Source organism: Miscanthus floridulus, chromosome 14 (assembly GCF_019320115.1).
Source record: "Miscanthus floridulus cultivar M001 chromosome 14, ASM1932011v1, whole genome shotgun sequence".
Lineage (NCBI taxonomy): Eukaryota > Viridiplantae > Streptophyta > Magnoliopsida > Poales > Poaceae > Miscanthus > Miscanthus floridulus.
In genome coordinates this window covers 79,883,712-79,955,612 of record NC_089593.1, presented here as the reverse complement: position 1 = coordinate 79,955,612, position 71,901 = coordinate 79,883,712, and the positions used below count along the sequence as shown (strand labels likewise).

The window sequence follows — 71,901 nt, the reverse complement described above, 5'->3', positions numbered from 1 at the left end:
ATTTTGGAGGATGCGGTCAGCTTGGCAATGGCCAGAGGAAGCTACACATGTATCGGCTTGATAGGTTGCAATGGATTGCGGTGGCTAGCCCTGCACGGCATGGATTATGGGACAGCGTCGACAAGCGGTGGAAGCGAAGGCGATGGCATGATATCTTGCAGCGCCTTGCGGCGGTTATCCTGCATGACAATGGCCAGCTCAGTGTGGGACATCGTTGGTGTAACAGATGGCGCGTCGACGTGATGGCTTTGCCGTCCACACTGATGGTGGTGCTTTGTGGTGACTAGAGGAGCGGGGGTGCGGTGCTTGTGGATTGGTTGTAGCTGACTAGCTATCTAGTGCTCTTGTTGCTTTGCTTGAGCAGAACATTGTTGCGACAGTGTTGTGCGGAGTGTGTTGCGGTCTCGGTCCTACCGATCGCTATGGATAGTTTGCGATAGTTGCTTACAGGTGTTAGTTTACCTATGGTGTCTTTATTATTGTTGTCTATTGTCGTTGTTTTGTTGTAATGCCTAATCTATGTTTTTCTTCTTTTTAATATAATCAACGGCTCATGCCTGGTTCTTTCTAAAAAAAAATACTTCACAGTCCCTCATGGCTTGATAGCGATTGATGATGTGAAAATCCTTGACTTCCAAAAAAAGAACTCACGCTCAATAAATGTGGCCTGTCAATCATTCAAGTATTGGTCTCACGTCCTATTTCTCAACTTATATTCTTTACAAAATTCATTATTGAAAATACTCTCTACACTAGTCGTTGCTATGGGAAGTACTATCACCAACTTATGAAGCCTACACATAGTATCAAGTTTGGTGTGCTTCTTTGTTTCAACAAGCAAAACGAAAGCTTAGCAACTCTCATTAGGACAAATTGAGAAAGCTTAACTAAATTGGTTTCTGTCATAAGCAGCAAATAAATCAGCAGGATCAAATGATGCCATATATGCTACGAAACAAATCTATGTTTACATCTTCGAACCTATCGTGTTAAACTCTCGAAGTTGTCTTTCAATGAGAACATGTCATCAACATGATAATAGCAGCTAGCCAACTAGGCGCTGCATGCTAGGGTATCTGCCTCCCAAAGTCACACTCACATGCCTGCTACGGCCTTGTAGAAGAAAGACTACAGGGAGGGGAAAACGCGAGGAGGGGTGGGCAAGTGCGTGTAGCAACCTGTTGTACGCGAGGAGAGGGCAACGACTACTAGTTGCTTAGATTTTCTCTGTATCTGAAACTGAAAGCCTGAACTCTGAAGCCTCGACTAAAGCCAAAGTTTCAGGCTTTCAGCGCACCTACACCGTGCCAAAGAGCAAAGAATGTCAACACATGACAGGAAAAAAAATCCTTCTTCAGAGCTCATCCTGGCAGGCCAGCAGTAACAGTGTAACAGCCTGCTTGCTATAACTTTCGCCCTGTTACCTTGCTTAAGTCGTATTTTTTCAACCAACAAATAGTATTTTTCTCTCACAGTAAATCAGCTAATCATACTTTCAGTCATTGCTTATCAGCCAAACGAACGGGGTATTTCTTGCGATAGAACCGATTCGGCGCGCTCACAAGATAAGCATCTGCATCCGCATCGGCATCGGTGCATGCATCACACTGCACCGTGCGTTGTCGGTCTATACTCTGTAGCCGTGCACCCTATACTATTTTTCTCACCCTTAACTTGTTGAACCAAGCCACTAAGCCAGTGCATACGGTTTTGGTCGGCAGCAGGGACCAAAACAAATGGATCGGAGGAACTAAATTAAATACGGTTTTGTGCAGGCCGTACACACATCGTGCAAAGCCCATTTCCCGAATCGAGCCCATAAGACCAATCATGGAAAGCCCACTACATATTTCTGAGGGCTTAGTTGTATGTGGATGTGGATTCGGATGCAGTCGGCCCATTGCTCTAAACTAAGCGCATTGTGGACTCCTCTCCCGAGAGAAAACACACACTGTCATTTTGTTCTAACTCAAATAATTTCAAGTCACCAAGTTTATAAGAAACGTATCGATATTTACTACTGAAAGGATCAAGATGCCCAAAAGAAAGGTGAATTGAGCTAATTCTAAATTTTTTTGCAATACTTAAATCCTATTGTTAGCCCAATTAACCCCTTGTGCCTAGAAAGTATTTCTAATGTTCTATCGCACAAAAAGTCTTGCAACCTAAGGCCCTCTTTGGCGCAGCTCCTCCGGCTCCTCCGCGCGTAACACTGTAGCTGCACCGTAGCAACACTGTAGTAGGAGCCGTTTCAGAAATCGAGGCAGAAAATGAACTAGGAAGAGCCGGAGCCGGTGAAGCCACGATTTCGGGCTCCTCCGGCTCCATGCTACAGTAGCGGGCGGGAGCCGGCAGGAGCCGTGCCAAACGAGCCCTAAATTTCAATCCTACTCTAGCATGACAATTCTATGAATATAAAGACAAGTATTGAATTGTTCAAAGTAAATGCTCAAGGTAAATGCTCAAAGTAAAGAGAAGGAGGAACGCGGCGATGTTTTGTCAAGGTATCGGAGAGTCGCCACTCCCCACTAGTTCTCGTTGGAGCACCCGCGCAAGGGTGTAGCTCCCCCTTGATCCGCGCAAGGATCAAGTGCTCTCTACGGGTTGATTCTTCGACACTCCGTCGCGGTGAATCACCCACAACGGCTCACAACTTGAGTTGGGTCATCTACAAGCTCCGCCGGATGATCACTAAGCTCCCAATCACCACCAAGCCGTCTAGGTGATGGCGATCACCAAGAGTAACAAGCACGAACTCTCACTTGATCACAACAAGCCTAATGAGAAGAGTGGATGCATACTTTGCTACTCTTGATCTCACTAATGAGGGCTCTCTTTGGGATTCTCAAATCTCAATCACCTCACTAGGATCTTGCTCTTCTTGGCACTCTCAAAGGTGTTTCTCAGCTGCTGAAATGAGTAAAAGTACCTCCACACACGAATAGAGCAAGTATTTATAACATGGGCTGAAAAACGAACCTTTATGTGTCTCTGCGAGGTGACCGGACGCGCCGGTCAGTTCACCCTGAACTCCAGTGTTTAAAGTGTGACTGGACGCTGGCCAGCGTCCGGTCGTGATTTTCCCTCTCTGGAACCTTACTGGAGTCGACCGAACGCTGGTCCTCAACGTCCGGTCACTTCACCTCTCAGCATTCGGTCACTTCTAGACGACTTCACTTTGATCAAATGAACTGACCAGACTCTGCGCCAGCGTCCGGTCACACCAAAGCCAGCGTCCGGTCAGTATTTGACCCTCCATTCACTTTCAACTTTCGATCATACGTGAATGAAGTTTGCTCCAATGGATTTAAGGGCTTTGTAGGAGGTACCTAGTGCTAGGTTTAGCAAGTGTGCACCACACCTAACCCACTAGACTCACCTAGGTCAAGCTACCCATCTATACCCCCCTTAATAGTACGGCCAAAGGAAAAAAAACAAAGTCCTAAACTATTTTAAGTGTCTCTTCAACTCCAATCGACACTTAGAACTAGTCCATCCTTAACCTTGTCATCCATCCTTTGAAAACCAAAACAATTTCCATCATAGGGGCATGACCACCATGATAGCCCAATCAATCTCCATTACCATGACCTAACTTAATTGCCTCTGCAAAACACATGTTAGTCATAGTAATCATGTATTGTCATTAATCACCAAAACCCAACTACGGGCCTAGATGCTTTCAATCTCCTCCTTTTTGGTGATTGATGACAATACTACCTCGAGTATGTGAAAGAGTTGATGTTTTTAACATGCTTGGTTCATATAAGCTTTTGACAATAAGAACAAAAGAGTTAGGCAAGCTCATATGACCCAAGTCAACATGATGTACTCAAAAGATATGAAAATAAGCATGAGTACCAGTAATAAAGCTCATTTGCATCGGAGTAAAACATGGAAGCAAAGCAAATGAGCATAACACAAGTGATATGACGTATAAATAATTCAAAGTAGAGAGCACACATGTCATATATCACGATTACGTAGATATCACTATCACATAAATATAGTTTGATGCATAAAAGTAAACACACAAATGCATAATAGTGTATCACACATAAAAACCAAATATAATAGATAGTCAAATAGGTAAACTAAGCTCCCCCTAAGTCTAGCATACTCGATCACTCTCCCCCTTTGGCGTCTAAGGGTCGGTTGGCGGGGCTACAACGGACGAGTCGGGCGCTGAGGTACGAGGAGCAAGCTGGAACCGAGTGCCATCATCATCTGAACCAGAGCTCTGAGCTATCTGACCCTCTGTAGCTGGAAGCGATGCTGAAGTAGTCTGGGTCGGATCGACAATTGGAGCTGCTATAGACTGTGCAGGTATGACTAGACCAGCTGGCTCTGATGATGCCACTGAGGAAGGGAGCGTCTCTGTAGTCCCGGTAATAAGTGCAACTATAGAAGGACCTAGGACATGCAAATATGGCAGAGTAGGCTACCCTGTCAACTCACTGAAAGTCTCTCCAAGACTCATGTAGACTGAAGTGTCTGGCACTAGCAGCGAGGAAGTCTGAGCCGGTGTGAAGCCCGTCTATAGAGGTGTGAACTACGGGGCTAACATAGGTGAAGCAAACCATTGGGACACCTACTATGTAGGTGAAGCAAACTGTGCTGGTGGTTGTCCCTGACTCTGAAGCCCACTAGGCTGTAAAGCTAGAGTCATAGAAGTGGTGGCGGGCTGACCAAGCTGGGGTGAAGGTTGTGGAGGTGGAACCTTATTAACTGTCACTACATGCTGCATAAATCCAAGGAGCTGCTGCTGCATGAGGAGCTGTTGTTGATGAATGGCCTGCTGCTGCTGTTGTATGGCCTATTGTTGCCGCTGAAACTCATCCTGCCGAGTCTGAAACTATGCAAACATAGCGGCGGTCTCCTGAGCCTGGCGAGCCTGATCCTACCTCATCTGCTCGAGTATGGTAAGTAGAGCGGGGTCTATCTGCGGTGCAGGTGGAGCTGAACTAGAGCTACTGGCCTCATGGTCATGTCGACATGGAGGCATATGAGGAATATCCCGGTAGTCCTCATCTGAGCTGTCACTGGGGTCGCTCTCGACCATCCCCTCCTGCTGAACATCAAGCTGCTCCTCCTCTATGGCTGCTATGCCCCTGATAGTGTCATCCTACTGAGCTGCAGTCTCTGGCACCTTTGGTCGTCAGCTTAGCTGGCTGGGTGTCCTCACTGCACTATGTTGAATCATCTGAGTCATGTTGTATGTAGGGAACTCTGTAGTGGCACCACTGTACTCTGCCAGCATCTCTGGTGGCATCACAGTAACTACCCTATGAATCAAGAATGTAATCCAGTGAGCATACGACAGCTGCCTGTGACCCCTGAACCCCTCTACAATAGTATCCTCCATCTCTAATAGAAGGTGATCCCAAATATCAAACACTGTCTACTGCATCAGACAGTTCAGTAACCACAACTATATGCGAGTCAAGCCCTCGTGATACTCCATCCTCAAAAGCAGTGTCCTCCTCATAATGGCATCAAGCACTCTAGCAGTGGGAGTGAGATCACTGGGTGTCCTGCTAGACCCCTCGTCGAATGGCTCTGTGAAGCAGTGGCGGACTAGATCTGTAGGGGGCACCATACCGCCATGAGGGCATCTAGGGGGCGCTGTCTATCCATAGTAAACCTCATGTACCCGGACGGGCTACTCCTTAAGCTTGAGTATCTCTCTGACCCTAGTGCTCGTTAGCCTGTAATCTCTGCCACTGAATGCAAAGTATATGAATCAGTGCTGAAGGTCAATCCAGAGAGAAGCATAGAATTCGTGCTCTCCAGCTGCTGCAAAAATGGTCTCAATGTTACACACCCTCTGAGATCTGAATATAGCCCCACTGTTAAGATATGCATTATAGAAATCTTTCTGTAGAGGTGTGTAGAAGCCCTCTGAAGCACGCTCATCCCGCCTCGGCGGAAACCACTGCTCAAAATCCACAAATCTGAGCTACTGAACCTGCTTGGCTGTGGCGGCCCTCAAATCCAAGTGGGTCACTAGGGATGGACCATGTGGTCTAGGTGGTGGACGTGAATCCCTCCGCTGAGTCTCTGGCCTCAGAGTGACTGGCACACGGGTACGTACAGAGCGGCGAAGCTGTGGCTGAGGTGCCTGCTCTATCTCCACGACCTGCTCTCCCTCCTGAGTCTACGCTGCTGGCTGTGGCTCCTACTGTGACCCCCCTTGAGGCTGACTCTCATCCAAGACAACTCGCCATCCTACAACCATGACAGTCCCAGCTAGACCACCATGACGGCGCTCAACCTGCTCAAGTGTGGCTCTAGTAGAAGGAGAGAGCTAATCTGCGATCCGGACTCCACTCCTAGCACCTCCTGCCTCTGCTGCTGCTGCAACTGTGGCTGCTCTAGCTGTGTCTACATCTGGATACTTCCGATTCTTTGTTGTAAGTTTCTTTGTTGCCTTGCCTTTTGGATCTGCAGGCAAGCGAGGTGGGTGTCTCAGATCCTCATCACCGGGACCTCCTCCAACATTCTTGACACGAACCATCTGATGGATCTGAAAAGAACAACTGTCACTGACGAAGATCAACTGCCAACTGTCACTTTCGAGGCTTGGCCTCGATCCGTACTCGCGAGCTTGGCCCCGAGTTGACTGACAATGGCAAATAGGACCTCAACGACACCGACTCATTGCACGATAGAATAGAGGGCATACAAATAATCTTAATTATTCATCTAGAGATACGAAACCCTAAGAAAGCAAGCAATTGGATACGAAATCGGAAACGAGGGCTTGCTACCTGACGAACCGGCGAAACGACGAGAAGAGAAGTGAATCGGGGAACCACCGGAAATCCAAAGGTTAGGGTTGGCAGTGGCGTGGCGGCTAGGGTTCTCGGCGCTAAAATAGAGCAGGGACACGGCAATGCTAGGGCACAGCAGTGCTAGTGAAGGAAGGCGGCACTTAAGCTGCGCGGAAGCAGGGCGGTGCAGGTAGGGCGCGGTGGCACGAAGAGGCGCACGGGCACAGTAGTGCTCGGGAGCAGCGCGGCGCGGGCAGGAAGCACGGCGGTGCAGGTAGCGGCAGTGCGCGACGTGGAGGCGCAAGCGGTGACACAGCCAGCGGCAGCGCGTGGCGCAGAGGTGAGACGCGGGCAGCGGCAGCACGTGGCGCGGAGCAGCGCGGGCGGCGGCGCGGGCAACGACGGTGCTCAGGCGCGGCGCGGCACGGAGCAACACGGGCAGCGGTGCGGGCAACGCAGCGGTGGTGCGGGTGCACGGCGAGCATGGGCATGGCACAGGCTCAGAAAGGCGGCGATGTTGGCGCGGATGCGGTCGAGTTAGGTCACACGGCGCGTTGTATGGTTATAAAGGGTCCCTCGATCGTGATAGAAAAGGAAACGAGATAAGAGATTGAATCCCGCACGTTTTCTACTGACCGAACGCTCCGGTGGCAGCGACCGGACGTTGTCACCCAGCGTTTGGTCGATTCCAGAGAGGTCCAAATCCTCTAGAATCGTGATCGGACGCGTCCGGTGAACACCGACCGGACGCAGCCAGAGTCCGGTGCAAGCTGCCTTCATCGTCTTCGATCGACCGGACGCTGGATCGCCATCTGACCGGACACTAGAAGAACATTGTTTTAGCGTCCGGTCACTCCTTAGCAGTAGTTCACCTCCTGTGAACTGACCGGACGCTGGACATCAGAGTCCGATGCAGCGTCCGGTCACCCTTTTTCCAGCAAATCTTCAAAGTCCTTCATGTTGCTTGTTCCCAATCAAGTCCCAACTCCAATAAGATCCAAATAAACACCAATTGGGATTGATGTGAGTGACCTCTCTCAAACCCTCAAGTTTTTTCAAAATATTTTGCCTTAGGCTATAATTCTTTTTAAGGAAATAGGCAATAAGAGGGCAATTGAAGATAAACGACAAAACAACATTCATGCATATGCAATGCAATACTTGAAGATAAATCTAGCTGCTTGTCAAGTTTGATCCAAGGTTAAGCTTCTTCACACGCTTTACGGCGGTTATCTTAACCATGTTAGACAAGCCCTATATGCATTACCAAAGATTAAACATGTTGTATATTATAATACAATGCAAGGGACAACACAAGCTCATTTTTTTAGTGAAGTTACTAAAATCAAGAACATTGAGCTCATTCCGCAATCGAAAAAAAGTCGCCTCATCTAATGGTTTAGTGAAGATATCCGCCAATTGATCCTCGGTCCTTACACTTTCTAATGATATATCATTTTTAGCAACATGATCTCTAAGAAAGTGATGGCGGATATCTATGTGCTTGGTGCGAGAGTGTTGAACCGGATTATTTGCAAGTTTTACCGCACTTTTATTGTCGCACAAAAGAGGTACTTTTTCTAGAACTACATCATAGTCTAGCAAAGTTTGCATGTAAAGTATTTGTGCACAACAAGCACCCACGGCAATGTATTCCGCTTCGGCGGTGGACAAGGCCACACTATTTTGTTTCTTGGAGGACCAAGACACAAGTGATCTACCAAGCAAATGGCACCCTCCGGATGTGCTTTTTCTATCAACTTTGCAACCGGCATAATCCAAATCAGAATAGCCAACTAATTCAAATATAGCTCCTTTGGGATACCAAAGGTCAATGCTTGGTGTGTGCTTAAGATACCTAAGGATTCTTTTTACGGCAATCAAATGAGTTTCCTTAGGATTAGCTTGAAATCTAGCACACATACACACACTAAACATGATGTCGGGCCTAGATACGGTTAAATATAACAAGCTACCAATCATAGAGCGGTAGATAGTTTGATCAACCATGTTACCTCCCTCATCTAGGTCGAGATGTCCATTAGTTGGCATTTGTGTCTTGATTGGCTTACATTCATCCATCTTGAATCTCTTGAGAAGATCATTTGTATATTTCTCTTGAGAGAAGAAAATCCCTTCTCTCATTTGCTTGACTTGAAAACCAAGAAAGAATGTAAGCTCTCTAATCATTGACATCTCGAACTCCTTTGACATCAATTCACCAAACTCTTTGCAAGAATCTTCATTTGACGATCCAAAGATGATATCATCAACATACACTTGACAAATGAAGATGTGCCCATCAAGCTTCTTGGTGCATAGTGTGGCGTCGACCTTCCCGATGGTGAAGCCCTTCTCAATGAGGAAGTCCTGAAGGCGCTCATACCAAGCTCTTGGGGCTTGCTTAAGCCCATATAATGCCTTTCACAATCTATAAACATGATTAGGATATCTAGGGTCTTCAAACCCGGGAGGTTGATCAACATAGACTAGTTCATTAATAAAGCAATTTAAAAATACACTTTTCACATCCATTTGATATAGTTTTATTTCATGATGTGATGCATATGCAAGGAGGATACGAATGGCTTTTAGTTTTGCAACTGGTGCAAAGGTCTCTCCAAAATCCAATCCTTCAACTTGAGAGAACCCCTTTGCAACTAGTCTTGCCTTGTTTCTCACAACTACGCCTTGATCATCTTGCTTGTTGCGGAACACCCACTTTGTTCCAATGACTCTTGCACCTTTTGGCCGCTCTTCAAGAGTCCAAACTTCATTGCTGGTGAAGTTGTTCAACTCTTCATGCATGGCATTTATCCAATCCGAATCTTGAAGAGCTTCTTCTACCTTAGTAGGCTCAAAACAAGAGGCAAAAGAGTGATGTGCAATAAATGAAGCAAGTTTTTGTGAGCGAGTCATTACACCCTTTGATGGACTCTCTATGATGAGATCTTGTGGATGATCTTGTAGTAGAGGTGTGTTTCTTCTATTGACCACTTGAGGAGGAGGTTGCGGAGCATAAACATCTTGTGCTTGTACCACCATTTGATCATGGGAGACATGAGTGTCTTTATTTTCTACTCTCCTATCTTTATCACCTTCTTGTGACACATTTGATGAAGAAGGTGGATCAATTACTTATACATCATCTTTAGGCTTGATGTCTCCAACCGAAATGTTCTTCATAGCCTCCCTCAATGGTTCATCACCTACATCATCAAGATTCTCATGTGCTCCTTGGAAGCCGTTAGATTCATCAAATTCCACATCATATGTTTCTTCAACCAAGCCGGTGGCATGATTAAATACTCTATATGCTTTGGACTTTGATGAGTAACCAACAAGAAAACCAATATCACAACATCTTTGAAACTTCCCTAGGTGTTGCCGCTTCTTGTAGATGTAGCATTTGCAACCAAACACCCTAAAGAAGGAGACGTCCGGCTTCTTCCCATTGAGCAACTCATAAGGTGTCTTGTCAAGGAACTTTTGAAGGAATAGGCAGTTGGATGCATAGCATGCGGTGTTGATAGCTTCCACCCATAGAGCTTCGGGGGCGTTGTACTCATCTAGCATTGTTCTTGCAAGAGTGATTAATGTCCGGTTCTTTCTCTCAAGTACACCATTTTGTTGAGGAGTATATGTTGCGAAGACCTCATGCTTGATCCCAACTTCATCACAATAGACTTCTATGTTTGTGTTGTCAAATTCCTTCCCATTGTCACTTCTAATCTTCTTGAGCTTCACTTCAAATTTATTTTGTGCTCTCTTGGCAAACTTCTTGAAGCAAGATGTAACTTTGGATTTGTCATGAAGGAAGAATACCCATGTATATCTTGAATAGTCATCAACAATCACAAGACAATAAAGATTTTCTCCCAAACTTTTGTATGTTGTTGGTCCAAATAAATCCATGTGAAGGAGTTCGAGCACTCTTGTGGTTGACATGAAAGCTTTGGTTGGATGAGTATTTGCAACTTGCTTGCCGGCTTGACATGCACTACAAAGCTTGTCCTTCTCAAACTTCACATCCTTCAACCCTCTCACCAAATCATTCTTCATTAGCTTCTTGAGTGAGCTCATCCCAACATGAGCAAGTATTCTATGTCATAGCCACCCAAGTGTTGTTTTGGTGAATAGGCACGTCTTCAAATTTGCATCTTCGGAGGTGAAATCCACTAGATATAGGTTGTTGTATCTAAATCCTTTGAATATCACTTGATCATCATCCTTCTTAGATACAACAACTTCCTTCTCGGTGTACAAGCATTGGAAGCCAAGATCATACAATTGTCCAACGGATAGCAAATTGAAGCTCAATGAAGCAACATATAGCACATTTGAGATAGAATGATCATTTGATATTGCCACTTTGCCCAATTCTTTAACCTTGCCCTTTGAGTTATCTTCAAATATGATTCTTTCTTGTCCATCTACTTCTTTATCTAGTGAGGTGAACATACAAGGATCACCTATCATATGTTGTGTGCAACTACTATCAATAACCCAATGACTTCCACCGGTCTTGTAGTTCACCTACACACAAGAGATCAAGCTTTAGGAACCCAAACTTGTTGAGGGCCCTTCACCTTCTCAACAAGTGACTTTGCAACCCAAATTTTCTTAGGCATATTCTTGTTTGGAGGTCTTAAGAACATGACTTTCATCTTTCCACTAGAATCCTTTCTAAACATGTAGTGAGCACTGAAGGCAAAAGGTCTAGCATGCTTGGGCAAGGGTTGTGGTGGTGGAGTTTGACACTCATGGGCAAAGTGACCTTCTTGTCCACACTCAAAACATCTCTTTGGCTTTGGCTTTGACTTATGTTGTTGTTGAGCTTGAGCCTTCTTCTCTTGGTTTGCCAAATACCCAATGCCACTTATATCTATCTTCATGACGGTGTTCATAAGTAGCTCACTTTGTAGATACTTGCCTCTTGTGAACTTGCTCAATCCATTCTTGAGATGCTCTTTCTCCAATTTGAGCTTCTTGTTTTCTTCCTTGAGAGCATCATTGTTTTTCTCTTCCTTGAGCTTATTGTTCTCTTCTTTGAGCTTCTCATTCTTAAGGATCAAGTCAACATCATGATCAAGAGTTTTTTGCACAATCGTGTTGTGGCTTTTGATCTCTTTAAGATCTTTCTTGAGCTTTTCATTGTCATTCTTGAGCTTGAAAAACTCATCATAATCATCGGCCTCAACCACTTGCTTGCCCTTGCTACTAGAACTTTGCTCAATGCTCTCAATAATCAAATCATCACATGATGTAGCTATATCAATCTTAACAACATCATTAGTAGCATCATGTGGCTCATTGGATAAGAACTCTTAAGCAATAACAAGATTATCATGATTGATCTTTAGAGTTGTATATTCTTCTTTTAGCTTGTTATGGCTAGTGATGAGCTCATTGTGTATCCTCTCACGTTTACCATGTTTATCTCTAAGCTCTTTCTTAGAAGATTTTAGATCCTTGAGTTTGGATGATATAGCATCATTTGCTTCTCTAAGCTCAATACTAGCCTTTTCCGCCATAGCACATTTTGCTAAAAGTGAATCATTCTTAGCTTCTAACTTTTTATTCTTAGCTCTAGTCTTTATAATGATCTTAGTGTATTGTTTTAGCAATCTAGCAAGATCATCATAAGAAGGTGATTCATATTCATCATCATCACTATCGCTATCATCATTACTAGCATGTTCATCACCACTACTATTATCATCATTTGATACCTTGCGATCACCCTTGGCCATAAGGCATAGGTGTGTAGAGGATGATGGCGGTGGTGGCGGTAAAGATGATGAAGAGTCAATTACAATGGCGGCCACCTTCTCGTTGTCACTATCATCATCGGATGAGCCACTAGATGAATCAATGTCCATGAGCCAATCACCGACGATGTATGCCTTTCCACTCTTCTTCTTCTTGTGGAAGTCCTTCTTCTTGCTATCTCTCCTCTTGTATGGCTTGTTTTTCTTCTTCTCGTCTTCTTCTTCACTACTTGAGTCATCTTTCTTGCCCTTGTACTTGTTCTTGAACTTGTCTTTCTTAGGCTTGGTGCATTGGTGTGCTAGATGACCAAGTTCTCCACAATTGTAGCAATCCATCTCAGAGATTCATTTCCTTCTAGAGCTAGTGAAGAACTTCTTCTTCTTGCCATCGAACTTGATGCCACTCTTGTTGAGCTACTTTAGCATCTTGGCAGTTTTTCTCACCATGAGGGCAAGACTTGCATCATCAACTTCATCATCACTTGAGCTCTCATACTCAAGTCTTGCTTTGCCCTTCTCTTGGCTAGCTTTGAATGCTAAGTCTTTGTCTTTCTTCTTGGTTGAGGATGAGCCATCTTGTGGTGTGATGTGCATATACATCTCATGAGCATTGATCTTTCCCAAGATTTGTGTTGGTGTAGCGGTGGAAAGATCACCTTGATGAAGCACGGTCACAATATGTCCATATTTGTCAATGGGGAGGACACTCAAGATCTTTCTTACAACATCGGATGGTTGCATTTGAGTGAGTCCAAGCCCATTGACTTCCTCTACAAGAACATTCAAGCGTGAGTACATTTCATTAGCACATTCTTTAGGAAGCATCTCAAAAGAGTTAAGCTTTTTTATGACAAGATGATAGCGTTCCTCACGCTCACTCTTTGTTCCCTCATGGAGCGCACAAATGTCCGACCATAGTGCATGGGCGTCTTTGTGGTTCCTCACCCGGTTAAACACATCCTTGCAAAGGCCTCTAAAGATGGTGTTTCGAGCCTTTGTATTCCATTTCTCGTAATTTACCTCATCACCTTGTAGGTGCATAGCATCCTGAGGTTTTGAGAAGCCATGTGAGGCGGCTCTAAGTATTCCAACATCTAGAGCTTCTAAGTACGCCTCCATGCGAATTTTTCAATATGGAAAATCATCCCCCTCAAAGATAGGAGGAGGTCCATCCCCGTGAGACATCTTTCTCTAGGCGGTTAAGCCTAAATACATGAGCATGATGCTCTGATACCAATTGAAAGGATCAAGATGCCCAAGAGGGGGATGAATTGGGCTAATTCTAAATTTCTTTGCAATAATTAAATCCTATTGTTAGCCCAATTAACCCCTTGTGCCAACAAAGTGTTTCTAATGTTCTATCACACAAAAAGTCTTGCAACCTAAGTTTCAATCCTACACTAGCATGGCAATTCTATGAATGTAAAGACAAATATTGAATTGGTCAAAGTAAATGCTCAAAGTAAATGCTCAAGGTAAATGCTCAAAGTAAAGAGAGAAGGAGGAATGCGGCGATGTTTTGCCAAGGTATCAAAGAGTCGCCACTCCCCACTAGTCCTCGTTGGAGCACCCACGCAAGGGTGTAGCTCCCCCTTGATCCGCGCAAGGATTAAGTGCTCTCTACGGGTTGATTCTTCGACACTCCGTCGCGGTGAATCATCCACAACCGCTCACAACTTGAGTTGGGTCATCCACAAGCTCCGCCGGATGATCACCAAGCTCCCAATCACCACCAAGCCGTCTAGGTGATGGCGATCACCAGGAGTAACAAGCACGAACTCTCACTTGACCACAACAAGCCTAATGAGAAGGGTGGATGCACACTTTGCTACTCTTGATCTCACTAATGAGGGCTCTCTTTGGGATTCTCAAATCTCAATCACCTCACTAGGACCTTGCTCTTCTTGGCACTCTCAAAGGTGTTTCTTCGCTGTTGAAATGAGCAAAAGTACCCCCACACACGAATGGAGGAAGTATTTATAACATGGGCTGAAAAATGAACTGTTATGTGCCTCTGCGGGGTGACTAGACGCTCCAATCATGTTGACCGGACGTGCCGGTTAGTTCACCCCGAACTCTAGTGTTTAAAGTGTGACCGGACGCTGGCCAGCGTCCGGTCAACACTGACCGAAAGCGTCCGGTCGTGATTTTCCCTCTCTGGAACCTTACTGGAGTCGACCGGACGCTGGCCCTCAGCGTCCAGTCACTTCACCTCTCAGCGTCTGGTCACTTCCAGACGACTTCACTTTGATCAAATAAACTGACCGGACTCTATGCCAGCGTCCGGTCACACCGAAGCCAGCGTCTGGTCAGTATTTGACCCTCCATTCACTTCCAACTTTCGATCATACATGAATGAAGTTTGCTCCGATGGATCTAAGGGCTTTTTAGGAGCTACCTAGTGCTAGGTTTAGTAAGTGTGCACCACACCTAACCCACTAGACTCACCTAGGTCAAGCTACCCGTCCATACCCCCCTTAATAGTACGACCAAAGAAAAAACAAAGTCCTAAACTATTCTAAGTGTCTCTTTAACTCCAATCGACACTTAGAACTAGTCCATCCTTAACATTGTCGTCCATCCTTTGAAAACCAAAATGATTTCCATCGTAGGGGCATGACCACCATTATAGCCCAATCGATCTTCATTACCATGACCTAACTTAATTGCCTCTGCAAAAACACATGTTAGTCATAGTAATCACGTATTGTCATTAATCACCAAAACCCAACTAGGGGCCTAGATGCTTTCAACTACAACAAACAAGTATCATTACATTCATTGAGAATATATATATATATATATATATATATATATATATATATATATATATATATATATATATATATATATATATATATATATATATATTCTTTTCTTCGACTCGATCAAACTTCAAAATAATTTGGCTTAAAGTGGAGTGAAAATAAAATTGTCAAATTTTGATTATTACTTGAACTAGTGTGTTGATGTTCCACTTTCCTTTTAATTATAAGTCCTAAAAGGTTCTTTTAAAAACAAAAACTATGGTCACATAGAGGCTTTACGTGGCGAAACTAACATCTTTAAGTGCTCTAGGAGTCAAAAATTTAAAGCATGACTTTGTGCTGGACCCAATATAGTTTGCTGACAAAAGCAACTACTGTGTTCGGCTGCAAATGTCACTACCTAATGTTATTATGTGATAGTAAGTTGTGACGACTGGAACAGTGTACCTTACCAACACCTGTCATTTATAATAACGCTATTAGATGATTGGTTAAACTAAAACACGGTGCTTTCGTTTTATATAAACTAGAAGATATCCCTCGTGTTGCTGTGAGGGTTATGAAAATTTTGAAATGAAATTAAGTGGAGATGATGTAGATATCTTGCATTAAAATGTTGAAAGTTAGTGGGATGACATAGGTTATTAGTAGGGGATCGTGTGGAAAGATTGCATGTTGAGATAGACACTAGGCGTGATTGAAGAAGTGTGATGATCAGAAGTAGTGCATCTTCCAGGTGTGTCAGACCCTTGAAACAGTAGCAATGCGCTTCTTATGGATGCCAAATTAATTTTAAAATTGAGTTTTGATTTAAAAAGTTTATGTGAGTTGTAGATTTCATTTGAGTAGAGGTTGCAACTTTCTATAATAAAGGGGTATAATTCTTATTCACGAAGGATTAGCCTAGTTGGATTAACTTTGGACTATAGTAAGCAGATAGAATAATCTTTAGGTGATCCAAACATTCTGGATCAATGGATTATTGGAACACTTTAATCCATCTCGAACCTACTAATAGTAGATTATAGGTGAATGGATAACAAACAATCTAGATTATTATTATATTTACATTCACAATCCAAATTCTGATAATCCAAATGTGCTACAAGCATAGTGCTTTAAATTGGAGGGGGTTAAAGGGGATGAAAGGGATTTCCTACAACTAAAAAGAATAAAACGTGGACATCTTTTGTTGCAACATTGGTTTTGGTTCGTCCGTCTACCTCCCTTGCGATCGTAAAAGTACCTACGTCGCGTCGTGATATATTTACCTCTCCAAACCCTTTTCTCTCTCATTTTAGATCCGGATTGACCGGTTCCCTGGCGAATGGGGGAAGCGGCGGTGGCGGCCCCCTTCCCTCACGCGTTAGCGCCACCCGAGGTGTTGTCCCCAGCAGCAATGCACGGCTTGCCCCGCACGCAGGCGTCCCCTGGTTGTGGTGGTGTGGCTGCCCCCTGCGCGTTGGGGCGAAGGTGGCAGGCACCATGCCCTCTTGCACCAACGGTGGTGTCCGTCCGTCCCCAACCGGCGGCGCACGGCCATCCCTTCCCCGACCGACGGCGCGACCTTCTCTATGTTGGATCTGCGCACGGCCACCCCTTCCCCGACCGGCAGCGGCGGTGACAACTCCTTCTCATGACCGGCATCCTCCGTGGCAGGGCCACAGTGGCGGCGGCGGCGGGCACCATGCCCTCGTGGACTGCGAGCAGGGGCTTGTCCTACCGCTGGCTGGGGCCTCCTCTGGCGGATCCAGATGACTTCTTAGATCTGGTTTGATGGATGCACCGCGTTTGGCCAGACAACACATCCGTGTGGAGGAGCATCGACGGTAGGTCCCTCCTCGCAACGAGCAGCAACGGTACGTATTGGTTGAACGAGTGATATATTTGTTGCTAGGATCCTCGGATGGGTGCTCCATGTGCATAGGCACATGCACTTGTGATGGCTTCACGTGATCCAAATCATGGTCTAAATTATTAGATTAGTCATATGTGAATGGCCAAGATAAATTAGATTTATTTTTCTGGTGTATCTTCATTTTGATAGTTTTTCTCTGCTTTTTTCATGCCTTGCTCACCTGCATCCGAACAAGCGCTACCAATGGTCAGAATAGGCGACATATGACAGTAACATACAAATGCTTGCATATGGCTGCAGCACTACATTAGTAGTATATCTCCTATCTCCTACAACTAAAAAGAATAAAACGTGGACATCTTTTGGTGCGACATTGGTTTTGGTTCATACGTCTACCTCCCTTGCGATCCCGACACCATCCCGTGAAACTTTCCACACCGCCAGGTGGGACCGCAAAACTTTCGCAATCACCATAGTCCCAGATGAAAAGGAATCACCGCAGCCCGCCGCTCGCCCACGATGCGCAATCATCTTCACCCGCGCCTGCCTTCCTACGATAGCCCACGCCGCCACAGCTTCACGCCTACACTGGTACCTTGCCCTGCCCTTGCTTATTGTCCTGTCTTTGTCATTCATCGGAGGACCCCGTGATATGAGGCGCCGATACATGGATGCAATGGCTCTGGTGTGAAAGTATGGTAAACCTGATATCTTTCTCACAATGACGTGCAACCCTAACTGGGATGAGATCAAGAATGAACTTTATCTAGGCCAGACACCACAGGACCACCCAGATCTCGTCACACGGGTCTTTAGAGCAAAGTTAGAGGCGATGAGGAAAATGTTGATGGAGAAAGACATACTTGGGAAGGTGAAGGCATACGTATATGTAGTGGCGTTGGTGCCGCGCATTCACGAGGATAGCTCCTTTGTATTTCCCATTATTGCACCAGGGTCATTAGTTTGTGAGCACGAAAGAAATAGATATCGGAGATTTCTTCCTGCCAATATAAAACATTATCTTAGCCGCATCATGGAAAGGTCTATAAAGTAGAGTTTGTGAGCCTGCGACGCCACGCACCCCGTGACTGTGTTAAATTCATAAACTTTACTTTTTGGATTAAATGTCACTTTAACGTTAGTATTTAATTTTTACAGTATTGTTATCTTATCATGCGATTCGTGTGTTTTAGTACAAAATGTTAGCTATCCCATAGCAACGCATGGACACGCTACCTAGTTTACTTGTAAGAGATTTAATCCCTAGCCTCCAGCCCCTTCCATATCTACCAAACCGAACAAGGCCTAAGGACAGCTCCAACTTTGCGTCGAACCGCTTGATTCGATGCAGCACAAACCGAATTTTTTATATTTTAGCCCTTTTTGAAAGTTTCTCACAAATAGACCCCTGGCGGAAAGAATTCAGAAAATGGACCCTTAGCTTGGCGCCATTGATGCTGGCGCCGAGCTAACACGTCTCGGCGCTAGCGTCTCTGGCGCCGAGCTCCTGGGCACGGTAGATGACATGGCAGTGAGCTCAGCGCCAGTCACTCTGGCGCCGAGCTCGGCGTCGTAGATCTTGGCGCCGAGCTTAGCGCCAGAGTGACTGGCACTGAGCCTTTAATACCTATGGGCCCCACGCCTCTCTTTCTCTCTTCCTCTCCCTCTCTCGCCCTAGCAGAGCCGAGCTCCACCCTACCGCGCCACCGCGCCGCGTCATTGCCCGCGGCTAGCCGCCCACACCGCGGCCAACGGCCCTCCTCCGCCCTCCACCGCCGTCCTCGCCTTAGCCTCGCCTTGGCCTCCACCGCCAGCCTCAGCCGTGGCCTGCCTTGCCGCCCTCCACCGCCTGCCTCACCTCGCCTTGTTGCCCTCCACCGCCACCCTCGGCTGTGGCCGCCGTGCCTCCCGCGCCGTCGAGCCAGACTCGCCGCGCGGAGCCCCGGGCATCCCACGCCCGCCACGTGCCACCGCCGACCCCGCCACCTGCAGCGCCCGACCGTGACACCGCCGGCCTAGATCGTCGGCCTGACCCACGCCCATCGTCCGCTGCGACTCCATCAACGTCCGCGGATCAGTCGTTGGAAAGGTAAAAATTATGAATATGCAATGTACCTACTTAGTTGGCATTTGTTATTTACTAGTTAATGTGATGACTCAGGTAGTTGATTTAGTTAGTGATCTAGTGAGATATATATGTCGATAGATAGAAACATAGATACATAGGTACATAGATATAGTTAGATAGCTACTTAGATATGTAGTTACATATTTAGTTAACTACATATGATCTAGCTATTTAGTGAGTACACTGTATATATATACGTAGTTATTATCTTATTTACTTAGTTTGTAGTTAGAAAGTACTTGTTAGGTACTATCTATCGTCTAATTTGGACTAAATGACATGTGTTTCGTTACGTGTTTGAACTAGATGGACAACCTAGTCACCATATATCATGGAGGAACCGTTGAAAGCGATCACTATGGATATGTTGAGTTTGTTGACATGCAAAGCGTGCCTGTGCTATTCAATGATAGGCCTTCATTTAGTGAGATGGTTGCAAGGGCTCGGGAGGAGCTGCATTGCCTTGGAGATATTTATTGTATATAACTTACACGACATACTTATTGTAATCTTCCTTGGCCGAAGACAACTGTGGGTTCAGTAGGTGGGTCGATCCTCGACCTATTTATCTGCATGCGGAGTACATCTACTACCTGCAGGACCGTATCTTTGATCTAGAAAGGGAAGTTAGCAGCGGTTACAAGGACGACGGACAGGACGACAACAACAATGGTGCCGATTCATAGGAGGCACTCTGCAATGATCCATATTGCACCTTCCCTAACCACAAGAACAAGGGGCCTCCCCCGTCACCCCCGCCACCACCACCACCACCAACGGGAGGCTACTATGGAGAAGGTGCAACACAATTTGGTATGTGGACACACTACTAGGATGACTTTATGTTATTCACATGCCACATATATGTGTTTGTTGTTTGGTTTAATAACCTAAGGCATGTTAGGTTTAGTCAAAGGAAACTTTGTACCCAGGTTCGGTACATGTTCTCACATGCCATTTCATTTGTTTCGTGTGTTGAATTATATAATGTCATACGTCGTTAGGTTTTATTTACAGCACGTGTTCACATTTCAATACGTCCGTATCATTAAGCGAAATATTAAGACCATAAATAATGAAAACAACCACATAATGAAAAGTTCAATACTATGCCACATTACACAACATATTAATACTAGAAGTACGTGCTGACAGTAGACATAGGGGCAAATACACTTCTAAATCCTCAGTCTGAAATGTACTGAGTAAGCAACTCATCATCCAAGTACCAGTCCTCTACTACAACTCTGTTGCTGTGGCTAGGCTCACCTGCGTTTCTCTGATCTGCCTGTCGCCTGTAGTAAGTGGCCTCCACTTCATCTACGGGCACTGTGGCCTGAGTGAAGAACGCGTAAGCCCTCCTCTGCTAGACCGATGAGCTCACTCAGTCTGCCAGTGTCTTCCTCTGCCTGCTCCACCTACAACCCCGCCTCTACTAGAGTGATGAGCTCGCTCAGTCTGCCAGTATCATCCTCAGCCTCTTACGCCTGCAAGCCCGCCTTTGCTAGAGTAATGAGCTCACTCAGTCTACTAGTGTCGTCCTCATCCTCGTCCCCTTCATCAGACAACACAATCGGTGAATGAACGGTGCGACCAACTCAAGATCTATGCTCATCTAACTTCTTCTCCTCATACCTTGCACGAGCCAGCTCTACGGCATGTTCCTCGCTGCAACCAATCCCTTCATGTATAAAATGCAATCAGTTAGCAACGTGGTTATATTTCATTTAAAATCATGCAACGAAAAAATGCTTTCAAGCACTCACTGCCAAATAATGCAACAACATGCTCGTTCAAGACCTGCATCTGTACTCTTGTCTCCTCCCTTGCCTCATTCCTTGCCCTCTCCTTCTCTAACATCATCCGCCTCTCCAATCCCCATTTGTTAAGCCCAACATCGATCGGGTTACATATATTGCGCTGTCTAGCAAACTCACGCATCTTTTCTTTGTGATGTTTAACGAATAGGTTGACATAGTCAGGTGCATATCCCCTCTTCCGTGCAATTACTTGCCTCTTCTTCAGTTCATCCAAGAACTTAGCTTGACCATCATAACATTCCCACCTGCATTTCCTAGTGCTCTGTTCAAACGACAAATACTATCATATATGTCTTAGCAAAAGAAACAAAATACGATTTCATGTTTACTACAAAAATAACCAACCTCATCATACTCAACCATATGGCCGCAATAATGGCATATTCCAAGCTCTGAAGGGACTAGGCCATAGTTGGATTTAACACCACATTCGCACATGACAGGAGGTGCTTTGTAAATTACCCTTTATTTCTTCTTTTCCTTAACCTTTCGCGGTTCTTCCGGCCATTGGTTCTTAGAACCATACAACCACTCCTTGAAACGACACTTCGCCATTGAAAACACTTAATAAGTAGACATTAGTACATGAACACATATAGCTCAACATTTCAACATATACACTTTGTACTTACTTCATGCTTGTTTGGACACACAAACTCCAACGTATTCTCAGGGTTTATCACAGCTCGATCTCAACAATCGCACAGAGGAGGTTCCTCGAGTCGTCTAACTGCGGCTAGGTGCTTCTCCTTAGCCGTCATTGACGGAGGGTTACGGGGGGTGGAACCCACCACTTGAAGTGCTCACGTGGATGTCTCCCTCTAAACCAATCGTCGAAAAGGAGGTATCTAGGATCAAACTTGTCTGCACCGTTGATCCACTGAAAGAAAAAACACCTCTCATAGTCCTACACAACGAGATTCCAACAAAATATTAGTAGCATACTTACACAAATAAAGAAAAAGGATAGTAGAAATAATTTCTTACATTAAAATGACTGCATGTGTAGAAGCAACGCGTCGCTGTATCTAGATGTTTCGATTGAAAAATATGGGCCGGAAAACCACAGTCACAGTTAGGGATAGGGAGGTCATGAGGGACAGGGGCATCTTTGCTAGACGCGTTGGGGTATAATTCTCGAGGATGGCCCCCATTTTCGCCAAAACTCCACCCGAAATATTTCTTGCATCTAACAAAACGGATGTAATTTAACAAACATAAATCAAAACATCACAAATAAATGTCAATGAGAACCATAACTATAATACAATCAATTTCGTTCTAAGAATCCAAAGCAGTTAACATTAAACCATAAACCTAGGGTTTTCCATTTGATGCACAACAATGAACCCATAACATAACTACATACGCCTAGGTTTGCTAGCTTTTTCGCGCATTGGCATCATCCTACGGTTGTATAATACATATATTGATGGATACAATGAAACCCTAAGTGATGACGATTATTACGTTCAAAAATCCGACTAATACATACCGAATCGATGCGAAAAAAACTAGGAGGGGAGCGAGGATACCTTGCTCTCGAAGATCTATGGATCAAATCAAAGTTTTCAAGGTCCAATATGTCGATTCGTGAGGTAGGGTGAAGTGGGGAGAGGAAAAACCCGAGAGGGGGGAGAAAGAAGATGAAAAACGCTCGGGCAGGAAGGTTGGCCGGGGTTAAATGGCAGCGAGCTCAGCGTCAGTCACTCTGACGCCGAGCTCGGCGCCGTAGGAGCTCGGCGCCAAGATCTACGGCGCCGAGCTCGGTGCCAGAGTGACAGGCGCCGAGCTCACTGTCATGTCATCTACCGTGCCCAGAAGCTCAGCGCCAGAGACGCTGGCGCCAGTACCAATGACGCCGAGCTAAGAATCTATTTTCTAAATTCTTTCCACCAGAGTCTATTTATAAGAAACTTTCAAAAAAAAATGGCTAAAATATAAAAAATTCGGCAGCACAAACAGAGTTCGCTGCCTCGGGTGTATGCGTCGACTCGTGGGTCCAAGCAGGTGCCAGCAAGAGCAGGTCAGCGGCGGTGTTCTTTATACTCCTCGGGGCGAACCAACTGCAACTGCAGAGTGCGATTTAAATGCTCTAGTGTGCTTGTTTCGCTTTTTTCTTGCCACGGCTCGATTCTAAGCTATAATACTGGAGCTGCTCTAAAAGTGTTGCTAGTAGTGAAACTTTTGAGTGCCATACGTGGACTCAGACCATGACCAATTTTTCATGCGACGACTAAAATTAGAGGAAAAAATCGGTAGACCTGGATGATAGCATTCGGATTCAAAATTGTATGTGTTTTTCACGTTGAATGTCGCTCATGCAAAAACAAAGAAAATATAGGAGCAATGGAGCATTGTGTATCATTCAAACGTAGCTTACGGGCCCTGGTTCAACTTTGCCCAGACAGCCCAGCTTGCCAAGCAAACCAAATTGAGAATTCAGCAGCCGACCAGCCGTGCTGACAGTAGGTGACAACTGCAAAGAAAGCGTAAAGGGCCAGTTTGGACTTTGGACAGCGCAAAACGGCACAGGGAGCACGATGGACTGAGGTGGTTTCCCAGCTCACCACTCTTTTTTCTTCTTTTTGTTCATTCCACCCCGGCATAAGGCACAGCTCATCACATTTGCAGTATGACATGTAAGCTGATCTGACATTGACAAGGTCTAAAAAAACCATATTACGACTAGTAATGTCTTAAGAAATATATTAGCTAAAATAAAATCTTAAAACATATATATGCTGTACAAATATTTTTTTAGAAAATTAGGCAAAGTTAGGCATAATTTAATCTAGAAATATAGAAAAAAAAAGTTGTGACAACGTGCTTGTGTGATTTACTCGTAACAATTGGGGCAGCTCCAACAATTGGCTTTTAAGCTAGCTCTAAGTATTTTTCTTGTATTTTAATAGAAGAGAGAGAAAAGCTGGCTCTTGATCGAGAGCTAAGCTCTTGCACATATTTTAAGTTATGTGAGAGTGTCATATGAGGCCTTCTATATTAAAAGCTATGTGCTAAAAGTTAGCACTATTGAAGAAGTTGGCCTAGAGAAATTGGCTTAGCTCTAACCATTGCGGGTGCCCTTATCATGATAAACATACTGAACATCAATCTTAAAATACACATAAGTGTAATTTCAGAGGTATACGTTATACCCAGAGGTAGCGCTGGAGGCACAGGATGTGTTGTCCCACTAGTCAACATAGTGAGCTATTAGATGTACCCGATCATGCTCAACGCAGTGTAGGAAGGGAAGCAATGCCGACCGTCACACCACAACAGGAGGCCACCAGGGAGGAGTCACACCGTCAACAGGAGGAACCGGGAAGTAGTCATATGCCGAAGAGCAAGAACCAGGTAATCGCACGATGGAGATGTGCTCCCTGAAAGCTTAGATCGCCTGCACACCAAGCAGATGTCACAGACGGATGCCGGTTCCGGATACCTGCTCTTCTAGCACCAGTGCGCACGAGCTGGAACGGTGAATTAATACTCGAGTTGCTGGAATAGAGAATGGGGCGGTGGTGCTACTGCATTTGTACGCAAGGTTTTCAGGATAACACTTCTCTCTTATGCGCCCGCGAGGAACACGAAGGGGCAGGGATGTATCTGGATGCCAAAGGAGTTACTGAGAGGGAGTAACGCGGAGTAACAGATACAAACTCCCGCAGCGATAACTCTCCCGATAAGTGTTCTTATGGCTCCATTATGCAGTGCCAAACCCAGCCTATGCACGTCACGCTCACGCCTTGCCTCGCCTCACCTCGGCTAGACATGGTGGTGCGTGTGCGTGTGCGTGTGCGTGTGCTATGTCCTTCACCTCTACCGACTTGACAGGAGGTGCACAAATGAGCTATCTATTTGAGTTAAGTCAACATTTAGTTAAAATCTCATGCAACTATATTGCACCTAGCATTTAACGTGGGTCTTAAGATTTATTTTAATTGAATAAAAATTGGGCCAAGCCCAACTAAACTCCAACAATAGCTATCAAATTCTAAGGTGTGAAAAAATGCTCTTAGTTCTTTTTTTATAGCAGAATTTCAATGGAGACTGTTGAATTGAACATCAATCTAGAACAAATATTACACTTATTCACAACTAAATTGTAGACTATAGCTTGAATTGACAGTTTTATGTGAATTAAGTGTTTCATCTAAACTCTTAACTGTTACTATGTTTTCATAAGCATCCCCTCTCGAGCATATAAATCAAACTCCAGGCCTTTCATGAGTATCTATAGATTGCCTAAATCTCATAGGTTGTTCTCCAAGTGTAAACACAATATCCACTTGTGCTATAAATCTCATCAGCATTAGATACCCAATTTGTATCACTATAACCCTCAAGTACCCTAGGGTGCCCAACATAGTGAATGCCATAGTTCACGGTTCCTTTTAGATAGCGCAACACTCTCTCAAGAGCACTGCCAATGGTCATCTCTTAGATTTGAAACAGACCAGCTTACTTTGCTCACAACAAACGAGGAGTCGGGCCTCGTAGCGCTACCTAAATACATAAGTGAGCCTATGATGTAGGAGTACCTCAATTGATCCATTGCTATTCTTTGATTTTCTTTAATAGCACATTTGGATCATAAGGCGTTGAAGCAGGCTTGCAGTCATTGTACCCAAAGAGATTCAACACCTTTTCCATGTAGTGCAATTGCAAGAGTGTGGCCCCACCATTATATTCTATTAGTAACATGGTAACAAGAATAATATCAACCACTCCCATACCCTTCATCTCAAAAATATTGGATAGAAAGTATGTCACCTCCTTAATCACATTAAGACTAGTTCCAAGTATTAGTATATGAAAGGACCGAGATGCAGGCTAGAGGGGGTGAATAGGTGTTCCTGAAAAAATAAAGCTTGGAAAACTATTATAGGACCGAATGTCTAGTCTGTACCTAAAATTTGGTATGCACCAGATCTAATCTAGACCGGATGTCTAGTCTAAACCGAATGTCCGGTACTAGGTGATGGGAATAACACAAATTGAGAGGGATTTTGCCTATTTAATTGATCCTACTTGTTACCAAGGGTTTTCGGAGATGTGGTGAGATGATTACTCTAAAGATCTAGAACCACAAACACAAGAACGAGTAGATCGGGGCAATTTCCCCAAAAGTAAATTGCACAATAAGAACACAAGAACACAAAAGAAGACATGCGATTACTGAAGTTCAGATTCACCACCATGAAACCTATGTCTCTGTTGAGGAGCTCCTAAGGGAATCGGGTCTCTTTCAACCACTTTCCTTGCTTCGCTACCTTGATTTATTTCCTTGTGGAGGTGAAATCAAAACCTTCACAAACTTCTCACAGCTCACCACAAGCTTGGAAGCTCACTGAGTAACTCCTCGTCGTCTAGGAGGCTTCACCTCCAAGAGTAACAAACACTTCACAAATCGCTTCACGAAGACCACAAGTGTTCAAGGATGGGATTACTCTCTCTTTCTCTTAATCAACCAATCTTTCAACCCAATTCTCTAGATTTCTCACAAATCGCACAAGCCTCACAAAGAGGGAGAGGGGAGACTTTCTTTGGCCTCTAAAAGATGTTATTGAGGTGGAAGAAGAGCTGTCATAAGAGGAACAAAGTATATATACTCGGGCCCCAACATCTAGCCATTATGGTGCAGAAACATCAATTTTTGAACATCATCCGGTCAGTACCAGACATCCGAAAAGCTAGTCAGCACATTGAAAGCTCTAGTTTGGTTTTGGTGAATTAATGGAACCCTAAGTGCTAACCTAGTTTATCAAGTGATCATGATATAGGTAGCACACTCCAAGTGGTGAAGGAAATGAAGATCATGACATGATGATGATGATGCCATGATGATGATCAAGTGCTTGGACTTGAAAAGAAGAAAGAGAAAAACAAAAGGCTCAAGGCAAAGGTATAAATAGTAGGAGCTATTTTGTTTTGGTGATCAAGACACTTAGAGAGTGTGATCACATTTAGGTTTGATAGCCGTACTATTAAGAGGGGTGAAACTCGTATCGAAATGCGGTTATCAAAGTACCACTAGATGCTCTAACTAATTGCATATGCATTTAGGATCTAGTGGAGTGCTAACACCCTTAAAAATGTTTGTGAAAATATGCTAACACACATGTGCACAAGGTGATACACTTGGTGGTTGGCACATTTGAGCAAGGGTAGGAAACTTCACCGGTGAAGTGTTCGCCCGTAGAGTGCGGACAGTCCGACGGTGCCACCAGCGCCCTAGACAGAAAAGACGAAGGTCACTGTAAGTGATCGGACGCTGGTCTCGGTTGGACAGGCGTGTCCAGTCAGGTGGAGCATGAAGATGCTGGCGTCGGTCTCTGACCGAACGCTGGGTCACTTAGTGACCGGACGCTGGAGGGGTGCGTCCGGTCCTGCTGACATGGCAGCACACAGGAGAGTTGCTGTGTGACCGGATGCTGGGTGTGTCCGATCAAGCATGACCGGACGCGTCCGGTCGTGAAAAGTCATCTCTGGATGCTTACTAGGAACGACCGGACGCTGGGGTTCAGCGTCCGGTCGCTTTGAGCTACAGCGTCCGGTCATCACTTACTGTTGAGATCGGGCGATCAACATTTGAAGAGAAGGGACACGTGGCACGCATCGCGTGACCGGACGCTGTGGTCCAGCGTCTGGTCAATATGACCTGAGCGAACGGTCAACCCGTGTTGTGCCCAGTGAAGGGGTACAACGGCTCTATTTCGTGGGGGCTTCTATTTAAGCCCCATGGCTGGCTCAAGCTCACCCTCTTGGCCATTTGCATTGACATAGCAACCTTGTGAGCTTAGCCAAAGCCCTCCCACTCATCTCCATCATTGATTCATCATCTTTGTGAGATTGGGAGAGAATCCAAGTGCATTGCTTGAGTGTTTGCATCTAGAGGCACTTGGTGTTCGTGTTTCGCTGCGGGATTCGCTTGTTACTCTTGGTGGTTGCCGCCACCTAGACGGCTTGGAGCAGCGAGGATCGTTGAGCGGAGGTTGGTGATTGTCTCCGGCTCCGATCGTGGTGATTGTGAGGGGTTCTTGACCTTTCCCCGGCGGAGAGCCAAAAGGTACTCTAGTGGATTGCTCGTGGCTTGTGTGATCCTCATCTTGTGTTGGTTGTGCGGCACCCTATTGAGGGTTTGCCGTGTGATGCCAATTAGCGCGTGAACCTCCAAGTGAGTGAATCGCCACAAAGAGGAGTAGCTTACCGGCAAGCAAGTGAACCTCGATAAAAATCATTGTGTTCATCATTTGATTCCGAGGTGATTGGTCTTCATTGGTATTGATTCTTGTGATTGATTGGTTCACTCCTCGACAAAGCGGTATAACTATCTTGCTCTCTCTCTACATTACCGCAAACTAGTTATCAAGCTCTTTAGTGTATCTAGTTGTGAGAGCTTGTTAGTTTGGTTGGTGTGGCTCTTTAGTTAGCCTTTGAGAGCACACTAACTTAGTGTAGTGGCATAGCTATTGTATGGATAGAAACTATATACACTAGAATTATGGTAGGTGGCTTGCAATATAAGTAGGCTAGCGCAACACTTGCTTCGCCTCATAATTGTCTAACCGGTTTGTTAAGTGTTGTTGTAGAAATTTTTATTAGGCTATTCACCCCTCCTCTAGCCATTAGGACCTTTCACACATATACCGGATATCTGGTACCCACAGACATTCAGAAAATTGCATGCAGAAAAGCTAAGAAGACTTTTAGTGAAAATTTTCTAGACATTCAGAACCCTTTCACTAGGTATTTACTTGCAATATCTTGTGCTAGTGTTGTTGCTCTTGCGCTTGTGTAGCTCTAGTAGTTGTGCTTGTATAGCTCGCTCGACTAGTCAAGTGGCCATCTCAAGTGGAGATTACTAGTGTAGCTAGTTCTTAATGTTTACGTTTGCTCACTAGTATGTGTAGGAGCTCCATTGTGCTTCGTTGAGTTCTAGTTGTTCAAGTTTGTATGACCTTACGAACTGGACTTGTGTAGGTGAGCTCTCATTAGCTCGACATCTACTTGATATCCTATGTAGGATCTTTTTATAAGGTGCTTGTGAAATTAGATAATAGGGTGTATTCATGGTTAGATGATTAGTTTTATTATGCTGCTTTTATATCAGCTAGCCATAGCAATTAAGTTTTAGAACTGACTATTCACACCCCGTATATAGTCCGTCCTCTCGACCCTACATGGAACCCATGTGGTGGAGTTGAAGGAGGACAAGGGTGGCCATATCAGCGACAAGGTGTAAGTTGAGGAGGTGGAGGGTGGTAGTGGGCAAGGATAAAAAGAGGTAGCAGTCGCTATAAAAGAGAGGTGATGATGAAAACGAGGGTGAAATGGAGAGTCACATGTGATCGGGATGAAGTATCTGGAAGGTACAAGGGATGCAAGGGGTTAGAGTGGTATGAAGAAATTTTCCTTTTGCTAAGCCTCCATAGTATAAAAATGGATCCAACTTCCCTAGCTCCATGAGCATGTGAGTTTTCACTGGATTAGTAGGGCTTCTCAAGAATCAGCACAAGGAGCACGTGGCGGGGCTCTAACAAAAGGATCCTATATTTTCAATTGTACATTTGTTGAATAGGAAAAAATGATCTTAGGTTGCACTTGAGAGATTTTAAATGAAGACCACTTTCAACCAGTTGATACCTTTCCTAAGTAGTGGCCTCCTAATAATTCACTAAACGAATCGGTTACATTTTCGTCGTTGGACAAGGATCCAACGGCTCTGATATCATGTTGTTTGACGTCTAGCACTCTCTGCATGGCTGGTTTCTTTTCTGCATGGCTACCAATTAATTCTTACTCATTGTCAACGTACCCAACTCCCTCAACCATCCCTCGACCAACCCTCCTCTCTGAGCACATTCCCATGCCATCCCCCATGATCGCTAACATTGTCCACCTAAACTGTCGTTTCAACTCCGCACATAATAAGACTTGCTCCACACTTCGGTCTAGCTCTCCATCTATGTCCACCTCTCATTCATCACAAAACCTTAACCTAGTCAGTGGCTAATGTAACTAGTCCACTCAGGTTTCATTAACCCAAATTGACTAAGATCTCATTAACCCCAATTGACTAAGATCGTCTCTTTGGCTTTTTCTCATATAGTGTCCATAGCCATAGGTAGAAGCTATCAATGTTGTTGTTCAAGGGAAAGTGTCAATCAAAATATCAGTCGAACCAGTAAACAAACCACAGAACCTAAAATATATCCACACTCCCTAGATACATACACCTAAGTATACGTCAGCATGTTCGCTTGGTCGTAAATGATCATAAATTTCTAATCGGAACAGTGTTTTTCTCTCGTACCAAACTAGCCCACACTAAATAATCAACTATCGTTTACGGCCTCCCGATCGGACCGACGGTGTACCTATACCTATCCAAAGTACGGGTAGTAGTCTAATCCATCCCTGATTCCAAGAAGGGCACCACCAAACCTCGAAAGATTCCCAAAGCTGACCCCTCCAGAAAACCAAGAAATCTCACTCCTCTCCCCCTTCTCTCTCTGTTTCCTCTCGCCTCCGTCGCCATGACCCGCCGCCTCCTCCCCCTGCTCCTGCTGCTGGCGCTGCTCCCCTCCCTGGCGCCGCCTGGTGCGTCCGCCCGCCCGGGCGCGGGGCAGGATTTGGGACAGTGTCCGGTGCTGGAGTACGGGCTGCCGCCGTTCGCCGCCACGCTCCGGGCATGCTGCCCCGTCTCGACGGAGGGGTACTCGCCCCCCGAGGAGGTGCGTGTCTCCGAGCCCTAGCTCCGGCCGTGTCTGGTTGTCTAGTTGGCCGCAAGATTAGTTCTTTCTCGGGGAGGGCGAAGCCGAATCGGGCGGTGTGGCGTACGGTTCCGGCGGATCTCACACTTGCGCGCGCGTTCCGTTGCTCGTGTCGAGAAATTCCTGTGCTGTTCGTACTTCTTGATCGATGCTGTATTGCTGTTTCTATCTCAGAAGATTAGTTGCTTTTGTTTACTTCACTGATTAGCGTGGATTCTGCTCGGGAGCCATGGGCAGATAATTTGTTTTCGAAGTTTTTACGGGATGATTAGAGGCGTCTGAATCAAGCTGTGCTTTAGTAGATTCGTTCATTCTTTTTTCTTTTTAGATAGGATCGCTTTCTTTTGATCCCCTTCCCTTGTGGTTGACGGAATTTACATGTTCTTGTGTGTTTTTCAAGTATAAATATAGCTCAATTAGTCAACGCAAGAGTATCAAGAACAGTTCGATGTGTGGCCTATGTTCTTGGTCCTTCGTTTTACTTTCTATAGTGTATTATTAGGGTTTGTGAAATCTGTATTTGTGACTATACTCCCCTGAACTCCTGGTTCGTTGAATTATTGCTTTTCAATAATTCATCGCTTGTGATTTGCAACTTTTATATAGGCTAAGGTGTCAACTTTCCAACGAATGAACTGTTTCCCTTATGTTATTTGTGTATTTCTCAGTTGTTTAAGCGTTTGATGCACATGGTCCTAGTTGGAATGACTCAAAAGTTCATTCATTCATTCGGTAGTGAATATCAGTGTAGCATCAGCACTAATGGGCGGAACGCTCAGGACTAATTTAGAGTCAATTAGTGCTACTCGGTAGTATCAGGGACTGGCAGAGATGTATCGGCTAAAAGTTAAATCTAGACCGCTAAATGTTGCTGTGTTCTTTAATTCCGGCAAGAGGCTTAAATGTGATAAGGGAGTATCAAGTATGTATGATTATTTGCAAAGGAGAAAGCAATACCATCGGTTGACTTTTACTGGATTGGCCTGGAGTTTTATCTTGTAGCGTAGCTTTTAGTGGGTCAGTTTGGAGGTTTGGTGTCTAATATGGTATGAAGCTCACTTCGAAAGTTTTGGCAGGTTATTAATGGGGTTGAACTTCTCAGGATGTTGGATGGCAAGGAAGAGCACACAGCTGTCCTTTTCTATGCATCATGGTGCCCTTTCTCGCAAAGAATCAGACCAGTATTTGATGATCTGAGCTCAATGTTTCCACGGGTTAAGCACGTGGCTGTCGAAGAGTCCAACGTCATGAAAGCGTAAGACCCGAATATGCTGTAACGCAATTATTACCTTTCATGGGCATTAAAATAGCTAATGCCTGTTACTGAAATCTCTTTCCTTCTATAATTTGCAGCATTTTATCGAGATATCATGTCCGTGCACTACCTTCCATAATAATAGCTCGCAGCTCATACGTATTCTGGCCTCTTGGTTCGAAAGATCTCGACTCCCTGGTCAACCTTTACACTACTGCTACAGGTACGTATGTTACTCCTATGTTGTTACAATCTTGCGATGTTTATGATGAGATAAGCTTAAAACAATATGTGTTGTTGTAGTGTCAAACACTAGTTTTACCACACTGTATTGTTCTACTGTATGTCTATACTCTATACTATGGTCTAGGGTTATTAGACCCAGTTACCCAGGGTGCCCCTTTTGACTTGTACAAAACTTTTCAGAACTGACTTGTACAGATAGCATGCGAGCTCACTAATTCTGGTAAATTCAAAAGATAGGAGGTTTTCTGTGCTAAGTATTGTTGCAACTACCGTTATATTTCATTATCTTTGTTATACATGCTCAAGTGTTTTTGGTTACTCATCACAAATTGAAATTTAGAATATTATTAGTGGAAAAGAAAAAAAAAACAATGTAGTTACTTTCTTGTACTTATTAAATGAGAGTTGGTTTGATGCAGGTCAAGAACCAGTCGCATATATTGGTACTCGGAAGTGGAGCGCAGCGCGAAGCACAGACTATGCTAAGATTTGGAACAGCTCTATTAGTGAAACAGTGAAGCGAGAACCCTACCTAGCATTCAGTATCCTGTTTATTTGCCTGAGGATATTCTTTTTCTTCTTCCCAAAGTTCTTTGCTCTCATCCAAGACTTCTGGACCGAATACTACGAGCAAAGCAACCTTGGAATCCTCGCCAAATTGACCCATGCTGTGGATGTGAGGAAGGTGTGGAGCAAGCTGAGGCTCATGGTTGGAGCTAAGAATGGTAGGATCTGGGCATCTCTAACTTCGGTGTCGCTTGGTGGGCAACCTTCTCCGCGAGTTGCTGTTGGACTGATGGGCTCGACCATCTGAACAGCAACAAAACAAGAGAACGTGCTGATTCATTGAATTGCACTTGACGAAGTAGCTCCTGTAAGGCTGTAACTCACATGAGCATACTGAGACAGATAAGGTCTCTGGCTCTCTGCTCAGAAACATACATCCTGTTTGTAGCATGTAAATCTTAGGGATACCGTGGAGCCTTTGTAAATCATATTGTAACATTAGTCGTCAGTGCCCCCATAAGGCAGGCTGCCTTTGGCAATGAAAATGCAGCATAAGTTTCTTCTTTCCCTCCCCAGAATACATGGCCTTTGGCAATGAAAATGCAGCATAAGTTTCTTCTTTCCCTCCCCAGAATACATGGTCAAATGCACAGTTTTATCATGTAATCTGCAATGGTTAATGGACATCCTTCAGTGATCAGTGTCATTTTCTGATGTCTTTGAATTTCAGTGTATAAGTCTCTCGTAGTTATGGTTTGCTTCACCCACTCGGTTACTCTGACCTTGTCACTCTTGATTAATGGATGTTAAAACCTGGAACAATGCAAATTCTCCAAGAATCTTCTTTACACGTGCTTCGACAGTCATAGCCAGGATCTGCTCAGACTTTGACAAAAAGGTCCTCCATCTGCATCTCCAGCTGTCTCATTGACAAACCTCCTCATGGACGTCAATGTACTGTACTTGAGGGCAAGCAGCACCTTGCATGGCAAGATCATCAACCAACTCTCTGAAGATGTCACATCAGGAAACAAAGTCAGTCTCACAATCACAAGTTGCCTCTCGCAGTTGCTTGATAAGGGCAGGAGAAACAGCGGCTGACTAAGCGCAGAGAAGACCATCAAAATCTTTCTTGTGCTGTCCCAGCAATGGTTCGGTAACAAAGAGCAATATGCGGTGAACTTTTGCTTAGGAAAATGCAGGGTAGAGCATGTCTACAAATGAAAACTCAACATACAAGAATTTATTACCACTCTAAATTGTCACCACTTCAATAAACAAGTTAGAAGAATTATGTTTCACAAGCACACTGTACAACAAATAAAGCTGACAAACTATACAAATTACTACCGACCTGTAGTGATGCTTTCGTGCTTGCTTGTTTTCTCACTCGAGCCTCAGCCTGGTGCAGCCTCAGCGATACCAGCTGTTCTTTCTCCACCTCGCTACTACTAGTGCTATCTGGGGGGCCGTTGGAATTGTAGAACAGTTCAAAACCAATTCTAGGTGAGCTTTCAGATCCAACAGTTTGGTCCTCAGCAGCATCTGCCACAGAAGTACTCCCTCTGTTTAAGAAAGAATGAAACTACAGGTTACATGTCGACAAAAGTAGTTCACGTTTGATTAAATTTCTAGTAAATACTATTCACATTAATGACTCCAAATTAATTTATTATGAAAGTAAATTTCGTAAATAAACTAATGATATTTGTTTGATATCATATATATATTTGATAATTTTTTATCTATAATTGGCCAAACTTAAGATACTAAACGGAGTACAAATTCTCAGTTTCAATCTGAGAATGCAAGGGCTGCAACATCTCTTCTCAGTTGCTACTTCTAACACGGCTCTCAAATCTTCACTACCTTCCTCGGCCTGTTCGCTTGGTCGTATTCGGCTTATAAGCCATGGCTTATCAGCCAACGAACAGTATTTTCTCTCACACCAAATCAGCCAATAGTACTTTCAGCCATGGCTTATAAGCCAAACAAGCCCAAACGAACAGGGCGGCTCATCTACCCATAGATGAGCAGCTTCCTCGAGACTTGCGGTAAAGCTTCTATGGAAGAGCTAACCTCCTCTTCCCTCCAGTTTCTGTAGCACAAACTGAACTATCAGTTTCATCCGAATTGCTTGTTTCTCACTCTCCTCGTGATGTTAAAGCAGCCAGGATAGCTCTTCAGTGGCATAACTAATGGGCAAGCCAGCTCCTGACTGGCCATCTCTTAAATGTATAGCGAAAAATTGAACATATATGAACTCCTTACAATTCTAGAAAAAAATATATTACTAGTATGCAGGACAGGCAATCAGACAAACCTTGAACCCTATATGCGTCTCCTGTTAGGAGAGGCCCGACATCTAGACTGGCATATTGTGACCAACTTACAAACCCACCAAAATACCGTATTCCACCATTCCTCGTACAAAATCCACATCACCTACCACCGTTCCAAGTAGGTCTAAAACCATGGCCTTGGAGGCTTGGACGTTGCAATCGACAAACCAGCAGAAGTGCATTCAAGTGAGCAAGTGCCCATGATACCATATCATAACTTTCAATTGTTTAAACAATTGTCGCGACAACTCCAGAGGAGATTTAAATCCTTAGGCCTCAGAGTCACAGGTCCCAACAGCATTCCATAACCAACCCGACTGAGCCATCGCAAAGCATGGACTCATTTTCTTATACAAGGGACTAACTTATCGATGTTCTTAGAATTTCTACAGCAGAGACGCAAACAATATCGGCGGCTCCATTTCAGTTTCCTGCATTGAATTGTTCATCGGTTGAGCTCGCCTCCTTAGTAGCTTTGTCAACAATGACAAAATCAGCAGTGTCAATGTTTTCCTGTAGCCATCAGAAAGGAAAAGGTCAGGGAGAACTTTCCACTAAGAAACTGTGGTGCGGCTGCAGCAAATCAAACCATCAGCAGCACATATAAAGTTCTACCGTAACTCTTGGTGCATGATTCTGCACACTCAGCGATCAGGGAAAAGACAGTGAAACCTTTCCTTGTAAACTCCACCCACAAAACCAGCTACAGTATATCATCTTGGAAAAAGATGAAAAGACCTGAATTTCTCAAATAACATTTGATTTCTTTTCTTGGTCATATGAGTTTTTTATCTCACAGAAGAAAAGGATGGGATCCTACCATCACAGATGTTCTAGATGCCAGGACATGTTTGGTCCCTCGCAGTTCTTCATGGTACCATATAAATAATACAAATAATATAAACACAATGGTTCCCCTCTCGTGTTACCAGGCACTATCCATATCTGCATTTAGGCAATGGATATAAAATATCATTCTGAATTTCAGAAATGTTGTCACACTCAATTTTCGGGGAACTGGGGAAGTGTTCGCCAGTTCAACAACCAGCTTCTGAAAGCTAACATAAAAAACAAGAGTGCATGTTCCTACGTATTTTCTAGTCATCCATGTAACTAGTACTAATTACGTACCACCTTGTCCTCCTTTGATACTCTGCTTTCATCATAGTTTTCAGAAGAACCATCCAGCTGGAAAAGAAAAAATAAACAACTTAAGGAAAAAAAATTATGAAAAGGGGCAGTCAAGTCAACAAAAAGCATGAGCAAAAGTTACCTATCATACTACGTAGGCCAGACATTCTGCAAGTAGTTAAATTTAAGTATTTCACTATGAAGCTACTACTTACTTTCAAGTTCCCTAAGTTAGCTGACAAGACATCATTTGTGTCCTCTCCATTTCCTTTGTTCACATCATTTTCGGTAGCATCTTGAAGCTGGAATGAACAGATTTAAATATATTGTACAGTAAGTTTACATGCAACAGAAATTACAAAATATAATGCAGAAAGGCAAGTAGGCAACTACCCCCAAATTCTTTAAGCTAAGTGACACATCTTCCTGCTGCTTCTTAAGGGTGGTCCTCAGCTCTTGGAAATCCTGGACGAGGCAATATTTTCCAAAATAACTTAATCTGAAGATGAAAGTTACAGACTTTTTACAGGATGCAGAAGTTATGCTTACTGAACGAAGCTGCTCTATTTCGTTATTGAGTGCACTCTTGATGTCAGAGAGTTCCTGCAAGATAGATGAAGTGGTAAATAAAACTGCCATGCAACCTGCAAGAACTAGCTGCTAGCTTAAGATTAGTGTGGCTTTGATCAAGCCTTAAGGTACGCATCACTTTTAGTTTACACTTTACAAACGCTTAATGGAATCATCAAATGCACACAGCATGCCTTTACAATCGTAAAAGATCACTAGTAAAGTTTTCAGGACTTACTCAATAATTAGCATACACAAACTAAACAAGAAGGTAAGATCGCACTATAATTGTTAAAAGACAACTAATAATATCTAAAAAGGAAGTATAGATCAGTATATCAAATGACGAACGTGAAGTACAAAGAAACTCACCACTTTGTATTTCGTCACTTGGGAGTCTAAATTACTCCTCCAACTCAGCAGATCCTGAAACATCGGAAAATAAGAAATAATATATCAACATTTCTATCGAGCATCGACTGCGAGGAACGACACAGGTATCTACGAACCAATTCGGTTTCATGCCTGGAAGGTCAACCATAGAAGCAATTTTCTTAATTAGACAAGTTATGGAGTGGTTCAGGGAGTAGAAGGACCTACACATGGTTTTCATTGACTCGGAGAAGACTTATGACAGGATACCAAGGAATGTTATGTGGTGGGCATTGGACAAACATAAAGTCCCAACAAAGTATGTTACCCTCATCAAGAACATGTACAACAATGCCGTGACTAGTGTTCGAACAAATGATGGCAACACAGATTACTTCCCGATTAAAATAGGACTTCATCAAGGGTCGGCCTTGAGCCCGTATCTCTTTGCCTTGGTAATGGACAAAGTGACAAGGGACATTCAAGGGAATATCTCTTGGTGTATGCTTTTTGCAGATGATGTAGTGCTAGTTGATGAAAGCTAGGCAGGAGTTAATAGGAAACTGGAGTTGTGGCGGCAGACCCTTGAGTCCAAAGATTTTAGAGTAAGTCGAACTAAAACAGAATACATGAGATGCGACTTTAGCAACGCTACACATGAGAAGGGAGAGGTGAGTTTGGAAGGTCAAGTGGTGCCTAAGAAAGATACCTTCCGCTATCTAGGATCGATGCTACAGAAGGATGGAGATATTGATGCAGACGTTTGCCATAGGATCAAAGCAGAGTGGATGAAGTGATGCCAAGCATTTGGCATTCTCTGTGACAAGAGGGTACCACAAAAGCTTAAAGGCAAGTTTTATAGAACGGCGATTAGACCCGCTATGTTGTATGGAGCAGAATGTTAGACTACAAAAAGACGACATGTCCAACAACTGAATGTCGCGGAAATACGTATGTTGCGATGGATTTGTGGTCACACAAGGATGGACCGAGTTCGGAATGATGATATACGTGACCGTCTAGGGGTAGCACCAATTGAAGAAAAGCTTGTTCCACATAGGTTGAGGTGGTTTGGCCATGTCCAAAGGAGACCTTCAGAGGCACCAGTGTATTGTGGAATCCTAAGTCGAGATACCAATGTGAGAAAAGGTAGAGGAAGACCGAAGCTGACATGGGGGGAAGCAATTAAAAGAGATTTAACGGGTTGGGATATACCTAGAGATCTTTGTTTAGATAGGAGTGCTTGGAAAGCAGCTATTGACGAGCCTGAACCGTGACTAGGGGCTCATGTTGGGTTTCAACTCTAGCCTACCCCAACTTGCTTGGGACTAAAAGGCTTTGTTGTTGTTGTTGTAATATATCAACATTTCTGCTATGATAATTCCACAAATTTTGAATTGAAACATAGATACCAATGTGGAAAATATCTCAAGCATGCCCACCAAAACTCATGAAGACTGGGATTGAACAAGTTATTCTCAAAACCACATGATTCGTATGGCAATAACAAAAACAACATTAAACAGAGTGAATCTAATAAGTTAGCCAAATTAGAACACACCTCCTTAAGCCCACGGAGTCTCCCTAGAAGCTCTGATTGTGATTCACTTAACTCCTGCTCAAAAGAAACAAGACAAGGAAGAAGTTGGTTTTATCACTCTAGAGATCTAAAGGTTACTTCGAAAAGAATTTGCTGCAGATAATAACCTCAGAGCAGAGAATTATTCCAGAAAAAAAAACAAATAGGATCAGATATAGCTTCATAATTACTGCATAGACTAGCAGTGTAGTGATTGAGTATGGAGTTAAGAAAGTTACTAAACACCTCTATTCAGAATGTTGGTACTATGCATCAGTTTCATCACACCAAGGACGGTACAGGAATAATGTGTAAAATTGGTATGAATTTGGGCAAGTGGCCTCAGGTTGAATGATGTGTTGGTTTTCTATTTCTGCTGAAATTCCATTGACTACGGTCTTTGAACTAGAATGTGTTTATTTTTAAGCTTATCTTTGATCTTCTTGATCGGTAATTTCGTATCAGCCCAATACCTCAAATTTTGAATCACTTCAATAGAAATCTAAAAATATTTGTGTCAGTTCAATCCCATAACCAAATTGGTGATTGTACACGATGAGGAGGTTGGTTGTATCAAAGGATCTGGGCTCTGAAGTGTTCCGATCTTTTCAGATTTTTCAAACAAGAAAGAGTACACGACCATAGCCCATTGAATTTGGAGAAGGGCCTCACTGGTTACGAAAAAGTGAAGATTTTTTTTTCTACAAGAAGAATAATAGGAATGCTGATGTGTGATCTTCAGTAAGTTCCGGGACATGTAGTTGCCCAACTTGGTCCCGCAAACCACGCACAGCATCATTTTCGCCCGTGGCAACCGAGCACACGCGAGAAACATTAAAGTAAAAATCTAGGAGAGACAGGAATGGTGGATAGTTACGGAGATCTTTTCCTCCACGGGCAGCAGCTCTTCCTTCCTCTGCAAATCCAACACAGAAACCCAAGGCGAACAGAAAAAAAAACAAAAATCAAATTTTTAGCACAGGAGAGATCAGAGGAACAGGAGACGTGCGAGATGCTCACCGCCGAGGACGGGGAGGTCTCCGCCGGCGCCGCGGGCGTTGCGGCGGCCGGAGCGGGCGGAGGGGGCGCCTCGGAGACGGACATCGGGAGGGCGCCCACGAGGCGACGACGGCAGGTAGGGTTAGGGTTTGGCTGCGTAGGGGAGGAGCGGCGTGGCGTTGAGATGGAGAGAGGGGAAGGGGAGAATGTGAAATTGAAATGGACGGGCACCGACCGAGTGAGGAGGGCTACTAGAGAGGACGGGGGAGCGGCTCGAGGCAGCCGAGCCGAACGGTAACTGTTCGGGAGAACGGATCCCTTGATCTGGGCCGTCCGAATCGTCACGACACAACAATCATTTCAGTTCCGCGTGGACCCTTGATAAGACTTTTCTGACTCCACCACAAAAATACGTACTGTAGTAGTCGCAAAAACAAACACAAAAATACTGTAGTTCGTATTTTACTTTTCAATCCAGAAAGAAAGAAAGAAAGAAGAGCACATGCGTTTTTCCTACTCTAAATTTATTTATATTCATAACAACTAAAATAGTTTATATTTTGCTTACTCAGATCGAAAATGATCATCTAGGTTTTATCTTGAGCGAAGACTATCAGCATGTTCGCTTGTTTGTTTCAGCCAGGGCTTATCAGCCAGTTAACAATGTTTTTCTCTCACAACGAACCAGCACCAGCCGGACTTATCAGCCCAGAAACCAACCAACGAACAGGCTCTATCTAAATTTTATATAGTTTGCAACATAATTACTAGATTCGCCATGGACAATATATTCAGATCATATAACTCTTTGAATTTGAGATAATATGTTTTTTTTGATACCGCTAGTCAAAGTAGCCTACTTAAAAATGAGAAAGTATTATATATATATATATATATATATATATATATATATATATATATATATATATGTATATGTATTGTTTTGCTATAATACACTTGGGTGCATCCTGTATATAGAATGCACCCAGGCCGGCGGGCACACCAACTTGGAGCAACCAGCGCGTCCAAGCGAATACATGCATGCATGGAATTTTTTGTTGGTTCGAATCTTTCAAACAAATTTTCTCCTAAGCCGTAACCCCGAGTGACAAACCGTTTGTTGCATCCGACTTAAAAAAATATTCTGAGCAAAACTAGATCCAATATAGATATATTTTTATCCTATAAACGAGTTGCATGTCAATGTACTACCGATTGCAACTCTGTCTACCACCTAGTTGCAACTACTAGATTATAATTAGTTGCAACCAATGCTAAATACGCTACAGCCAAGTTGCAATTGTATTGTAGAAGTGCTTGCAACTCATAGTACAACATATTGCAATTACGTATTAAAAAAAACTTCATCAAATACAGCCTTCATTGCAACCAGCGCTAAATACGCTACAGCCAAGTTGCAATTATGTTGTAGAAGTGCTTGAAACTCATAGTACAACATATTGCAATTACGTATTTGAAAAAAAAACTTCATCAAATACAGCCTTCATTGCAACCAGTGCTAAATACGCTACAGCCAAGTTACAATTGTGTTGTAGAATTGCTTGCAACTCATAGTACAACATATTGCAATTACGTATTTGAAAAAAAAACTTCATCAAATACAGCCTTCATCGCAACCAGTGCTAAATACGCTACAGCCAAGTTATAATTGTGTTGAAGAAGTGCTTGCAACTCATAGTACAACATATTGTAATTACGTATTTTAAAAAAAAACTTCATCAAATACAGCCTTCATTGCAACCAGCGCTAAATACGCTACAGCCAAGTTGCAATTGTGTTGTAGAAGTGCTTGCAACTCATAGTACAACATATCGCAATTACGTATTTGAAAAAAAAACTTCATCAAATACAGCCTTCATGGATCTCGTTTTGTTAAGCATATTTTTTCAACAACCTACTTCAAACAGAACTAAAATTGAATATATGGTTTCGAAGATATCATATTTTTTGGTTTGGAATCAACAAAAGATTTCCTACATGCAGGAGTGTGTTAGGTGGCATCACATAAGAACGGCTGGTTGGTTGTTTGCATGCAGGAGTGTGGACTCACCTCGTGCTCGCCGCGCGCCGCGTGGCTCGCCGCTCGTGCTCGCGTGTCAGGTGCACTCGCTTCACAGAATGCACCCAGGTGCACTTTAGCCTCGTCATATATATATATGTATGTATCATAGCCGACGTATAGGACTGGATATCGAGCCAGCTCGGCTTGGCTCGTTAATATTACGAGTTAGAGGGGCAGCTCGGCTTGGCTCGTTACCGAACTCGAGCGGGCTCGTTTAGCTCGCAAGCCACTACAAAAAAAAATATAACACACATGTTTATAATGTTTATGCTACATTAATTTCAGAAGGTGACATCCACTATTATGCAACCATACATGATTAATACATATCAGGTTCATCAAAAGTATCAACCATGCAACATAGCTGGTCCATTCATGATCATGTAGTTCCAGCATACTAACTAGTTGCTTGCCACCACAAACTTAGAAAAGTCCACAGATTCAATGTCAGCATCATCATCTTCTCCCTAAAAAACAATCTATAAAATCAACATTTAAGTACCACAACAATTATAAAATTAAAATTTATATGAAACAGTTGAAAATAAGGATTACATACCAATAGAATAGGTGTACACTTCTAGGTAGCATCATCATCTTCTGAATTCATGGTCATAGGCTGATAGGCCTCAGCTCGTGAGCAGCTCGCGAGCTGGCTCGTTAAAATAGCGAGCTAGACTTCTAGCTCAACTAGTGAAAAAGTTAAAACGAGCCGAGTCAAGCCAAGCTAAGTCGGCCATGAGTCGAGCGAGTTGACGAGCCGTGAATATTTTGTCCAGCCCTGCGTCTAGAGGCACTCATTCCTCTCCGACGAGGTTACGAGTTGCAAGGAAGAGAGAGGACTCATTTTCATTCACAGCTAAGTAGGTGCAACAAACAGATGGGACTCATCTTCCATTCTCATTTAAGTGGGCTTTAGGTTGCCTAGATTTAATCTGCACAGAATCTTTTGCGCGGCGTTTCAAAATAGGGCTCGAAAGCGGGTGGCCCGATTGCACGCCTCGGTTATTCGAGGCAGGGCAGCCGGGCCAGTAACCGCCTCGGTTAATACTTAATTGAGGCGGGCAATGTAACAAAACCGCCTCGGTTAATGCTTATTAACCGAGGCGGTTGCCCTAATGCAACCGGCCGGTTAATACATTAACTGAGGCGGTCGCTCCAACACAACCGCCTCCATAAATCAGGCGCACCCGATTGGAAAGAATTGCAGCGCGCAGTTGGATCAGTCGATGCCCCGGATCGCTGACGTGGAGTCCTTGGACGGCCGGATCGGAGGCCACATGGAGTCATCTTGACTGTCGATTCGTTTGTGCTTCTTCACTGAGAATGATAGGCAGGCCCCACGTGACGTCATCTCCAGCCTAACCGAGAAATATCTCCCCTCCCTCTCGTGTACGCCCGCACGCCCTCCCGACGCCGCGCATCTCCCTCTCTCCCTCAGTGCCCTTCTCTCTCCATCGGCACCCTCCGCCTCCATCTGCGGTGCGCCCTCCACCTCCAGTCGTCCCCTCCCCTCCAGAGCCCGACGACACTCCTCTCCTCCCGAGCACGACGGCACCTCTCCATCACAGTGCAAGGAGGCTGGATCCGGTCCGGGCGGCGCGGAGCGGCACGGACTATGCTGGTGAAAGATCCTTGTGTGGTTTTGGTAATTGAGTGACAACCTAGGTGGACTAATTGTATTTATGTGAGATACATAGGTGATTAGTCCACAGGAACATATGTGTGAGCAACATATGCCATGAAAGTAAAAATGGCTTGGAGATGTTGCAAAGCTCACACATGTGATGATGAAGGAGCTCATTGCACATGAGACATGACATTTGAGTCATGTGATTAAGGTGGAGAAGATCAAGACATGACTTGGCTTGATGGACCGGTTACAAGCATGAAGGGCAAGTTGGAGGCTTTGGAGCGATGGACCGCGTGGCGGTGAAGCTTAAGCAAGACTTGGCGCCGATGGACGAAGGCAACGGTAAAAAGCAAGTGAAGTCAAGATCGATGAACCAATATGATCACGTGATGATATGAAGTGGATCATATCATTGTTGATTGTGTTGGTGCATATATTGCATCGACATTGGAGGAGATGGAATGGAATGCGCAAGGCAAAGGTATAACCTAGGGCATTTCATTTTACCGGTCATAGTTGTGTAGAGAAGTTGATGACTGGATTTAGGATAGATGGCCGTACTATCAAGAGGGGCAAACTTGTTTGTATATTGGTCATCTAGTGCCACTCGAGTGATATAACCTTGCATCGTTGCTAGGATTGAGTGGCGTGGCAAGTTGAGTGACTAATCCTTTGAGAAATGATTGTGAAAATGCTAACACACATACACATGGTGGTGTACACTTGGTGGTGTTGGCACATTTACAAAGGAGATAAAGTTGGAGTTGATGTGGTTCAACTCGGCGTTGGAACAGAGGTGAGAAGGGTTCGAAACTCCATCGGTCAGTGGCAGTAGAGCGCGCGCAGGCATCGGTCTTCGACCGAACGCTGGGGCTAAAAGTGACCGGATGCTGGCAGAGTGCGTCCGGTCAGGCTGATGTACGGTGACGTAGGCGACATAGAGAAGTTGGAGAAGAACCGGATGCTGATGCTACGTTAGATCATGACCGACCGGACGTGTCAGGTCACGACTGATACCTTACTGGAAACGACCGGACACTGAGACTGCTGTGTCCGGTCATCACTTGACTGTTGAGATCAAGTGAATGAGGTTGAATGGAGGCGACACGTGGCGACCATCCGTTGACCGGACGCTGAGGTCCTGCGTCCGGTCAATACGACCGGAGCGTCCGGTCGTCCCGAGTTTTGCCCAGTGAAGGGGTAACGGCTAGTTTAGCCCGTGGGGCTATAAATAGAAGGTGGCATCAGCCATGGCTGGTGCTGAGCACCTCGGGGGACTTTGTGTCCATGCTTGTGAGTGCTTAGGAGCCCTTCATCTCGGCTGCCACTGACCGGACGTAGGACCCTAGCGTCCGGTCACCACATGACCAGCGTCCGGTCCACTATGAGAGACCCTATCTTTTCTGTAGGGGCGCTGGTGGTACCGTCGGACTATCCACACTCTACGGGCGGACACTCCGCCGGTGGAGTTTCAAACCCTTCTCGCCTCCATTTCATCGCCGAGTTGATCCACATCAACTCCAACTTCATCTCCTTTGTAAATGTGCCAACACCACCAAGTGTACACTATCATGTGTATGTGTGTTAGCATTTTCCAAAGGATTAGCCACTCAACTTTCCACGTCACTCAATCCTAGCGATGATGCAAAGTTAGATCACTCGAGTGGCACTAGATGACCGATATGCAAACAAGTTTGCCCCTCTTGGTAGTACTTCTATCTATCCTAAACCCGATCATAAACTTCTCTACACACCTATGACCGATGAAATGAAATGCCCTAGGTTATACCTTTGCCTTGCGCATTCCATTCCGTCTCCTCCAATGTCGATGCAACATATGCACCAACATGATCAACAATGATATGATCCACTTCATATCATCATGTGATCATATTGGTTCATCGATCTTGACTTCACTTGCTTTTCACTATTGTCTTCGTCCATCGGCACCAAGTCTTGCTCAAGCTTCACCGCCACGCGGTCCATCGCTCCAAAGCCTCTGACTTGTCCTTCACGCTTGCAACCGGTCCATCAAGCCAAGTCTTGTCTTGATCTTCTCCACCTTGATCACATGACTCAATGTCATGTCTCATTTGCAATGAGCTCCTTCATCATCACATGTGTGAGCTTTGCAACATCTCCAAGCCATTTTCACCTTCATGGCATATGTTGCTCACACACATGTACCTGTGGACTAATCACATATGTATCTCACATAAACACAATTAGTCCACCTAGGTTGTCACTCAATTATTAAAACAACACAAGGACCTTTCAATCTCCCCCTTTTTGGTAATTGATGACAACTCTACAAAGATATGGAAATTAAGCTCTTTTGGATTTATGTTGCTTGCCCAAGCAATTTTACCATGTGAAAATGATTTTGGACAAGTACCACAAACCCGAAATGGTAGTATTAGCTCCCCCTACATATGTGCTAGAGTGTTTGATTTGAAGCTTGCACATATGCATAGATTAAAATTATGAGAGAGTAATTACTACTAAATGATGCTAAGGTGTATAGAATAAACCTTTGAAGCGTGTACCAATTTGAGTTGCACCTTTAAGTTCATCCTTGGCACCATGGTTAGCTAGATATCACTTAGAAATAAAAGCACTAGATACCTTGTGAGATCAACATTAAAAGCAAGGTACTAGCATTACTTGAAAAGCATACCAAGTGTCTAGCTATCATCCTATGCATGCTAGTTATTAAATCATCATTCAAGTTCTACAACTAGCATACACCACACAAGCATGCATATTGAATTTGAAAGCTTATGCAATGCAAGCAAGCACATGAATATGCACATATCAAATGCAATCAATCAAAGTTCATGAGCTTGCTCCCCCTACTTGTGTGCTTCTCTTGTCCAAGAATTTTGATCCATCTCTTTTCTTCAATGTTGCTCCCTCTTTGTCCATATCCATGTCCAACCTATACTTCTTTGAGCTTTTATATCTTATCTCTCCTCCTTGTATAATCTCAATCTCAAAGCTTTCATATCTTTGTACAATCTCTCCCTCTTTGTCATCAATTTCCATAAAAAGTGAGCTTCTTATTGATGCAAAGGTATACGTTTGGGGTAGATGGTTGAGGCTTGAATCTTGCATTTTTGATGGACATCACTTGATTGTTGGAATGGCACCACTTGTAGATACCACTTGTAACTTGTACCACTTGTATCTTGTGTAGGGCTACTTGAGATACCACACATAAGATTTTTGATCTTGAGATCAATTTGTGGGACACCTCCCCCTATGTGATAGCATGGGTCATCCATTTGATACACTTGAGCTCTTGTAGGTGAAGGATGCATTCTTCATTTCATGATCACTTAAAGTTGAGGATCACTTGTGAAACCATTGTCTTGCATGATTGATGCCATGTGTAGATATGATATCACTTGAAAGAATTTTCTAGTATGGAATCACTTGTTGGATTTATCAATGAAAACCATTTCTTGAACATTTGCTATCTTCATGAGTACCACTTATAGGATATCACTTGTGAGTTGATCTAGACATCATTTGTAGATTCTTGATGAAATACTTGAGTCTAGATACCACTTGAAACAAACAAACTAGATATCTATTTGCATTGTTGTCTTGTGCTTGTACTCTTATCACTATCATGAGCTTCTATGGTTGACTTGAACTAAATTGATTTGCCTAAGCTTTCAAGTCCGGTTTGAACCAATGACAAGCTTCTTCACACCTCTTGCAAGGGTTATCTTGCCAATGTTGTACTTGTCACTTGTTAGCAATCAAAATTAGATCAAGTACTTGGGTTTACTTAGCTCATGAACAAATTCATATACTAACCACTAGATCAATTAATCATTCAAGCAATAGTGGTAGGCTATGAAATTAAACGTTTCATTTGTTATGCATAATCTTATGAAGCATGTACTATATGCACTACCCGCATACTAGTAAGGGATGAAATGATCATGCACATTACAATGATACCTTTGCTATGTTGGAGTAGAGGATAGTCACATAGATTCGAATTCATAACTCCAATAGCAATGTGAAGTCTAATTATAAGCTTGGTGAAGACCAATAGATACCATTTTGAATTCCATTCTTTACCCATATGAAATGAATACCACTTATGATCAAGTGCACTTTCTTATTGTGGTTGGCTTGCTTTATCTTTTGATCTTTGCTTGCATGAGAGCATCAATTTGAGAATACCACTTGAAATATCATGACTAGCTCTCTTTTTGGTGTTGCTTGCTTTTCTTGATCAACCCTTTTGATTGCTTCAACTAAGCATCTCAAATGTTCCTTGGATCACCACTTCCATGTTAGCCTTCCAAGTACCACACTTGGTTCACCTACACATAGACGGCAAGCCCCTACACTAGGGAGAAGTGACCTCTCTCCAAGAACCATCCTTGACACTCACTTGAAATAACTTGATTGATTGATCCAAGTGATAGACTTAACTTGATGAGTAACCTTGATTCCTTCTTTAAGTCATTTTCTTTCTACCAAATGATCTCCAATCATATCTAGAACTTAAATTTTATCTTCAACTTGAGTTTGATCTTGATCTTCATCTTGAGTACCAAAAGTATGAAAAGTACACTCCACAATCAAATGGCCTTGTACTCTTTTCTTGTCATGCTTCTAGATCATCTCAAAAGCAAACTTAGGTACCTCAATTACTCTTAAACAAGTTTCCAACTTGAGGACCTTTCAATCAAAGTGACTCTAGATCAATCCAACATTTGTCACTTTTCTGACAAATTTTGTACCCTTCATAGGAATAAGCAAATTTCCCAAAGTACAAATCCAAATGCCACGAAATTTAGTGGAGATGTGATTTACTAAGTTATCTAGAAGCTGTAAAAATTTGAGATTCATTTGACTTCTAGATTGCTACCAGATTTCAATTCTTCCACCACTGCTACATGCTAAAAACTGCTGCACTATAGCTGATAAGAACCACTCCAAAACCAAAGCATTTCTTATTCAATTTTCATGAGATTTCTACAGCATCTCATGCCAAAAATCTAGAGCATGTATACCAATTTTCATGCCAATACAATAGGTTTTGATTACTCAAACATGGTTATGATCACAGCTAGCTCAGATTCTCAAATATAGGATAGATTTCAAGAATTGAGCTATACTTCATCAAGTATGAATCAAACTTGAAACTAACTTGTTTGAATACTTTCATAAGACATATATCCATTCAAACCACTTACTAAAAGTCATCTCATGAATTTATCCAACATAATTCAATCCAAACTTGATTACTAATCAATTATCCATTCAATCATCTCATAGCAAGCAACATTGCATATTTATCCAATTCAATCAACTCATATGCACCCAAATGAAATGATCGACAAGAGATATACCTTGGTTAGCTCATGATCATCCAACTAGCAAGCTTCAACTCAATTATTTGCAAGTCATCAAATATATCCATTGAATCACCAACAACTTGAATTATAACACTTGTATGTTGATAGCACTTGGACTTCACACAATTTTTACTTGGCATTGGGTTTGGATGCGCACTAAGCTTCATAACTTAATTCAATATATGATGAACAATGTGAGATCAATTAAATCAAGTCTCCAATACCGATGGTACCTACAAACAATCATCCACTTTTTGATGGTACCCAAACAAGTTTGGGTCCTCTCAAGTTAGGAGCAACATACTTAGGTAAAGCCTTAGTATGAGTAGCGGGATGTTTTGCAATAGCAACCATAGAGGTACCATTATCATCCTTCCTAAGCATAGAATCATCATCAATTGAAATAGGCTTAGAAGTTTTACCTAGGGGACATGAATGTGCCATGTGTCCTCTTTCTCGACATGAGTAGCACTTTCTCTTTGATTGAGCCTTCTCTTCCTTGCTCATATGGTGCTTCTCATTGCCTTGCCTCTCATGGATTGCTTGAGCCTTCTTCTCAAGCTTGGTAGGACACTTAGAGGCAAAGTGTCCCGTACTTCCACACTTGAAACACTTGATGTGAGCATAATCTTTCTTCTCATCTTCATTCTTGCTCATCATCTTGGCATCTTGAGTTTGCATTGGATGCCTTGCCTTTCCACCCCTTCTTGTTTTCTTCTTCTTTATCATCAAATCACCTCCATCTTCATGGTTGATCTTGATTTGCTCTTGGGGTGTCTTCTCTTGCTCAACTTGTGGCTTTGGTTGAGGCTTCACTTGTTGCTTCACCAATTGCTTGGTTGGGCACATTGAGGTAAGATGACCCCAAGTGCGGCACTTGAAGCACTTCACATGCTTGAGCCTCTCTTCTTCTTTTGTCTTCTTGAGCTTCTCAATGTTAGGGCAACCATTTGCAAGGTGTCCTGCTTTATGACACCGGTAGCACATGGTATGAGAGAGCTTTCTTTGTTGTAGCTTCTTCATCTTTCTTTCTCTTTTTATTTCACCCTTTGTCATCTTCTTCTTGAAGCCAAGGCCACACTTGTCACCATAGTTTCTTTGAATCTTCAACATGTGCTCAAAGGTGACTTTTGAGTTGTAGCACCTCTCTAACTTGTTGCTCAAATTCTTCACTTCTTCTTTGAGTTCATTGTTCTCCTTCAAAAGGTTAGTCTCACAAGACATAGAAGTAGAACAAGCATCTAATTATGAAGAACATGGCATTTCTAATAAATCATCACTAGAGGTGGATACATGCTTCTTGCCTACATCACAAGGGTTAGCAACAATTTGTGATTTATCATTTGATCCATGTGATGAGCTCTCATTATTTTTAAGTTTCTTTATAAACATTTTAATGAGAGAAGCATGTTGTTCTAATAATTCATCAAGAGATGCAAGAAGTGTCTCATGATTCAATTTTAGCTCATCATGTGAAGATTTAAAAGCGTTAAGTAATTTCTTATGTTCTTCACATGAGTTCTTTAGAAATAAGTTTTCATTTTATAATTTCATTATTTTAGCTTTCTCATTTTCTAAAGACATGGTCATGCTAGCAAGTCTACTAACAAGCTCATCATATGAATCAACATGATCAACCACATTATCATTTGATACCTTGGTGTCACTTTGTGACATGAAGCAATGTGGTGATGGAGAAGAGCTTGTAGTAGCATCACAATTATGGCCCAAGCATGAACCATCATCATCAAGATCACCATCAAGTGTGCTTGAGGTAGAGTCTTCATGTGCAACACTTGTGGCATCATCATCAACCTTGTCAAGTGAGCTTGTGGTAGACCGATCATCATCATCATCACTTGACCATGAGGTGGAGCAATCTTTCACAATCATCAAATTGTGATCATGCTCGACACACTCATGCGCCTCCTTCTTGGGCTCATCCTCCTTGAATTTGCCATCATCCCATGTGGAGGAATCACCATAGAAGGCTTGGAGTGCCATCCACATATCATGAGCACTCTCCAAGTCCCACACACATCTAAAAACATCATCATGTAAAGCACACGTTAAATAATAGAGAGCACAATGATCAAGTTGTAAGCAATCCTCTTGTGCTTGGGTTAAGTTATCCTTATCCAAAGCATCACAAGAAAAACCGACAACAATGATCCACCATGCCTTGGGACCCACATCACTGAAATGATCAAGCATATGACGTTTCCACCGTGCATAGTGTGTGCCATAAAAAATGTGTGTCACAAACAACTTCTAGCCCAAAGTTCACCATCCTCTCGGGTCGGTAAGGACCACAAATGAGAGACCTAGCTCTGATACCACTTGTAGGGTCGAGATGACGGACTAGAGGGGGGGGGTGAATAGTCCTTTCTAAAATTAATCGCGTCGGCTAACCGAAACAAGTGCGGAATTAAGACTATCGGTCTAGCCAAGACTACACCCTCTATCTATATTCTTTAGCACCTTCCAAAGATACTAGTTAAGCAATAAAGGTGCCGGGCTAGCTAGAGCTCACCTAACCAATTCTAGAAGCAAGGTCACACAAACCTATGCCACTAGTACTTTAAGCAACAAGGGAGCTCCTATACAAACTAGTAAGCGAAAGCACAAAGCTATCTAAGCTTACTAGCAATGCTCAATAACAAGGCAGCCAATGCCAAATTAGAGAGCGCAAATACTTAGCTACACAAACTAAGCAATATGACTAACAAGGTTACACAAACCAAATTAGCCACGCAAGGGAGCTACTTCTATGCTACACAAGCAAGAAGGTAACTAGTGAGCTACACAAGCTAACTAATTACAAGAGCAACTACACAAGCACAATGTATATAAAAGTAATCACAAGCTTGTGTAAAGGGATTGCAAACCAACGGGAAGAACAAGGTTGACACGGTGATTTTCTCCCGAGGTTCACATGCTTGCCAACACGCTACGTCCCCGTTGTGTCGACCGCTCACTTGGTGGTTCGGCGGCTAATTGGCATCACCCGCCAAGCCTGCACGTCGGGCACCACAAGAACCTACCCTGAAAGTGAGGGTAGCTCAATAACACGCTCAACTAGAGTTGCTCTTCGCGGCTCCCGCAGGGCGAGCACAATGCCCCTCACAAAGCTCTTCTCTAGAGCACCGCACAAGCTTCTTGCGGGCTTCGACGGAGACCACCACCAAGCCATCTAGGAGGTGGCAACCTCCAAGAGTAACAAGCACCACTGGCTTGCAACTCGATCACCTAGTGCCACTCAATGCAACCTCACACTGCAATCGCATTAGAATCGCTCTCTCACACAATCGAATGATCACTATCAAGTATATGTGAGATGGAGGGCTCCCAAGCACTACTACACAAGCCACCAAGGCTCTAGTGTGCTCAACTATAGGCCCAAGGCCGACCATGGCTTCTATTTATAACCCCACGAACAAATAGAGCCGTTACCCCTTCACTGGGCAAAAGTCGGGACGACTGGATGCTCCGGTCCGATCGACCGGATGCTGGACCTCAACGTCCGGTCATGCGATGCACGCCACGTGTCCCCTTCTTCGAACGCTGTTCATCCGATCTCAATGGTCATCTGACGACCGAACGCAGCAACCCCAGCATCCGGTCATTTCCAGTAAGGTACTAGACATGACCGGACGCATCTGGTTGGTCGCGATCGGACGCAGCACCAGCATCCGGTCACTTCTAGCTTCTCTGCTCTGCATGCGTCATCACACGTCACCCTGACCAGATGCACCCTGTCAGCGTCCGGTCACTTCCAGCGCCAGCGTCCGGTCGATGACCGACGCCTGCCCGCTGACTGCCACTACTGACCGGACGCTGAAACCCAGCATCCGGTCACTACATGACCAGTGTCCGGTCCACTCTATGAGACCCTATCTTTTCGGAACAGGGCACCGGTGGCACTGTCGGACTGTCCACACTCTACGGACGGACACTCTGTCGGTGGAGTTCCGAACCCTTCTCACCTCCGTTCCATCGCCGAGTTGATCCACATCAACTCCAACTTCATCTCCTTTATAAATGTGCCAACACCACCATGTGTATGTGTGTTAGCATTTTCACAATCATTTTTCAAAGGATTAGCCACTCAACTTGCCACGCCACTCAATCCTAGCGACGATGCAAAGTTAGATCACTTGAGTGGCACTAGATGACTGTCGATGTTTTACCACCGATAGCCTGCCACGGGGGTACCCGGGGCAGTATGTTCGGGCTTCGGCGTATGCCGAACTCGATGGTTAACGCAAGAGACAGCCGATTTATCCTGGTTCAGGCCCTCGATCGTAGATCGAGTAACAACCTTACGTCCAGTCGGCCTTAGCCTTTGCGTTGGATTGATTGTCAAGTGTTGTGTCGTACAATTGTTCTCTCTCTGCCTCAGGAGCCCTGCCCTCCTTTATATAGTCAGGAGGCCAGAGTCCTAGTCGGTTTACAATGAGGTTTCCTGGTAGGATTACTTAATAGTTCTACTACTAAGATTACATGGAAAGAATCCTAGTTGGACTAGATCTTCTTTCTCCTTTGCGGGGTATCCTGTGGGTCCCGCATCGACAAGCCCCTGAGCACTTCATGGTTGAGCTCTGAAAGTCTCGCTTTGCTCTTTCAAGTCTTGTTGAGTAGGAACAAAATGTCATCCGAGTGCTTTCTGGAGTGAAACCTTGTAGCGCTTCTTGGGATCTTCGAGTGGTGAGTGCTTTTTTGAAAAAAGTACATCCATCTGGTTGTAGCCCCTGAGCCTCTTGCTAATTGAAACAAGGAGCTGGAGGATCTTGTCTTGAAGTTGCTCTAATTGTTCGTTGAAGTTTTATGAAAAAGAACTCGAATATGGCTCGTTCCGGGTTCTTTTTGTCGTAATGTCTTGAAGTGGTCTGTGTTGAGTAAGTCTTTTGGTGACGTGCGCTTTTTCGAAGAAAAAGTGCACTCACTGAGTGTAGCCCCCGAGCCTCTTGCTATTTGGAACAAAAAGTTGGAGGGTCTTGATCCTTTATGTTGCTTTAAAATTTGTGTTCTAAAGTAGTTTCCGAGACTTGGATTATTTCATCATCTGAGTAGTTACGCGGCAAGCAGCCTCCGAGCTTATGTCCAGGTTCTTTTTGGTTGGGTGCAATTTTTCGTAAAAATTGCACTCACTGAGTGTAGCCCCCGAGCCTCTTGCTTTTGCTTTGCAAAAGTTGGAGGGTCCAGATTCTTGTCTTCAAAAAATTCTGTGGTTATGTATCCTGCTTTCTCCGAGTTCTTCTCTTTTAGAAAAGAGGTTGGATGAAGAGTCTTGATGTGTCTTGTATTCTTGGTCCTTTGTCTTTGGTTCCGAGCCTCCGGGAGTGGTTGAAAATGAAGGCCGAGCTCCCTAGCTTAGTGTTGATTAAGCTATGATGTTGGCCGAGCCCCCGAGCGTATATCCGTGTTGTTTTGTTCAGGAAGAACTCGGATGCGAGGTGTTGGCGTATTCTTTTGATAGTCTGCTATTGTCAGATGTAGTTGTGTGGTGGTGGTTGAGTGTAAATGCCTTTTGTTCACGGGTTGTACTGTGCTGGTATATTCTTTCGAATATGCCCGTCTTCGAGTACTGTTTCTTCTCGCCTGAGCCATCCATTATTGAGTCCTGTCTTTTCGCTGTGTCCTTTGTTAGGCTTATTTCGTTGGTACTCTTGGTCCATGTGTGCCGATCCTTTGGCCTATAAATACTGTCTCGGGGTGCTTGTTTTCATCCATTGGACATTCTGTTGAAACCTTCGCGGTTGTGAATATGGTAGTTTGTGAAGTAGAGCAGCCCCCGGGCGTATTTTGTAGTTCCTGTGTGTCTTGTCATGGCTGGAGGAAGTCTTGTGATAGGGATTAGAGGTAGGCTAGTCCCGCGACAGCATTGTGCCAGGATGTACGTGGTGGTAGTTGGAGGAAGTCTTGTGATGTGGGCTTCATTCCTTCATCCGGCAGTTCTGGGTTGATCCTCGTCGCCTGTCTTGAGACCGTCCGGCGCAGATCAACACCATATCCAGCATCACATCGGTCTTGGGTAGACAGATGCTCGCCGGCCTTCTCTGCTCCATGTTGCTCTGCCGTGCTGCCGATTTCCGCCTTGAATGCACTGCGTCCATCCTTTGAAGAAAACAGTGTAGCTGATGGCGGTCTGTCCTTCCGAGTAGCAATTTGGGACACGTAGTCGTTCCAGAGCTTAGTCGTGTCCGTGTTCCTCTTTGCTACTTTGCTTTTCGTGGTGCCGAGTTCGTTGGGTCTTGTAAGATTTGTAATCCTCTATTTTTGAAGTCGCTTGTAATGTAACGAATCTTGTCTTCTTAGTTGTCTTTGACTTTTCTGTTGTGATCCCTGTCGTTCATGAGGCTACCGAGTTCTTTCTTACATAACCGGGTTCTTTTGTCCCTCATGAGGTAGCCCTTTCTTTCTTCTTGGTTCAACGAGTTGTTCTTGTAGTTATCTGATAACCCTGCTGTGGAGCTGTGCGGATAAGTCTGAAATCTGCCCGTTGGTTTGTACCGTTGTGTGGATTCGTGCCCTCCGTCGTTTTAGCTGCGTCGGTAAATGGACCGTTGCGTTTCCACGCTGTGCTTTAACGGGCCTTATGGGCCGTTTGTATCACTGAGAAATCTATTTAAAGACCTTTTATCTTCCTTTCCCTTGTCGCCCAGCTCTTGCCTTTAAACCCTAGTTCTCAGAAACCTGCCGCCGTCATTGTCGCCATTGCCCGAGCGCCATCATTCTAGCTTTGTCCTCCTTAGCGCCTTTTTTGCTCCCGCCAGTTCATGGGAAAGAAGAAGACCGCAAGCAAGTCTCAAGCGACCTTCGTGGACGAGGAGTCATCCCTGTCTTTGATTGAAAACCAGGAGTTCGTGGCCATGAGGGCAGCTCAGAAGGTTTGGCCTGCTCCAACAACCAGCGAAGACCAGCTGCGCGAGCTCGTTAGTGATGGCTTGATCCAAAGCAAAGTCATCGCTGAATGGAGAGTTCCGGGCGAGCATCGGGTTCCGGCCCCGGGTCCTGGTGAGATTGTCCTTTTTGTTTCTTTTGTCCGCGCTGGACTTTGTCTTCCTGCTTCCGCCTTCCTTCATTAGTTTCTTGGCTATTTTGGGGTTAGTCTGAACCATCTAACCCCCAATGCCGTTCTCCATCTTTCTATTTTTGTTCATCTTTGTGAAGCCTTCCTTGGGATCCCTCCTTCTCTCTCTCTTTTTCGCTTTTTCTTTCGCCTGAAACCTCAACCCCGCCGTGAGGAAACCAGTGCCCTCGGCGGTTGCGGGATTCAGTTTCGCCAGGGTCTCAAAATCAAGTTTTTTGATTACGACCTGGTCGATTCTGTCAAAGATTGGCGTGCCGAGTGGTTTTATGCTGCCAATTTGATCTCTTCTCTTGTCATTCACTCCGGATCCGGTCCTGTGGTGAATGACCGATGGGACAAGAAGCTTGAGTCACCTGCTGAGATTCAAGCGATCCAGCCACTCCTTGATAGGATTAGCATGCTGAAACAGCAGGGTTTGACCGGCTTTGGCATTGTTTCAAGTTTCCTTCATCGCCGGGTTCAGCCCCTGAAAGAGCGGGAACATCTCGGCTTTGAGTATTCTGGGGCCGAGGATCCTTCGCGCATGGTCCCAGCTCTTGAGCTGACCGGTGAGGAGGTACTCGAGCGCCTTCAGAAGATGCTGAAAGGAGTGAGCGTCATTCCTCCTGCCATCTCTGAGTTCTCGGCCATCAACCCGCCCCCAGCTGTGAGTTGTCTATCTTTTTGTTTGAGTTCTTTATGTATTCTTGCTGCATCCGCTCTTGCTTAGCTTTTCCTTGTCTCGATGTTTTATCCTTTTTCGTAGGAGCTTGGGCGGAACTTTGTCGATCCAATCCCCCTTGATGTTCTCCCTGCCGTGGCGGAGACTGGGGATCGCCTAGCTGGTACTTCTGTAATTAGTAAGTCTCGAACCTTTACAGCCCTTCCTGGGGTTTCTTCCGGATTTGTTGATGTATATGAAGAATATGTTCCTTGTCTAGTCCCTCGCGGTCCTCGCAGTGTCCCGAAGAGGGGGCGAATGGACGGGTCTTCATCTGGCTTGCCTGTCTCCAAGAAGCCTCACAAACCAAGTACTCCCTCAGGTACTCCAGTTGTTGCTAGCATGCTCTTAGGTGAGCGCATTTAATACTCTTTGTTCTTTTATTTTCCTGTTTCTCTCTTGAACCGAGTACTTTTCATCTCCTTTTCAGCAGGTGCTCTGGTTTCGTTGGCTGAGGAAGAAGAGGATGATGAAGTCCCCCTCATCATGCGGCGGTGAGTTGTTTTTCATGTTCTTGTTGCACTGAATTTCTCCTCTTTGTTTTGAATTTTAGTTTTGAACTTTTTGAAGTAATCGGAGGTCGGGTGTGAGTTCTTCCGAGGCTCCCGCGCCGACTTCTTCTGAAGCTCCGGTGTCGAGTTCTTTGGTTGCCTCTGTCCCGAGTTCTACCGCTCCTCCGGTGCGAAGTTCTTCTACGGCTCCAGTCCCGGCTTCTTTCGCGGCCCCGTTGTCGGCTATCCTGCTCCCGTCGCCGGGTGGCGGGGACGTCTTTGCCGTCGTGGTTCCTCCTGTGAGGCCTTCTCTTGGCTTCGCGAAGAAGAAAGTGGTTGGGTGAGTAGATTCTAGCTTTATCTTTTTGGCTTTTATCTTCCTTCCTCTGGTTCTTAATGGTGCTTCCTTTTATCATCTTTCAGTGTTTCGTCTTCTCTTATTTCTTTATCGACTTCTTCTCTGCCTCCTGCCGTACCCACGAGTTCCGAGCCTCGGGACTCACAACATTCTGTTGATGAAGTCGCCGTGGGGGCTTCAGAGCTACCTGGCGGAGTTGCGAACTTGGCCGTTCCTGAGGTGACTGTGGCCGTCGCGCCGGGTCCTTCTGAGGATTTGGCTCCGGCTTCTCTGGAGGTTGCCTTGGTCGCTCCTTCTTCGCCCCAGCCGGCCTCTCCTTCCCCTTCTCTTGCTTCCGGCGGCCCCTCAATTTCTGGTGACGTGGTGCAACAGTTCGATGCCACTCATCGGTTATCGGAGCTGACCGCAGCCTGGGGGAGCTTGTCGACCCTTGCGTCTTCTTTTGGTGAAAAGCTCCAGGTAGGTTTTATTGCTACTTCTTTTTTGCATGTTTGTTTCTCTTCTATCCTTACGTCTTGTTTCTCTTTGTCTCTTTTTGCTCAGTCTTTCTCTCGTGATCATTCTGGCTTCTTCTTCTCATCTGAGAATGAGAGGAAGTTATCTTCGGAGGTGGACGCTCTGAAAGCCGATCTTGACCTCCTCCGGGCTGAGTTGGAGACGGAGCGTCAAGTGCACCAGAAAGAGGAGAAGACCCTTCGCGCCCGGGTAGTGGAGACGGAGAAGCAGAGAGATGCTGCGGTGGAGTCTGCGAAGAATGAATGCAAAGGTGCCGTGGGTTCTGCCTATTTCTTCTTGTATTTTGACTTGTTTTCCCGCTGACTTGTTTTTGGGTGTCCTGTCTAGCTCTCTGAGTTGAGAAGCAGAAGCTCTCGGAGAGTATTGATGAAATGAAGGCTCTTGTCCGTTCTAGTCACAATAAAGCTGAGGAGGTAATTACTCATGCTGAGGAAGAACTCGCCCTTGCTAGGCTGATTAGGCGTGGAGCTGACAGAGATCTTGTGCAGGCCCAAAAAACTATTGAAAACTTGACCGGGAAGCTGGCGACGGCTACTGAGAATTGGAATGCTTTGTGGAAATCTTTTCGTTTAGTAGCCGATGTCCTTCGGACTTCGGCGGATGACGGGCAATCTTGGGCGCAGTTCATTCCCCGGATTCCGACTCGTTTCCAAGAGTTCGCGAAGAGGTGTGCCCAAGTATGTACCAAGAATGTGCTGGCCCAGGTCCGGGTCCTTGCTCCAGAGGCGCCTCTCTCCAAGATAGCAGAAGAAGCTGATAGCCAAGAATATCTTGACGCCGTTGAAAGGATGGAGCCTGAGGTTGAAGATCTAGCCAGTAGGGTTGTAGATAGTCTAAATATTGATATTTCCCTTTCTGATGACAATGCCTGACTCGATTGAGCATCCTCTTGTAATATTACACTCTTTTTAAATGAAGATTCTTTATTTTTGTTGATGTATTCTTTGCCTGGGTGCGGTTGAAGTTTTTTGACTGGCTGAGTACCTTGTCCTATTCCCGTCTCTGCTCCGTAAAACAACTCTGTGCGTTATTCTGACGAGGCCCCTCGATTTGTCGAGTACTTTTCTTTTCTTTCTCTCTTGTGATCCGTCGAGCGCTTTGCGTTAACAACCTTTCGCCTGCGCTATGTGAAACGACTCGGTATAGAATGTTGCCTTGACAAACTTCGGCATCCGAGTGCTTTCTTGAGTGGCGCTCGTGCTTTTCTGAAGAAAAAAGTATTCCTATTCCTATCTGGATGTAGCCCCCGAGCCTCTTGCTTTTCGGAACGAAGTGCTGGAGGGTCTTTTGAAGTTAAATTTCGGTCGACTTCTTTCGGGTGTTAGCTTTTAGCTACCCTCATCGGCGGGCTCAAGCATCTTTTCAGCTATTTTGCTCTCGGCCGGGATGCTCGGGCATGTTTTCAGCCGTTTTGCTTTTTGTTTCGGGTGTTAGCTTTCAGCTACCCTCATCGGCGGGCTCAAGCGTTTTTTCAGCTATTTTGCTCTCGGCCGGGACGCTCAGGCATGTTTTCAGCCATTTTGCTTTTTGTTTCGGGTGTTAGCTTTTAGCTACCCTCATCGGCGGGCTCAAGCGTTTTTTTCAGCTATTTTGCTCTCGGCCGGGATGCTCAGGCATGTTTTCAGCCATTTTGCTTTTTGTTTTGGGTGTTAGCTTTTAGCTACCCTCATCGGCGGGCTCAAGCGTTTTTTCAGCTATTTTGCTCTCGGCCGGGATGCTCAGGCATGTTTTCAGCCATTTTGCTTTTTGTTTCGGGTGTTAGCTTTTAGCTACCCTCATCGGCGGGCTCAAGCGTTTTTTCAGCTATTTTGCTCTCGGCCGGGATGCTCAGGCATGTTTTCAGCCATTTTGCTTTTTGTTTCGGGTGTTAGCTTTTAGCTACCCTCATCGGCGGGCTCAAGCATCTTTTCAGCTATTTTGCTCTCGGCCGGGACGCTCAGGCATGTTTTCAGCCATTTTGCTTTTTGTTTCGGGTGTTAGCTTTTAGCTACCCTCATCGGCGGGCTCAAGCATCTTTTCAGCTATTTTGCTCTCGGCCGGGACGCTCAGGCATGTTTTCAGCCATTTTGCTTTTTTGTTTCGTGAAAACAACTCGTTGAAAGTCATGACAAGACATGCTGTGGACGAATGTCATCTTTATTGATCATGAGTATAAACTACTACATATGTTGCTGAAGAGTATTGCTTTTCGTCGATTGTGAACGTTGGTCCCTTGTGGCTTGCATATCTGTTTTTTCTTGAGTTGTTTTTACGCGTAGAATCTTCTTAGCTGGCTGATGTGCCATGTATTGCTGACTTCTTTTCCATCTTCGGTTATTAACTTGTATGTGCCTGGTCCGGTGACTTTTGTGACAATGAAAGGACCTTCCCATGGACTGAGTAGCTTATGTCGTCCGTCAGTCTTCTGTATCCTTCTTAGTACCAAGTCTCCGACTTGTAGTGATCGAGGTTGGGTACTCTTGTTGTAATGCCGTCTTAAACCTTGTAGGTATCTGGCTGATTGGAGGGTAGCGTTTACTCTGACTTCTTCTGAGCTGTCGAGTTCTAATCTTCTTGTGTGTTCTGCTTCTCCTTCATCGTATTGTTCTATTTTTGGGGATGTCCAGATCAAGTCGGCGGGTAGTACTGCCTCTGACCTGTAAACTAGGAAGAAGGGTGAGTGGCCTGTTGCTCTGCTTATTTGAGTTCATAGCCCCCATACTACTTTCGGTAATTCTTCAATCCATTTGGACCCATAGTCCACTAGTTCTTCGTATAGCCTTGGTTTTAATCCGGCTAGTATGAGTCCATTGGCCCTTTCTACTTGCCCGTTGGCTTCTGGATGTGCAACAGACGCATAGTCTATACTGAAACCACAGTCTTGTGCCCAGCTCCTGAATTCTGTAGCTGTGAAGGGGGAGCCTAGATCTGTGATGATTTGATTGGGCATGCCGAAGCGGTGCATAATGTCTTGGATGAACTCGGCTGCTTTGGTTGCGCTGTATTTCGCGAGTGGTTTGTATTCAATCCACTTGGTGAACTTGTCGATTGCCACAAAGATGTACTCGAAGCCGCCTTTTGCTTTTTTCAGGGGTCCTACTTGATCTAGCCCCCAGCAGGAAAAAGGCCAAGCAGGTGGGATGCAGATAAGATTGTGAGCTGGTACATGGGCTTGTCTTGCAAACATTTGGCAACCTTTGCATTTTCTGACAAGTTCTTCTGCGTCTTTCAAAGCGGTTGGCCAGTAGAATCCGGTGCGAAATGCTTTACCAACCAGTGTCCTTGAGGCGGCATGATTTCCACAGCAACCTGAGTGTATTTCGTCTAGGATCTCTTTACCTTCTTCAAATGAGACACATTTTAGGAGTACTCCTGATGATGCTGCTCTTCTGTAAAGTTTATCTCCTACTAGAACGTAGTTTTTGCTTCTGCGAACAACTTGGGTGGCTTCTGCCTTATCTGCTGGTAATTTGTTTTCTTTGATATAGTCAATGAAAACTTGGGTCCATAAAGTGTTGATTATCAGGATCTGAACGCCTTTAGCCTGGATTTCTTGTGTTGTTTCACCGGGTTGTTTGATAGAGGGAACTGATAGCTCTTCTATGAATACGTCGGGTGGAACCTTTGCTCTGTCTGATCCGAGCTTGGCAAGGACATCTGCTGCAATGTTAGAATCGTGTAGTACATGTAAAATTTCTAATCCTTGGAAGTGTTTTTCAAGTTTCCGTATTTCAGCACAATAAGCACCCATGTTTTCTTTGGTGCAGTCCCAATCTTTGTTGACTTGGTTGATGACCACTGCTGAATCGCCGTATACGAGTAATCTTTTTATTCCGAGGGTAATCGCGACTCGTAGCCCGTGGATGAGGGCTTCATATTCTGCTTCGTTATTTGTAGCTTGCCATAATATCTGAAGGACGTACTTGAGTTGTTTTCCTTCCGGAGAAATGAGGAGAACACCTGCACCAGCCCCGCCTAGTTTGAGTGAACCATCAAAGTACATCTTCCAGTGGTCAAGGATTGTATCTGATAAAGGCTGTTGAATCTCTGTCCATTCGGCCACGAAATTGGCGAGGGCTTGAGATTTTATTGCTTTCCATGGGGTGAAATTGATGTCAAGAGCTCCGATTTCGACTGCCCATTTGGATATGCGTCCCGTGGCATCTTTATTGCGTAGGATGTCTCCGAGTGGAAAATCCGTCACCACGGTAATCTTATGGCTTTCGAAATAGTGGCGAAGCTTCCGTGAGGTGATGAGTAGAGCGTAGAGTAGTTTTTGTACATGCGGGTACCGGATTTTGGATTCTGACAGTACTTCGCTGATGTAGTATACGGGACGTTGCACTTTATACACGCGCCCTTGTTCTTCTCTTTCTATGATTATTGCTGTGCTGATTACGGTAGGAGTTGCCGCAATATATAGCATCATATCTTCATCTTTCTTTGGAGGTGTTAGGATAGGCGATGAAGTGAGGTATTCTTTAAGTTTTTTGAAAGCTTCGTCGGCCTCTATTGTCCACTCGAACTTGTCCGTCTTCTTTAGTAGTTTGAAGAAAGGTAACCCCTTTTCGCCGAGTCTTGATATGAATCGGTTGAGGGCCGCCATGCACCCTGTTAGTTTCTGCACATCTTTGACACTTCTAGGTGGGCCCATTTCTGTTATAGCTCGAATTTGCTTGGTGCTGGCTTCGATCCCGCGCTGACTGACCAAAAATCCGAGTAGTTGTCCTGAGGGAACCCCAAATACACATTTATTTGGGTTCAATTTCCATCTCCATTTCTTTAAGTTTTCGAAGGTTTGCCTTAAATCTTCAATTAGAGTGTCTGGGTTCTTTGTTTTCACCACCACATCGTCCACGTATGCCTCCACATTTTCACCGATTTGATTCCCAAGGCAAGTCTGGATAGCTCTTTGGTACGTGGCGCCAGCGTTCTTTAGTCCAAACGATATGGTCTTGTAGCAGTAGGCACCGAACGGGGTGATGAAAGATGTCTTGCTCTGGTCTTCTTCTTTTAGTGCGATCTGGTGATATCCTGAATAGCAATCGAGAAAAGATAATAGCGCAGATCCTGCTGTCGAGTCAACTATCTGGTCAATGCGTGGTAGCCCGAACGGATCTTTTGGGCAATGTTTGTTGAGATCTATGTAATCGACGCACATGCGCCACTCGTCCGTGTTTTTCTTCCGTACAAGGACTGGGTTTGCTAGCCAATCTGGGTGTAGGATCTCCCTGATGAATCCGGCTGCCATCAGTTTTGTTGTTTCCTTTTTAATTGCTGCCTTCTTGTCGGGTGAGAATCGTCGTAGCCATTGTTTTACAGGTTTGGAGCTTTTGTTAACATCAATTCTGTGCTCAGCCAACTCTCTTGGGACCCCTGGCATGTCGGCTGGCTTCCAAGCGAAGATATCTTTGTTGTCCCGAAGAAAGTTGGTGAGCGCGAGTTCCTATTTTGCCGAGAGGTGAGCGCTGATAGTTGCTGTCTTGGAGGTGTCGTCTGTGCCTAAGTCGATTTGCTTGACGTCGGCTTCTTTTGGTGGTGCGATGATACTGGGTTTTTTAGCTGGTATTTCTAATTCTTCTTGGTTTGTTTCTGCAGCGATTGCGGCTATTTCTTTTCTTCCATTGTCGGCTTGCGCTTTAGCTGCAATTTGGATCGCCTGAACGTCGCAGTCAAAAGCGCGCTTTAAATCGCTTCGAAGAGAAAGTATACCGTTGGGTCCTGGCATCTTAAGCAGTAGGTACAGATAATGTGGTATTGCCATGAATTTGGCCAGTGCTGGACGTCCGAGGATTGCATGATATGACGAATCGAAGTCGGTGACTTCAAATTTGATAAACTCTGTTCGGTAGTTTGAAGGAGTTCCAAAGGTAACAGGCAAAGTAATTTGTCCGAGTGGCATGGCTGCTTTGCCAGGTACTATTCCGTAAAAAGGCGTGCTTGTTGGCGTAATCATCCCGGCGAGTTGTAGTCCCATTTTCCTTAGAGTTTCTGAAAAGATGATGTTGAGTCCAGCTCCTCCATCGATTAGTACTTTGGTGACGGTCATACCAGCAATAGTCGGATCTAGAACCAGTGGGTAATGGCCTGCGTTCCCCACGCTAGTCCATTGGTCTTCTCTGGTAAATTGGATAGGATACTGTGACCAATTGAGGTATCTTGGTGTAGCCGGTTCTGCCGTCATAATGGTCCGTAGTGCTAGTTTTTCTTGATGTTTGCTTCTGCAATCCGGAGCCCCTGAGAAAATCACTGCTACCATTCCCCTGGGTTTTTGGAATCCTTTGTCCTCGTGGTTGTCTTCTTCTCTTTTCTGATTGTCCTCTTTGGTGTTTTCCTTACTATCTTTTCTTGTGTATCGATCGTTGAAAGTGTAGCAATTTCCGATGGTGTGCCTCCCGCCAGGGTGCAATGGGCAACGTATGTTTTCAATGTCATCGTATCTTCTGGGTTTGGGAAACTTCTTTGATTTGTCGGCCATTGCCACAGTATTGTCTGGTCTACGTTTTCTTTCTGGATGTCTGCTATTTCGGTGATTTTGCTTGTCTGAGTTGTCCTGGTTGCTCCTGTCCGGGAACCTTTCTCGTGTTTTTTCTTCTGCAGTAATCATCTTTTCTACTGTACGTCTGAATTCTTCATTGTTTCTTGGATTTTCTTTGCAGAAGTCTTGGAATTGCCACCTAGCCATGATTCTGTGAGAGAAAGCTTCAATTACTTCTCGTTCGGTTATGTCATGCACTTGAGCTCGTAGTTCGCCGAATCGTCGATAGTAGTTTCTGAGACTTTCGCCCCCCTTTTGCTTGAGTCCTTTTAGTTCCGCATGAGTGATTGGATGTGTGATGATTCCTGCAAAATTCTCACAAAAAGCTCTTTGCAAATCCTCCCAATTTCTGATAGATCCTGGGTTCAGTTTGTCGAACCATTGGAGAGGCATGGCTTCCAGTGCCATAGGAAAGAACAGGGTTTTGATATCGTCGTCTCCTCCGGCTAGTTCAATTGATTGTGAATATATTCTGAGCCATTGCCTTGGTTTAGTTTTGCCATCATACTTGGAGTGGTTAGACGGTTTGAATTTGTGAGGTAATCGTACCAATGCAAGCCTGTTCGCGAAACAGGGGAATCTGTCGGGTGTCTTGGTTTCTTTGAATTCGGATTCGGCACCTTCTTCTGGCCAACTGTCGTTTTTATGGGAATGATCTCGCGAGGTTGTCTGGGTAGGTACCCTACTCCTAGTCTTCCTTGGTTGTTCAAATCGGTGGCCTTGATTATGTTCCTTCCTACTTCCTCCGTCATGGCTTCCACCCGGCCCAAGTCTTTCGAAAGCGGATTTCCTTTGATTTTGATCTTCTTGCCTGTGGGTTGTTGATCTGGCGGGTAGTCTTGATCGAGCTCTCTCTTCATGTGTTCTCGGGATCGTCGATCGGAGCAAGTCTTGGAGCTATTCATACTTCTCACCGGGATGTGAAGTTGTTCCGAGTTCTTCTAATGCTTCTCGAATCTTATCGTAAGGTGTATTCGCTGTGCGTCTCCCCTCGACTTCTCGTTGCGATTTTCTTTTGTCGTACTCAGCCAATTCTGACTCGTATCTGATCCAAGCTTCCCTGCGCTGCCTAGCACAGTGTTGACGCCCTTGCTTCAACTTGTTTTTTCTTTCTCTAGCTTGTCTCTGACTATCTGTTTCTCCGTCGTAGCCCTGGGCAAAAGGTGATATGTTGGATTCTGATTCATCTGATGATCTGACATCGGGTGCTTCCGGGGGATTTAATGGTGACCGCGGTCGTCGAACCATGAGCACTTCTCGCGCATGAGTCGTTCTGTTATTGGCATTAGTTTTCATGCTGTCGGAGTCGCTGATAACTTTAGTAGATGCCTCGGTGTCGTAGATCGAGTCTCCTTCTTGGTAAGGTAGAATAGCTGTTGTTGATGTGCCGACTAGTTGGGTTCCGCTATCCTCAGGAACGGAACTCGGCCAGTGGATGATACAGTCCTGCGATGTTATCATTAGCACAAGACCCTCCTGAGCTCCTGTCAGTGGTATCTCGAATCTAGGATTGAAAGATCTTTCGACCTGTCCCTGATAGGATTTTGCCATGTTGTCGAGCCCAAATGGAAAAGAACTCGACTTCTTGTGAGAACTCTGGGGGTAATCCGAGTTGTTTCGGGTTGTGCTCTGGAATCTTTCCAAAAGAGAACTCGGCTTCCAGAAAGCACTCGGATAAAACTTTGCCTTGGAGCCTGAATTCGAATCGGATACGAGTGGTCGTGAAATCTGATTTGAATCGGATACTATGAGTTGCGCGAATCTTCTAGTGAGCTGATCCGTTGCAGTTGTTGAAATAGGAACTTCTTTAAGATGATCTGGATCTTCGAGGAGATGACTTTGAAGCTTGCCGTTGTTATCTGCCTCGCAGATCCATGAGCCAAAGATGAAAGTTGATCCCGTCGGGAAGATTATGTTGTCGAGGTCCATCGAGCTCTCGGATGCAAAGTCGCCGAAATCCCCTACCTGGCGCGCCAGCTGTCGATGTTTTACCACCGATAGCCTACCACGGGGGTACCCGGGGCAGTATGTTCGGGCTTCGACGTATGCCGAACTCGATGGTTAACGCAAGAGACAGCCGATTTATCCTGGTTTAGGCCCTCGATCGTAGATCGAGTAACAACCTTACGTCCAGTCGGCCTTAGCCTTTGTGTTGGATTGATTGTCAAGTGTTGTGTCGTATAATTGTTCTCTCTCTGCCTCAGGAGCCCTGCCCTCCTTTATATAGTCAGGAGGCCAGAGTCCTAGTCGGTTTACAATGAGGTTTCCTGGTAGGATTACTTAATAGTTCTACTACTAAGATTACATGGAAAGAATCCTAGTTGGACTAGATCTTCTTTCTCCTTTGCGGGGTATCCTGTGGGTCCCGCATCGACAATGACCGATATGCAAACAAGTTTGCCCCTCTTGATAGTATGGCCATCTATCCTAAACTCGGTCACCAACTTCTCTACACACCTATGACCGGTGAAATGAAATACCCTAGGTTATACCTTTGCTTTGCGCATTCCATTCCATCTCCTCCAATGTCGATGCAACACATGCACCAACATGATCAACAATGATATGATCCACTTCATATCATCACATGATCATATTGGTTCATCGATCTTGACTTCACTTGCTTTTCACCGTTGCCTTCGTCTTTCGGTGCCAAGTCTTGCTCAAGCTTCACCGCCACGTGGTCCATTGCTCCAAAGCCTCCGACTTGCCCTTCATGCTTACAACCGGTCTATCAAGCCAAGTCTTGTCTTGATCTTCTCCACCTTGATCACATGACTCAATGTCATGTCTCATGTGCAACAAGCTCCTTCATCATCACATGTGTGAGCTATGCAACATCTCTAAGCCATTTTCACCTTCATGGCATATGTTGCTCACACACATGTACCTGTGGACTAATCACCTGTGTATCTCACATAAACACAATTAGTCCACCTAGGTTGTCACTCAATTACCAAAACTACACAAGGACCTTTCACAGCGTCCGGTCACTTTCAGCCCCAGCATCCGGTCGAAGACCGATGCCTGCACGTGCTCTGCTGCCACTGACCAGACACAGGACCCCAGCATCCGGTCACCACGTGACCAGCGTCCGGTCCACTCTGTAAGACTCTGTCTTTTCTGTATAGGGTGCCGGTGGCACCGTCGAACTGTCCGCACTCTACGGGCGGACACTCCGCCGATGGAGTTTCGAACCCTTTTCACCTCTGTTCCAACGCCAAGTTGAACCACATCAACTCCAACTTCATCTCCTTCGTAAATGTGCCAACACCACTAAGTGTACACCACCATGTGTATGTGTGTTAGCATTTTCACAATCATTTCCCAAAGGATTAGTCACTCAACTTGCCACGCCACTCAATCCTAGCAACGATGCAAGGTTAGATCACTCGAGTGGCACTAGATGACTGATATGCAAACAAGTTTGCCCCTCTTGATAGTACGACCATCTATCCTAAACCCGGTCATCAACTTCTCTACACACCTATGACCGGTAAAATGAAATGCCCTAGGTTATACCTTTGCCTTGCGCATTCCATTCCATCTCCAATGTCGATGCAACACATGCACCAACACAATCAACAATGATATAATCCACTTCATATCATCACGTGATCATATTGGTTCATCGATCTTGACTTCACTTGCTTTTCACCGTTGCCTTCGTCCATCGGTGCCAAGTCTTGCTTAAGCTTCACCGCCACGCGGTCCATCGCCCCAAAGCCTCCAACTTGCCCTTCACACTTGCAACCGGTCGACGCAATGGGGACGTAGCGTGTTGGCAAGCACGTGAACCTCGGGAGAAAAATCATCGTGTCAACCTTGTTCTTCTCGTTGGTTTGCATCCTCGTTACACAAGCTTGTAATTACTTTCATATACATTGTGCTTGTGTAGTTGCTCTTGTAACAAGTTAGCTTGTGTAGCTTACTAGTTACCTTCTTGCTTGTGTAGCATAGAAGTAGCTCCCTTGTGTGGCTAATTAGGTTTGTGAAACCTTGTTATTCACTTTGCTTAGTTTGTGTAGCTAAGTATTTGCGCTCTCTAATTTGGCATTGGTTGCCTTATTATTGAGCATTGCTAGTGAGCTTAGTTGGCTTTGTGCTTTTGCTTACTAGCATGTGTAGGAGCTCCCTTGTTGCTTAAAGTACTAGTGGCATAGGTTTGTGTGACCTTGCTCCTAGAATTGGTTAGGTGAGCTCTAGCTAGCCCGACACCTTTGTTGCTTAATTAGTATCTTTGGAAGGTGCTAGAGAATATAGATAGAGGGGTGTAGTCTTGGCTAGACTGAGAGTTCTAATTCTGCACTTGTTTTGGTTAGCCGACGCGATTAATTTTAGAAAGGACTATTCACCCCCCCTCTAGTTCGCCATCTCGACCCTTCAAGTGGTATCAGAGCCCGATCTCTCATTTGTGGTCTTCACCGACCCAAGAGGATGGCGAACTTTGGGCTAGAAGTTGTTTGTGACACACACATTTTTTATGGCACACACTATGCACGGTGGAAACGTCATATGCTTGATCATTTCTGTGAATTGGGTCCCAAGGCATGGTGGATCATTGTTGTTGGTTTTTCTCGTGATGCCTTGGATAAGGATAACCTCACCCAAGCGCAAGAGGATTGCTTGCAACTTGATCATCGTGCTCTTTATTATCTAACGTGTGCTATACATGATGATATTTTTAGACGTGTGTGGGACTTGGAGAGTGCTCATGATATGTGGCTAGCACTCCAAGCCTTTTACGGTGACTCCTCCACATGGGATGATGGTAAATTCAAGAAGGAGGATGAACCAAAGAAGGAGGCGCGTGAGTGTGTTGAGCATAACCATAATTTGGTGATTGTGGAAGATTGCTCCACCTTATGGTCAAGTGATGATAATGATGATCGATCAACTACAAGTTCACTTGACAAGGTTGATGATGATGCCACAAGTGTTGCAAGTGATGTTGCTACCCCATGCACACTTGATGGTAATGATGGTTCATGCTCAAGCCATGATGAAGATGCTACTACATGCTCTCCAACCACACCACATTGTCTCATGTCACAAGGTGACACCAAGGTATCAAATGATAATGTGGTTGATCATGTTGATTCATATGATGAGCTTGTTAGTAGACTTGCTAGCATGACCATGTCTTTAGAAAATGAGAAAGCTAAAACATTGAAATTAGAAAATGAAAACTCATTTCTAAAGAACTCTTGTGAAGAACATAAAGACTTACTTGATGCTTATAAATCTTCACATGATGAGCTTAAATTGAATCATAAGACACTACTTGCATCTCATGATGAATTATTAGAACAACATGCTTCTATCATTAAAATGTTTACCAAGAAACTTAAAAATAATGAGAGTTCATCACATGGGTCAATTGATCAATCACATATTATTGCTAACCCTTGTGATGTAGGCAAGAAGCATGTATCCACCTCTTGTGATGATTTATTAGATATGCCATGCTCTTTACATATAGATGCTTGTTCTACTTCCATGTCTTGTGAGACTAACATTTTGAAGGAGAACATTGAGCTCAAAAGTGAAGTGAAGAAATTGAGCAACAAGTTAGAGAGGTGCTACAACTCAAAAGTCACCTTTGAGCACATGTTGAAGACTCAAAGAAACTATAGTGACAAGTGTGGCCTTGGCTTCAAGAAGAAGATGACAAAGGGCGAAAGAAAGAGAGAAAGAAAGATGAAGAAGCTACAACAAAGAAAGCTTTCTCATACCATGTGCTACCGATGTCATGAAGTGGGACACCTTGCAAATGGTTGCCCTAACATTGAGAAGCTCAAGAAGATAAAAGAAGATGAGAGGCTCAAGCATGTCAAGTGCTTCAAGTGCCGCACTTGGGATCATCTTACCTCAATGTGCCCAACCAAGCAATTGGTGAAGCAACAAGTGAAGCCTCAACCAAAGCCACAAGTTGAGCAAGAGAAGACACCCCAAGTTCAAATCAAGATCAACCATAAATATGGTGGCGATTTGATGATAAAGAAGAAGAAAACAAGAAGGGGTGGAAAGTCAAGGCATCCAATGCAAACTCGAGATGCTAAGATGATGAGCAAGAATGAAAATGAGAAGAAAGATTATGCTCACATCAAGTGCTTCAAGTGTGGAAGTATGGGACACTTTGCCTCTAAGTGTCCTACCAATCTTGAGAAGAAGGCTCAAGCAATTTATGAGAGGCAAGGCAATGAGAAGCACCACATGAGCAAGGAAGAGAAGGCTCAATCAAAGAGAAAGTGCTACTCATGCCGGGAAAGGGGACACATGGCACATTCATGTCTCCTAGGTAACACTCCTAAGCCTATTTCAATTAATGATGATTCTATGCTTAGGAAGGATGGCAATGGTACCTCATTGGTTACAATTGCAAAACATTCCGCTATTCATACTAAGGCTATGCCTAAGTATGTTGCTCCTAACTTGAGAGGACCCAAACTTATTTGGGTACCATCAAAAAGTGAATGAGTGTTTGTAGGTACCATCGGCATTGGAGACTTAATTCAATTGATTTCATATTGATCATCATATGTTGAGTCAAGATATGAAGCCTAGTGCGCATCCAAACCCAATGCCAAGTGAAAATTGAGTGAAGTCCAAGTACTATCAACATACAAGTGCTATAATTCAAGTCATTGGTGATTCATTGGATATATTTGATGACTTGCAAATAATTGAGTTGAAGCTTGCTAGTTGGATGATCATGAGCTAAGCAAGGTATATCTCTTGTTGATCATTTCATTTGGGTGCATATGAGTTGATTGAATTGGATAAATATGCAATGTTGCTTGCTATGAGATGATTGAATGGATAATTGATTAGTAGTCAAGTTTGGATTGATTTGTGTTGGATAAGTTCATAAGATGATATTTAGTAAGTGGATTGAATGGATTTATGTCTTGTGAAAGTATTTAAACGAGTTAGTTTCAAGTTTGATTCATATTTGATGAAGTATAGCTCAAGTGATTGAAATCTGTCCTATATTGAAAATCTGAGTGAGCTGTGATCTTAGCCATGTTTGAGTAATCAAAACTTATTGGATTGGCATGAAAATTGGTGTACATGCTCTAGACTTATGGTATAAGATCCTGTAGAAATTTCATGAAAATTGGATAAGAAATGCTTCGGTTTTGGAGTGGTTCTTGTCAGCTATAGTGCAGCAGTTTTCAGCATGTAGCAGTGGTGGAAGAATTGAAATCTGGTAGCAATCTAG

General features: G+C 44.4%; 2 protein-coding genes across 4 annotated transcripts; one reads left to right on the top strand and one right to left on the bottom strand.

The window, feature by feature from the left end:
* The first annotated feature begins 30,558 nt into the window (after positions 1-30,558).
* Positions 30,559-33,608, top strand: LOC136504891 (5'-adenylylsulfate reductase-like 6). Its single transcript, XM_066499930.1, has 4 exons — positions 30,559-30,861; positions 31,977-32,155; positions 32,254-32,378; positions 32,821-33,608. Exons 1-4 carry the CDS (start codon positions 30,664-30,666, stop codon positions 33,213-33,215), a joined length of 897 nt encoding a protein of 298 aa, XP_066356027.1. The 5' UTR covers positions 30,559-30,663; the 3' UTR covers positions 33,216-33,608.
* A 1,819-nt stretch (positions 33,609-35,427) lies between these two features.
* LOC136504308 (uncharacterized) lies at positions 35,428-40,137 on the bottom strand. 3 transcript variants are annotated; one of them, XM_066499176.1, is made up of 10 exons: positions 39,923-40,137; positions 39,780-39,818; positions 38,885-38,938; positions 37,324-37,377; positions 36,931-36,984; positions 36,775-36,846; positions 36,597-36,683; positions 36,382-36,438; positions 36,071-36,195; positions 35,428-35,763 (listed from the first exon to the last, which is right to left on the bottom strand). In XM_066499176.1, exons 1-9 carry the CDS (start codon positions 40,004-40,006, stop codon positions 36,073-36,075), a joined length of 624 nt encoding a protein of 207 aa, XP_066355273.1. In that variant the 5' UTR covers positions 40,007-40,137; the 3' UTR covers positions 35,428-35,763; positions 36,071-36,072. The 3 variants fall into 3 exon arrangements, with proteins under 3 accessions (XP_066355273.1, XP_066355276.1, XP_066355274.1); XM_066499179.1 differs by lacking the exon at positions 36,071-36,195 and having other exon boundaries at positions 36,385-36,438; positions 39,923-40,136; XM_066499177.1 differs by lacking the exon at positions 36,071-36,195 and having other exon boundaries at positions 39,923-40,135.
* Between the last annotated feature and the right edge of the window lie 31,764 nt (positions 40,138-71,901).

Bases quoted from the DNA above. Each gene is read 5' to 3' on its own strand.
- LOC136504891 (XM_066499930.1), top strand. From the start codon at position 30,664: ATGACCCGCCGCCTCCTCCCCCTGCTCCTGCTGCTGGCGCTGCTCCCC. The intron at 30,862-31,976 runs GTGCGTGTCTCC...AAGTTTTGGCAG, and splicing joins GGTACTCGCCCCCCGAGGAG to GTTATTAATGGGGTTGAACT. The intron at 32,379-32,820 runs GTACGTATGTTA...GGTTTGATGCAG, and splicing joins CCTTTACACTACTGCTACAG to GTCAAGAACCAGTCGCATAT.
- LOC136504308 (XM_066499176.1), bottom strand. From the start codon at position 40,006: ATGTCCGTCTCCGAGGCGCCCCCTCCGCCCGCTCCGGCCGCCGCAACG. The intron at 39,819-39,922 runs GTGAGCATCTCG...TTGGATTTGCAG, and splicing joins AGACCTCCCCGTCCTCGGCG to AGGAAGGAAGAGCTGCTGCC. The intron at 38,939-39,779 runs GTAACTATCCAC...TCTTTTGAGCAG, and splicing joins CCGTGGAGGAAAAGATCTCC to GAGTTAAGTGAATCACAATC.